This window comes from Bos grunniens, chromosome 1 (assembly GCF_055505025.1).
Source record: "Bos grunniens cultivar Pamir isolate PY7600 chromosome 1, Bosgru_T2T1.0, whole genome shotgun sequence".
In the NCBI taxonomy this organism is placed as follows: Eukaryota; Metazoa; Chordata; class Mammalia; order Artiodactyla; family Bovidae; genus Bos; species Bos grunniens.
In genome coordinates, this window is record NC_141165.1 from 11635884 (window position 1) to 11700316 (window position 64433).

The 64433-nt window shown below is 50.7% G+C and overlaps 3 protein-coding genes across 17 annotated transcripts in view; all 3 read left to right on the forward strand.

Annotated features, from left to right (window-relative positions):
* LSS (lanosterol synthase) overlaps positions 1–12793 on the forward strand; it is a 30497-nt gene extending 17704 nt beyond the window's left edge. For 3 of the 9 annotated variants that reach the window (XM_086317279.1, XM_086317348.1, XM_086317829.1), the window contains exons 18-22: positions 8230–8295; positions 8687–8767; positions 9281–9451; positions 10204–10282; positions 10678–12793. In XM_086317279.1, coding sequence (XP_086173405.1) covers positions 8230–8295; positions 8687–8767; positions 9281–9451; positions 10204–10282; positions 10678–10809 — 529 coding nt within the window. In that variant the 3' untranslated portion in view covers positions 10810–12793. Of the gene's footprint in view, positions 1–1762; positions 2037–6725; positions 8296–8686; positions 8768–9280; positions 9452–10203; positions 10283–10677 lie in introns of those variants that run through there. The other 6 variants (XM_086317533.1, XM_086317598.1, XM_086317680.1 and 3 more) reach the window with 4 other exon arrangements.
* Positions 12794–19021: 6228 nt separating this feature from the next.
* SPATC1L (spermatogenesis and centriole associated 1 like) lies at positions 19022–36095 on the forward strand. 2 transcript variants are annotated; one of them, XM_086318794.1, is made up of 4 exons: positions 19022–20810; positions 27850–28200; positions 34949–35146; positions 35725–36095. In XM_086318794.1, exons 1-3 carry the CDS (start codon positions 20225–20227, stop codon positions 35131–35133), a joined length of 1122 nt encoding a protein of 373 aa, XP_086174920.1. In that variant the 5' UTR covers positions 19022–20224; the 3' UTR covers positions 35134–35146; positions 35725–36095. The 2 variants fall into 2 exon arrangements, with proteins under 2 accessions (XP_086174920.1, XP_086174954.1); XM_086318828.1 differs by having other exon boundaries at positions 20522–20810; positions 34995–35146.
* A 2287-nt stretch (positions 36096–38382) lies between these two features.
* On the forward strand, positions 38383–59802 carry FTCD (formimidoyltransferase cyclodeaminase). 6 transcript variants are annotated; one of them, XR_015134199.1, is made up of 14 exons: positions 38383–38472; positions 39058–39241; positions 40223–40351; positions 41143–41231; positions 41309–41488; positions 42740–42877; positions 42969–43100; positions 54690–54751; positions 55099–55228; positions 55320–55556; positions 56921–56964; positions 57138–57276; positions 58466–58561; positions 59557–59802. XR_015134199.1 is itself a non-coding variant. In XM_086320191.1 (14 exons), the coding sequence occupies exons 1-14, from the start codon at positions 38419–38421 to the stop codon at positions 59641–59643; spliced, it is 1626 nt and encodes a 541-aa protein (XP_086176317.1). In that variant the 5' UTR covers positions 38383–38418; the 3' UTR covers positions 59644–59802. The 6 variants fall into 6 exon arrangements, 3 of the variants coding, with proteins under 3 accessions (XP_086176317.1, XP_086176515.1, XP_086176596.1); XR_015134178.1 differs by having other exon boundaries at positions 55320–55495; XR_015134163.1 differs by having other exon boundaries at positions 55334–55556.
* The last annotated feature ends 4631 nt before the right edge of the window (positions 59803–64433 follow it).

Below are 64433 nucleotides of genomic sequence, written 5' to 3' on the forward strand. Positions count from 1 at the left end.
TTCAGCGTCTCTTTAGGCTAAGAGGCCAAGCCAAGGAATTGTCCGGTTATGGCCTGTTACTGGAACAGATTTGTATTGAACTTTCACAAATATGTATTGTTATGAAAAATTAGAACGTTTAATAGGAGTTTTAGAATCGATCTGGGGGGACCAGATTGGGAGAAAAAGATAACTGTTTACCAAATTGCTGTAAGTTAAAGATAGCTTAAAAGAGAAGAAAAGGGGTTCTTTAAATTTAGAAAATGAAATGATAAAGAATAAGCAATGTTTTAAATTAAGTTATAAAAACTATAATTACCTTCATCAGTTCATTTAGTCTCCAGTGATTAATGCTTGTTGATCTTGATCTTTTGTTATCAGTTTTATGAATTCACCAGTTTTCTGCCAGAGTTCTGGAAATTTTTACCCAATTCAGTGTTTTGATCCTAAACTTATCAGAAACCTTCATTCTAGAGGACTTGTCAGAGCCTTTTCCATGAATCTCTTTGAAGATGAAGCGCTTTTGCAGGAATGTTTTTGCAAAAGCCGCAAAGTAAAACAAATAATAACTATTTTTAAATAATAATAACTGTTTGTAAATGACAATAATTGGTATTATGACTGATGACATTATATCAAGGCATACCAGATTTTTGGGAATTTCATGATTTCTGATTGTTGTTTAGTTGCTAAGTCACGTATGACTCTTTTGTGACCCCATAGACCATAGCCTGCCAGGCTCCTCTGTCCATGGGATTTCCCAGCCAAGAATACTGGACTGGGTTGCCTTTTCCTTCTCCAGGGGATTTTCCCAACTCAGGGATCAAACCTGTGTCTCATGCATTGCAGGCGGATTCTTTACTGCTGAGCCACCAAGAAAGCCTGTGTTTTTTTGAATATTTATATTAACAATTTCCATATAAATATTTCCTAAAAAAAAGTTCAGCCTCACTTCTTATTTAACAATATTTCCCATGAAATTTAACACATAATGAAAGTTAGATAGTTGTTAAAAATTTTTTTTCTTTCTTTTAATAGAGAAGACTCAGTTTTCTTAAGTAATCAAAGACCTGATAAAGACAAATCATAGAATTTTAGTTTCCTAGGCATATTAAAGGTAAACAAAAATCTTTCTTATTAAGATCAGACCAACAATCTAAGAAAAATATCCTTTTAACAAAGAAAAACAAATCCTAATTTTGTACCAGTGTGATTTTAATATTAAAATTCTTCCTTTTTAAAAAACTAGCATAAAATCCATTCTAATCTTAGTTGACTTGACTAAACATAAAATTCCTTTCTTAAGATTCCTTTTCTATAAACCTATACCTTTTTACATACTTCAGGTTTTGTCCTTTTTCCTTTTTTATTCTGGAACAATCATTTTACCTTAGAACAAAATTACTTTCTTTTTTCCTTGAACGAAAATGCATATTTATCCCTCATGCCTTCTACTGAAAACGTACATCCGACTTCTCCTGTATAGTCCACTTTTTTCATCCGTATTATTTCTTGTAGTTTTGTAAACAAAGGAACAAGCTTAGCTCTTTTGCAAATCAGTTTTGGCAAGGGAACTTGCTATAGGCAGTTTGTATTTTCTTTGAAAAGCCTCTTTTTTAAATGCTGTCGTTTCAACTTTATTAGTTCAAATGTTATTTTCTCAATTTCAAAAACTTACAAAGCTTATCTAGAAAGGATGCAAGGCAGTTGTCACTCTTGAGTGTGTGTGTGTGCGCTCAGTTGCTTAGTTGTGTTCGACTCTTTTTTTTTTTTATCCTGGCAGGATAGCCTGCCAGGCTCCTCTGTCCATGGGTTTTTCCAGATGAGAATACTGGAGCGGCAACACCATATCCTCCTCCAAGGGATCGTCCTGCCCCTCGGGACAAGCCCATGTCTCTTGCATCTCCTGCATTGGTAGGCAGATTCTTTACCACTTCACCTGGGAAGCCAGTTGTCACTCTTAGAGGATAGCATAATTGCCTGTGAACTACAGCAAATGATTGTGAACTCTTTCTACATAATACAGTTAAAATAAACCATATGCTTTTTGAAAATTACATTATGAGATTCCCTTGTGTCTACGGGTTCATCCTGGCATTGTTTGCTAGAGTGGGAAGGACCAAATAGGCAGGGATGCAGGATCCCCACATAGCTGCTGAAGGGGATTGCTCTCTGAGTTGAGTAGGCAGAATAAAGATTTGAAAGATGGGAGAAAAACTTCTGAACTGGTGGCAGCTTCAACTATAAGCTGTGACTGTCTTTGAAAACTCCACCAGAATTACCAGCCTTGCAAGTAGTTATAAGATTGCTCCCTGGCTGAAATCTGAAAAGACAAGGCAGCAAAGCAGGGGCCTAGGTTGCACCTGGCTTTGAGGAGTTACAACTGTGTTTGCAGAACAGGACGGGTGGTGTGGCTGTGCTGGCCTGTTTGGTGCACAGCCCTTTGTTACTCAATTTGCTGACCTATGAGAATGGTGGTTTTCAAACATGTGGAGTCATTCCTTAGAAGAAATACAGTGTACATTACAGCCTGTATCTTTGCATGTAAAACCATGGAACTAACTGAAAGAAAAGTTTAGTAAATGGACATGTGTTTCTTGTTTTCAGTATATGCCATGTATGCATTCTATTTTGTACTTTATAAAACTATTACTTATATATAGACAAATGAATCTATAACAAATCTATCTATAAATTATGGATAAAATTGAAGGTGTACACTATTTCTTTATATAGATATAGATATAGATAATATATATTTTCTTTCTTTTACATGCTTATGATTCTTTTTCTTTAGAACTATAGAAAAGACAGATTGATCTTTGTAATGGAAGCAGATCATTGGTTTCCAGAGGGTGGAGGGAGCATCAGGAGCGTAAGGACACATTAGGAGGATGGTTTGTCCATTGTCCTGAGTATGATGATGCTTTCTCAAGTGTATGCATGTCGTAGAACTTACTAAATTATATACTTCAAGTAATATATCATATGTCAATTATATCTCAATAAAACTTCTTAAAAAAAAAACCTAAAAACACAGGTACTTGTATCTTTGCTAGGCCAAAGAAGAATGAAGTCCTTCACCATAAAGAAAAAGGATATTGAAGTGGGGAGAAAACAGGAATAGGTTAAAGGTCAGATGGGTTGGGCTGCACCTCAGTGGGGCTCCACCAGCACTTTTTAAGGTAGGCTTGTCAAACAGCCAGGAAATCCAGGCCCGCTAGGAGGAGAGGCACTGGCACAGGTAGCACATTGTGCCCAGGCCCTTTCAAGTGTTACGTCCCTAATCACAGCGTAGGACACACATCCCAGTCTCTCGGTGCTCTTTGAAATGGATCTGTCCACTTGGGCCTGTCCTAGACCTGCTAAGCCAGAGCCTGCATTTACATAACATCCCAGATGATTCATAGATAAAGTTTGTGAACTGCTAACCCAAAATATCAATACACAATAGTCTTTCTTTTTTAAAATTAATGATAATGTTAATCATAATTCTCCAATAGTCTATGATCAAAGTTTGAGAAATAAGAAGTTGCAGTAAGTCCTCCCACATAGGAGGAAACTCTCTTGTGCTGTGCTGTGCTTAGTTGCTCAGTTGTGTCTAACTCTGTGCAACCCCATGGACTGTAGTCTGCCAGGCTCCTCAATCCACGGGGATTCTCCAGGTAGGAATACTGGAGTGGGTTGTTATGCCCTCCTCTAGGAGATCTTCCCAACCCAGGGATCGAACCCAGGTCTCCCTCATCGCAGGCAGACTCTTACTGTCTGAGCCACCAGGGAAGCCCACCCTGGGTCTTGCAGATGCTCCAAGGCACATGCATAGCTGCCCGCTGGGTCCTGGGGTAAGGGATGGGTAGTGCTTCTGTGCTAAGAGCTGAGAACAGTTACCCTCCAGTCCTTCAACAGTTGGCAGGCTTCCAGAATAGTCATGTTGGACACATTCTGCCAGTGCAGCTGTCCTCCTGGTGGGAGAGGGACTCCTGTGCTGCCTGCCCTGCCATCTTTCCAGGATCATCTGCAATTGATTTTGATGTTGATCTTCTAACTAGACAGTTTGCTAAACTTTAATGAAGTTTTTAATACACTTTGGCTTATATAGCAGTCTTAGGTTTACAGAAAGATTGCATAGAGGGTTCCTGTTTAGCCACTTCCCTCCCACCTTGTTTCCCTGTTATTGATATCCTGCATTAATTTGGTACATCTTTTTTTAATTTACAATTGATGAACCAGTATCGACACATTATTGTCATCCCAAGTCCACAGTTTACATTCAGATTCACTCTTTGCATTAAAAATTTTTTGGTGCTAACATAATGGGTATTGTGATTTTAATTTCAGAATCGAATTGTTCATTGTGGTAGGAAAACAATTATCTATTGTATATTAATCTTGTATCCTGCAACCTTGCTGTAATTATTTAGTAGTTCCAGGAGTTTTTTGGTTGAGTCTTTGGGATTTTCTATGTAAATAATCAGGTAATCTGTGAACAAAGACAGTTTTATTTCTTCATCCCCAATATGTATACCTTTTATTTCCTTTTCTTGTCCTATTGCTTTAGCTAGGACTTCCCATATGAAGTTGAATAGGAGTGCTAAGAGTGGACATTCTTGTTCCTGATTTGGCAGGAAAGCATCTAGTTTCTCACCACTAAATATAATATTAGCTATAGGTTTTTGTGGCTGCCCTTTATCAAGTTGAGGAACTTGAGGAACTTCCTTTCTGTCCCTAGCTTGCTGAAAGTTTTTTTTTTTTCTTATCACGAGTAAGTGTTAGATTTTGGTAAATATTTCTTCTATAGCTGTTTTTTTGGTCATGTGATTTCTCTTCTTTAGCCTATTGATTTGATAGATTGCATTATTAGATTTTTCAGTGTTGAACCAGTTGTTTCATACCTGGGATAAATCTCACTTGTGATATGTTATTCTTTTCATACATGATTGGATTGGATTTGCTAATATTTTATTGAGGATTTTTTAATGCCTGTGCTACTGAGAGATACTGATCTATAGTTTTCCTTTCTTATAATGTCCTTATCTGTTTTTAGTATGCTGTGCTCATCAAGCGAATAAGGCAGAATTCCCTGTTCTGGTCTTTGGAAGAGATTGTAGAGATGGTATAATTTCTTCCTCAAATATTTGGTAGAATTCACCAGTGAATCCATCTAGACAACTCTTTCTGTTCTGAATAATTGCTTATAGATTCTTTTGGGTTTTCTCTTAGAGAAAGCTTACAAATGACATATTTTTCCTTTCAATCCATAGGCCTGTAGTCCATTTTCTTGTTTCATTGCCCTGGCTGAGACCTTTAGTATTTTGCTTAGCAGAACTGGTAATAGTGGCATCTTTGTTGTATTTCCTGCTTTTGAAGGACAATGCTTCTAATATTTCTCCATTAAGAATGACATTTGGAAGCTTGCATCTGTGTCCAGTAATGAACAGCCTGAAGTTTTTGCTTTACCACATCACTCTTATCTGGCTGATTGAGAAGCTTACACTGAGCTCCCAGAATGAACCAGGGAAAACGTTCCTTCCTCTTTGTATTCCCTAGAAGAGTTTGTGTAAGATTAGAATGATTGCTCTTGGTGATTTAGTAGAATTCACTTATGAAATGTCTAGACCTGGGCGAAGTTTGTTTTTTATGCACATCTTTAGTAGTTGTAGGACTATTCAGGTCCTTTATTCTTGAGGCAGTTTTGATAAGTTAATATTCTGAGTGATTTGTACATTTTGTCTAGGTTTCCAAATGTATGTGTTTTTCTTTTTTTCACTTATTAATTTCTGCTAAAACTAGAGTCATACCACTCTTTTCATTGCCGAAGTTATTTATTTGTTCCTTCATCCTTTGTACTAGTATCTCTTGCTGGGTGACAGTATTATGACAGACTTGGTCGCCCAAAGCAACACACGTCTATCACCTCGCAGTTTCTGTGGGTGAGGAGTCTAGGCACGGCTGAGCCAGGGCCCCTGCTCTGGATTTCCCTAGGTGGCCGTCGGGATGCTGGCAGTGCGGGGGCCTCACCTGAGCCTCAACTGGGGTCTGCCCCAAATGCGTGTGGTTGTTGGCCTGTTTCCATCCCCTGTGGGTTGTTGGCCGCAGGCCCCATGTCCTTGCTGACTGCTGGCTGGAGCCACCCTTGAGCTCCTGCCACGTGGGCCTCTGTACAGTGGCTCCATGACAGCCAGCAAGGGTGGGTCCAGTAGCGCCAGGAGTCCATCCGCCAGTCAAGGGGAGCTGGAGGCAGTGGCCGTCAGCTTGCAGGGTCAGCTGGCTACATGCAGGTTATGGGCCACGGCTCAAGGATGACATGGGCTGAGTGCCTGGGGGCAAGTGAGCATTGTGGGGGCTGGGTCATCCTGAGGCTGTATGCATACCTTCACCTCTAGCCTTTTCAGAGAACCCGGTCTTCTTCAGAAGTATCAGTTAGGCCTGTGATGGATCTTCTCTGCCCTCTGAATGTATCATTTTCTCTCTCACTTTATGTTTACTTAGAAAATTTCATTTGTGTGACTTAAACCTATCTATATCACTGACCCTGTTTTTGGTGACACTGATCCCCTTTGTAGCTGCTTCTCTTATGGGCTTGTCCTTGAGGTTTTCTCTCCTTCATTTCCTCCTTTATCTGCCTCTTCACTCTCCTCCTGTGACCTGTGATTACTGTTTCTTCAGCCTTGTATCTCCTCTATGAACCATTTGTCTTTACATATTTTAAGGAAGATCATGCTCATACTTATTTTATGTATTTTAAGGGAGATCATGCTCATATTGGGCACAATAAAGGACAGAAATGGTATGGACCTAACAGAAGCAGAAGATATTAAGAAGAGGTACACAGAAGAACTATATAAAAAGATCTTAATGACCCAGAAAACCACAGTGGTGTGATCACTCAGCTAGAGCCAGACATCTTAGAATGCAAAGTCAAGTGGGCCTTAGGAAGCATCACTATGAACAAAGCTAGTGGAGGTGATGGAATTCCAGCTAAGCTATTTCAGATCTTAAAAGATGATGCTGTGAAAGTGCTGCACTCAGTATGCCAGCAAATTTGAAAAACTGAGCAGTGGACACAGGACTGGAAAAGGTCAGATTTCATTCCAATCTCAAAGAAAGGCAATGCCAAAGAATGCTCAGACTACACAATTGCACTCAACTCACATGCTAGCAAAGTAATGCTCAAAATTCTCCAAGCCAGGCTTCAATAGTACATGTATCGTGAACTTCCAGATGTTCAAGCTGGATTTAGAAAAGGCAGAGGAACCAGAGATCAAATTGCCAACATTGTTGGATCACTGAAAAAGAAAGAGTTCCAGAAAAACATTTACTTCTGCTTTATTGATTATGCCAAAGCCTTTGACTGTGTGGATCACAACAAACTGTGGAAAATTCTTCAAGAGATGGGAATACCAGACCACCTTATGTGCCTCCTGAGAAATCTGTATGCAGGTCAAGAAGCAACAGTTAGAACCAGACATGGAATAATGGACTGGTTCCAAATTGGGAAGGGAGTACGTCAAGGCTGTATATTGTCAGCTTGCTCATTTAATTTATATGCAGAGTATGTCATGTGAAATGCTGGGCCCCAAAATCACTGCAGATGGTGACTGCAGCCATGTGATTAAAAGATACTTGCTCCTTGGAAGAAAAGCCATGACCAACCTAGACAGCATATTAAAAAGCAGAGACATTACTTTGCTGACAAATATCCGTCTAGTCAAAGCTATGATTTTTCCAGTAGTCATATATGGATGTGAGAGCTGGACCATAAAGAAAGCTGAGCACCGAAGAATTAATGCTTTTGAACTGTGGTGTTGGAGAAGATTCTTAATAGTCCCTTGGACTGCAAAGAGATCCAACCATTCAATCCTAAAGGAAATCAGTCCTGAATATTCATTGGAAGGAGTGATGCTGAAGCTGAAACTCCAGTACTTTGGCTACTTGATGAGAAGAACTGACTCATTGGAAAAGACCCTGATGCTGGGAAAGATTGAAGGCAGGAGAAGGGGATGACAGAGGATGAGATGGTTGGATGGCATCACCGACTTGATGGACATGAGTTTGAGCAAGCTCCGGGAGCTGGTGATGGACAGCAGCCTGGTGTGCTGCAGTCCACGGGGTCGCAAAGAGTCGACACGACTGAGCGATGAACTGACTGACTGATGTTCTTTCTTCTGAGGCGGTAGAGTGCGGGGTGAGGGCAGCTGGTGCACTGCTGCTTTGCTGGAATGGACACCGCAATGTCCCACTGTGTTGCAGGGAGACCCTTGAGCAGGGCTTGCAGTTCTGTCGGCAGAAGCAGAGGCCTGATGGCTCCTGGGAAGGGTGAGTGCTGCCTGTGGGTGCAGATGCCAGGGGCAGGGGTGGGAGGGGGGCACTGTGCTGCCCAGAAGTCTATGGACATGCACCTGGGCCTTCCCCCACAGTCACTGCTCAGCGTTTTGCTGGGCAGTGAAGCCAAGGGCGTTGGAAGGACTTGGTAGCCTGATGGCTCCTCACCCACTTCCTCTGGGCTTGGATCCGGCTTGTGGAGCCGTCCGTGGAGGCCAGGTTGGGCGGGTCTGTCTCCGTGTTGAAGGTTTATGGATGTTTTCCTTGGAAACAGATGCAGCCCCTCCCTGCACACCAGAGGGTGCTGAGGGTGTGCCTGCAGCCTGTTGTCTGGCGCCCTGCTGAGAACTCAGGGATCGGGCTGTTCCCCCTTGTCTTCCTCCAGCTCCTGGGGTGTGTGCTTCACGTACGGCGCCTGGTTTGGGCTGGAAGCCTTCGCCTGCATGGGGCACACCTACCATAATGGGTGAGTGCAGGCATTTGCCCTGTGGTTGGAGGGGGTCTTCTCAGCATAATACTCTGCTGGAGGGTTTCTCCCTCTGATGTTTGACTTTGGGGTTGTTTTTACATGCTTTTAAACACTGAGAGAAGATCAGTTTTCCAGAAAAATGTATGAGGTGCTGTGCCTCACTGCTCTGCAGAGCCTCCTTGCTCATGTGGGGCAGGAAGCTTTCGGCCCTCTGCCCTCCCCCAGCTCACCTGCCCCACCCAAGTCCTACACCTGGGCTGGAGCAGGAGCAGCCACAGGCCAGGAGGCTGGCCAGGCTGGGTTGTGTCATGTGCGGGAGCCCATCTGCAGTTGTCTGGTCATCTCCCCAATCCTGTGATGCTGGTACCTCTGTCCCTTTCACCTCCCCTCTGGCACGCTGAGTGCAGGGGGCCCACACCCCCATCTCCGTTACCCAAGGAAGCCCGGCCAGGGTGAGGAGGGGCAGGGATCCTGTCCAGAGTGATGGCCCTGCATCTTCTGTCTCTGCAGGGTTGCCTGTGCAGAGATCTCCCGGGCCTGTGACTTCCTGCTGTCCCGACAGACGGCAGACGGAGGCTGGGGGGAGGACTTCGAGTCCTGCAAGCAGCGTCGCTATGTGCAGAGTGCCCAGTCCCAGATCCACAACACGTGCTGGGCCCTGATGGGGCTGATGGCTGTCAGGTGGGGGCTTGAGGCCTGTCCCAGAGCCACAGGGTAGGGCGGGGGAAGGACAGTGAGCCAGCAGCCAGGGTGGGCACGGCAGCAGAAGGAGGGGGAGACCTATGGGCCACCTTCATAGGTGACAGGTTCACAGGGCCAGGTGGTGGGTCCTGCAAAAGGCCTCTGAACAAGGTCAGCCAGGGCACAGGCTGTCAGGGCATGACTGTGTGGCAGCACCTGCAGCAGCTCTGCGTCACAAACATATTCAGGCATGCAAACATGACACGCACACGCAGAGTCATGCACACAGACGTGTACGTGGTGCCCCAGTCTGTGCCCCCTGTTGGATTTGGGGCCATTGGGAAACCTCCCTAAACCCCTCAGAGGAAGGCCAAGGATGTGGGCAGGGGCAGACAGGTTGCACCCTGACCTGAGCCATCGCGCCTCCTGGTGCCTCATCCTGCAGCGAGCGAGGTTAGGCCCCTGAGGACCGCTGGCCAGGTGGACGGGAGAGCACTGCTCATGGCAGGGACAGCTCTCTTGGCCACAGGTGGGCTGTCCTCCTGCCCCTTTGTCTCCATCCCAGTGGCATTCCCGCTCCTCAGGATGTCTGGAGGACTGACTGTTCCCAGCAGGCCTGGAGGTTCAGGGTGTCCATCATCAGGCAGCGTTTCTCATCCTTGTCCGTGCTTGGCTGCGTGAGCCTGAGGACCCAGCTAGAGGGGGTCTCATGCAGGGGGGCGGCGGGAGTGTTCAGTGCCCCTCTCCCCCAGGCACCCTGACGTGGCGGCCCTGGAGAGAGGAGTCAGCTACCTGCTTGAAAAGCAGCTGCCCAATGGGGACTGGCCCCAGGTACGTGTGGCTCCCCCCACAACAGGGCCCCATGCCCCTCATGGCCTGTGGGCGGGGTTTCACCTGGGGGGTTTGGGTGTCACAAACATCACCAGGGTTGGAAGCAGGTCTGTGATGGTGGCAGGTCCTGATGGCCGGGGCTGGTGCACACGAAGCACTGGCTGGTGGCAGGGCTGGTGGCCTCTCACTGAAAAGGAAGGGTGGGAGGGCATGGAGTCATGCGATCAAGGGAGGGTGACGCGCCTGCAAGGGGCTGGTGGCCCAGGCTGAGGGTTGCTGCAGGGCCTGGGGTCCTAGAGGTGGGGGGTGGTAAGCCCGCCTGCTGAGGTCAGGGTCTGGTTCAGGGAGCTGTCCTCCACCTAGTGGAGCCGCTGTGTTAACCCTTGTCCTTTCAGGAGAACATCAGTGGGGTCTTCAACAAGTCCTGTGCCATCAGCTACACTAGCTACAGAAACGTCTTCCCCATCTGGACCCTCGGGCGCTTCTCCCGTCTGCACCCCGAGAGCGCCCTCACTGGCCACCCTTGAGAGCCCGCCTGTGGGTGCCTGGGTGGGTAGTGGGGTGCTGGTCTCGCGAGTTCCAGGGGAGGTTGGGGCGGGGCGGGGCGGGGCCTGCTGCGGAGGTGAGGCCTTCAGACTTGATTTCCAGCTGGTGGAGCAATTTCTGGCTAGAGGAGCACTGGTGAGGGGAGCCACCGGATGAACCTTGACGCTGGATACAGCGCATTGCGTTCGTGGAACCGCCTGGAGCGGTACCTGGCCTAGCTGTGGGTAGGGCTGGGAGCTTTCCTGACCAACCGCTGAGTTCGGGAGACCAGCGGCTATGCCTTGTACACATCCTGCTGCGCGCTGACGAGAGCCGGCTCGCCCTGCCTCTCTCTGGCTGAGGGACGTGCTAGTCTCATCACCCTCGCAGGAGAGGCTGGGCCTTGCTGTTCACCGAGGCCGGTTGGGCTCTCTGGGATTGGGGACCAGAATCGGTGAGTGTCCGGGGCTGCTCAGAGGAGAGCCAGATGCTGTACGCTGGCCCCGCCCCAGGTCGAGGTTCAGCCAGCTTGTGGGGCGCCAGCATGGCTACCTCGAGATTAGAGTTGTCTCCTAATGAGAAGAGCAGGAACCTGAGCTAACTCAGGGTGAGGGGTCGTGAGTGGCCCCACATGGGGACGACCCTCATGCCCCCTCCAGGGTGCTGCCTCTCAGTTCTCCTCTGGCTTCTAAATGCCTCTGGTCTGGCGTGCGTGGACTTCGGGCTCAGGTTGGAAAGTCTGAGTCCTGGAATTGCTTCTGACCTCCGAGGATGGGCAGCTCACCTGCGCAGGGCCCCTAGGAGTGTGGCTGTGAAGGCACAGAGCTTTGATGAGGGCCAGAACCAGGCCTGGTGTCACCCCTGGGTCCCACCTGCTTCTCGCCCACCCCAGGGCTGGAGCGACCCATAGAGGTGCCACCTCCCCTTCTGATGGCAGCCCCAGCCACGCTCCCCCAGCCAAGTGCTCTCCCTCAGACAGCCAGAGACACCTGGATGCCTCCCTGCTCCCACCATTCCTGCCGGGAACCCTGAAGGTCTCTCAGAGGCTTGCACCCTGTGGCCTTGCTCCCTCCGGTCGTGGGACCCCCAGTGCTGTCCCTGACGTCTGTCTGGGGCTCACCTGCGAGGAGCCTTTTCCTGAGCTGCCCCATTACCCCTCCCCCCAACTACCCCAGGTGGTGGTCCTCCTGCTTCAAGCCTTGCAGGGCCTGGGCACAGGTAGGCAGGCAGGTCCTGCCGCTCTGCCAGCCGCCCCGCTGGCACCTAGTGGTGTTTAGCTGTGCTGGTTGAATGTCAGCACTCTCTGCAGGCACTTTTAAATGAGTGTTTATGTTGCTGAAGGTGCTGTGCTGGACCCTTTGGGATCTGTCCACTCTGCTCTTGTTCCAGCAGCAGACGGTGGTTTACCAGTTTGGGCTGGCAGTGGACACTGCCAGGCGTGACTGGGTCACTGGACAAAACACTAAGCTTCCTGAAAAGAACTCCACCTTTATACTGAAACAATGGAAGCCACCTATCTCACCAGTTACCTTAGTACCCAGATCCAGCCCCTGGGCAGAGGCACGTAGTGCCCTTGTCTTGTCCTGGGAGCAGTCATGGACTCGGGTCCTTCATGCCCCATGGTGGACACTGGACCACCACCCCTCAGCCTCAGGGAGAAAGGAGCTGCACAAGATAAGCAGGAGGCACTCTAGTTATCTGAGGGAGAAATACTTGCCTCAGGCTGATTAAAAATCAAGTTCTGTATCCTGGGTGAAGGATTAATGGGTCTTGATTCACACTGCTTTTCTTTTGGTTATCAGGAGCAAAATCTGAATGTTCACCAGGACATAAACCAGATCTGACCCTTTGAGGGATTCTCTAACCAAAAGTGCTTAATGCATAATAAAAATGTACCTCCAAGAAAGTACTTTCCTTACTGAGCATAACCAATGTTGATACCTAGATCTGAATTTTTTTCCGGTAATAAAAATGTCTAAAAACTGATGCCATCAACTGTGGCTTCCTCATTCTCTCAGCTCTCAGCAACTAATTACAGGTTAATTGGCTGGCTTGATTTAGTTTCATCTCTCCATCTGCAGTAAAAAGTTTTATTTATGACTCCCGTTGTTTAAAAAAAAAAAAGGGTTAGAAGCATAAGACAAGGGGACATGAAGGCCAGAAAGTCAAAGGGGACTGGGAGGGACGTTGCTTGACTTGCTTGGTGTTGTCAGCCTCCAAGCTCCTGGCTCGGCTTTCTCCCTGCTTGTCAGGAGGGGGCATCTGAGTTCTTCTCTTCTCCATAAGGCATCTGGGTTGCAGCAGGATCACAGGAACTGCCCTTGGAAGTGTCCACGTTGGAAGCTAGAGATGCAGCCCTGGAGAGCTCAGGAAACTTCCTAGGTGCCCTGGGGCAGCCAGTCTTGACATTGGTTGCGTTTTTCATTTGGAAAAATGCACCTCAAGGTTGCGTTTTTCACTTGGAATTTCTGCTGCTGTTCTACAGACCCTCCTTTCTCACTCAAGGTTAGGGTGATACTGGTAACTTCAGACTTACTTGTTGTCTTTAGTGAAAATGATTCACCCATTAGTTTCTATGAGCCTATTATTGGTACATGACTTCCAGGCTTCCTCATGGGAAAGTACCACTTGGGGGCTGATTGAGACCCACATTGCCATCATTGCAGAGCAGCTCCTTTGGTGGCTTCAGGCAGACTCGGGTGCCTGCCCCACAGCCAGGATATTCATGGGTGCAGGACAGAGTGAGCCTTCAACCCCGTGTTCCCTGACACCCCCCATTTCTCAGGAAGATGGAGGAGCAGGACCTGCCCTTGGGTCTTCCAGGAGTAGACAGGCACTGAACCGCCCTGAAGGTGGCCAGAAGACATAAAAAATGAGTGGAGCTTCAGTGGCCTATAGGATAATAGTGAGTGGTCCACCCTGTGTAATCTGAGTCCTAGGAAATGGGGAGGAAGGGCAGGAGGCAGGCAGCAAAATATTTAAGTAACTGTGGCTGACATTTTCCCAAATATGATACGTATAAGCTCACATTCATGAAGCTTAACCCACATGTAGCAGGATAATCACAGACCAGAAAGCCCAAGCAAAACCCACTTCAAGGCTCATGATAATTGATGATGAAAACTAAGGATGAATACAGCTTAAAAGCAAGCAAAACAGGCAAGTTAGGCTTCCCTGGTATCTCAGTGGTAAAGAATCTACCTGCCAATGCAGGAGACACAGGTTTGATCCCTGATATAGGAAGATCCCACATGTCACAGAGCAACTAAGCCCATGCACCACAACTATTGATCCTGTGCTCTAGAGCCCGGTTGATCCTGTGCTCTAGGGCCCGGAAGCTGCAACTGCTGAAGCCCATACTGTAGAGCCTGCAGGTCACACCCACCAAGCCCACATGCCCTAGAGCCCATGCTCCACAGTAAGAGAGGCCACTGCAATGAGACACTCGTGCACCGCTGCAGCTAGAGCTAGCCCTGGCTCACCACAGCTAGAGAAAAGCCCGAAAAGCAACAAAGACCCAGCAGCGCCAAAAAATAAACGAGGCGTTTTATGTATCAACAAAGACAAGAATGAGAAATGACTTATCAGAAGGAGAGCACAGTGAAATGACTTCTTCAAAATGTCAAAAGAAAAAAAAAAAAAACACCTTAAGTTCTATATTCAAAGAAAATAGAAATGAAAGCAGAGTAGAACCTTGTCCTGATGAACCAGCGCTGAAGGAATTGTCCAGCAGCCTTGCCTTTGAGAAGCATTCAGTTGTTTGGTGCAGGAAAGAGAGGCTGGATGGAAACTGATCTCCAGAGATTGAAAAGCACCAGGTGGTGTGTGCTAAGGATAGAAGACCTCCGTGCTTTGTCTAAAAGATTTTTTCTTTAAAATTAACTTTTAAAATAAAAAACAATAATGGTGTTTCTGACATAAGGAGAAGTAAAACACATGGCAACAATAACAGGATGTTAAAGGTGGAGGGAGGTTCCCATCTGTATATGAAGTGGTTTATTGCTTAAAGGTAGACTGATGAGCAAAAGAAACCTGCTGTCAACCCTATAATAAGCCACTAAAAAAGAAACAGGTACAGCTAGTCAACTAAGACAGTAGGTAAAACAGCTCAAAAGGGGATGAGAAGAAGAAAAATAACAGATGGGACAAATAGAAAACAAGATAATAGATTTAAACCCAACTCTTACGCACTGAACTGTGGCCCTCTCTGTTCATATGATAGGCTTCTCAGGTAGCGCTAGTGGTAAAGAATCTGCCTCCCAACGCAGAAGATACAAGACTCCAGTTTGATCCCTGGGTCGGGAGCATCCCCTGGAGTAGAAAATGGCACACCCCTCCAGTATCCTTGCCTGTAAGATTCTATGGGCACAGGAGTCTTGTGGGTTGCAGTCCATGGGATTGCAGGAGTCGACACGACTAAGAGACTGGGCACAGTAGCATTCATATGATGCTGCACCTGGAGGTGGGGCCTTTAGGAAGATAAGGTTAAATACGGTTGTAAGGGTGAGTCCCTGATTCAGAAGGACTGGTGTCCTTGAGAGAGAGACACCAAGAGCACACACTGAGGAAAGACCGCATGAGGACCCAGGTGGGTAGTTGTCTGCATGCAACTGCCGTAGGAGTGTCCAGCCCTGCTAATACCCTTGTCTTGGACCTCTAGCTTCCAGAACCCTGATAAAATTAATTTCTGTTGTTTAAGTCACCCATACTGTGGTGTTTTGTTATGGCAGCCCCAAAACACTAGTAAGACATATACCACCAATTCAAATAATTGTACTAACTGTAAAGGGCTAAGCATTCTGGTTAAAAGGCAGAGATTGTCATGCTGGATGAAAAGCATGACACAGCTATGCTGTCCATTAGAAATTCCTATTTTATTTTATTTTTTTGTAAAATTTATTTATTTGGTTTCATCGGGTCTTAGTTGTGGCATGCGGGATCTTTGTTGCTGCTGGCAGGCTCAATAGTTGCAGCCGTGGGCTCTCCAGTTTGTAGTGTGTGGACTTAGTTGCTCTGTGGCATGTGAGATCTAAGTTCCCTAACCGGGATTGACCCATGGCCACTGCATTGCAAGGTGGATTCTTAACCACTGAACCATCAGGGAAGTCTCCATAAGAGATTTTTAGTATAAAGATACAGGATAAAGGTGAAAGTTTAGAAAAAAATGTGTAATGAAAATACAAATAAGAAAAAGTGCTATATTAGTATCAGTAGATTTCAGGAAAAGGATTAGTATCAGAAATAGAGACATTTACAAATGATAAAAATGTCAATTCAACAAGAAGGCTTAGCAATCTTATAGGCACCTAATAATAGAACTTCAAAGTATATGAACGGAGAAGGCAATGGCACCCCACTCCAGTACTCTTGCCTGGAAAATCCCATGGGTGGAGGAGCCTGGTAGGCTGCAGTCCATGAGGTCGCTAAGAGTCGGACACGACTGAGCGACTTCACTTTGACTTTTCACTTTCATGCATTGGAGAAGGAAATGGCAACCCACTCCAGTGTTCTTGCCTGGAGAATCCCAGGGATGGGGGAGCCTGCTGGGCTGCCGTCTATGCGGTCGCACAGAGTCGGACACAACTGAAGCGACTTAGCAGCAAAGTACATGAAGCAAAAGCCGGTGAGACAATAGAAACAATTAGACAAATACACGATAAAAGTGGGAGATTGCAGTACTTGTCTCAGCAACTGTAGATGAAACCTCCAACCAGCTTGAGTAACTGCATTTGTATAACATAGCATTCTTTCCGATGCTTATTCACTAAGGTAGGCCATGTGCTGGGTCAGGAGACAAGTGTCAAGAAATTCAAAAGGATTGAAACTGCACAGAGTGTACTGTGACTGCTGTGGAGTTAAGTTAGAAATCAGTAATAAAAAGTCTTAGAAAATCCCAAATATATGGAAATGAAACAATATACTTCTAAATCATCTATAGTCAGGCTTTCCTAGTGGTTCAGTGGTTAAGAATCCACCTTGCAATGCAGGGGACATGGGTTCGATCCCTGGTCTGGGAAGATCCCACATGCCACTGGGCAACTAAGCTTGAGTGCCACAGCTTCTGAAGCCTGTGCGCCTAGAGCTGGTACTCTACATCAAGAGAAGCCACCTCAGTGAGAAGCCCACACACTGCAATGAACAGAGTAGCCTCCAACTAGAGAGCTCTTGTGTAGCATCAAAGACCCAGCACAGCCAAAAATAAAGACATAAAAAAAATAAATCATCTATAATTAAAAGCCTTTGACTGTGTGGATCACAATAAACTGTGGAAAATTCTGAAAGAGATGGGAATACCAGACCACCTGATCTGCCTCTTGAGAAATTTGTATGCAGGTCAGGAAGCAGCAGTTAGAACTGGACATGGAACAACAGACTGGTTCCAAATAGGAAAAGGAGTACGTCAAGGCTGTGTATCGTCACCCTGCTTATTTAACTTATATGCAGAGTACATCATGAGAAACGCTGAGCTGGAAGAAGCACAAGCTGGAATCAAGATTGCCGGGAGAAATATCAATAACCTCAGATATGCAGATGACACCACCCTTATGGCAGAAAGTGAGGAGGAACTAAAAAGCCTCTTGATGAAAGTGGAGAGTGAAAAAGTTGGCTTAAAGCTCAACATTCAGAAAACGAAGATCATGGCATCTGGTCCCACCACTTCATGGGAAATAGATGGGGAAACAGTGGAAACAGTGTCAGACTTTATTTTTTGGGGCTCCAAAATCACTGCAGATGGTGACTGTAGCCATGAAATTAAAAGACGCTTACTCCTTGGAAGGAAAGTTATGACCAACCTAGATAGCATGTTCAAAAGCAGAGACATTACTTTGCCAACAAAGGTTCGTCTAGTCAAGGCTATGGTTGTTCCAGTGGTCATGTATGGATGTGAGAGTTGGACTGTGAAGAAGGCTGAGCACCGAAGAATTGATGCTTTTGAACTGTGGTGTTGGAGAAGACTCTTGAGAGTCCCTTGGACTGCAAGGAGATCCAACCAGTCCATTCTGAAGGAGATCAGCCCTGGGATTTCTTTGGAAGAAATGATGCTAAAGCTGAAACTCCAGTACTTTGGCCACCTCATGCGAAGAGTTGACTCATTGGAAAAGACTCTGATGCTGGGAGGGATTGGGGGCAGGAGGAGAAGGGGATGACAGAGGATGAGATGGCTGGATGGCATCACTGACTCGATGGACATGAGTCTGAGTGAACTCCGGAAGTTGGTGATGGACAGGGAGGCCTGGCGTGCTGCGATTCATGGGGTCGCAAAGAGTCAGACACGACTGAGCGACTGAACTGAACTGAACTGATAATTAAAAGCACAAGGGGAATTAGAAAATATTTCAAACCAAACAAAAATAAAAACATAACATCAAAATTAGTGGGTTTTCACTAATGCAGTGTTTAGAGAAATATTTACAGGCTTACATGTTTAGTGCTGAAAATTAGGTTTCCATCTTGCAGCTGCTGCTGCTGCTAAGTCACTTCAGTTGTGTCCGACTCTGTGCGACCCCATAGACGGCAGCCCAGCAGGCTCCCCCATCCCTGGGATTCTCCAGGCAAGAACACTGGAGTGGGTTGCCATTTCCTTCTCCAATGCATGAAAGTGAAAAGTCAAAGTGAAGTCGCTCAGTCACGTCCGACTCAGCGACCCCATGGACTGCAGCCTACCAGGCTCCTCCACCCATGGGATTTTCCAGGCAAGAGTACTGGAGTGGGGTGCCATTGCCTTCTCCAAGGTTTCCATCTTAAGAATCTTAAAACTAAAGTAAGTAGAAGGAAGGAAATACTGGACAGAACAGTAGATGTCAGATGCTGCAGAAAACATACAATAAGATCAATGAAACCAAAAGGTGATGCTTTGAGAAAAGTTAACGGGCCTCTAGCCTGACCAAGTTAAGAACTTGTATTGAGACTGCAAATGGTACATCAGTACAGATCCTGGGGAAGTAAGCCTGCACCCTTCTCCCTGGCTCACGTCGGTCCCACACTCTGCTTCCTGTACACGCTCCTGCAAAACCCACGGGCACTGTTGCTGCACTTTTACATTTGGCTTTTCTGCCTTGGCTGTACCTATTTGTGTTCAGAGGTGTGAGGCTTCAGAAAGGGTAGCAAGGAAATATGAACTGTGTGATGCCTGTATTCCACAGTGTAGATGCTGTGGACAAATTCCTCAGAAGCCACAACTGTTGTCTAGATGGGAATGAGAAGAAGTGGAAATGTTAAGTGACTTTATTGATACTTAAAAAATTACATCAGAAACTTTCCCGGAAGAAAACTCTAGGCTCTCATGGCCTTGCTGGTGAATTTATCAAACATTTAAGAGAGAAATAGCAATCTAACACAGCACACAGAAAAGAGAGGAGGGAACCCTTTGCAACTCATTGTATAAGATCAATATGACCTTGATAGTAAACAGGACATTACAAAAAAAGGAGATACAGATCAATTTCCCTCATGAAATATAGAAAATACTTAAAATATTAGCAAGCTGAATGTGATGTGTTAGAAGGGAATTGCATCATGACCAGGAAACTGGCAGGATGTCCCCAGGTCCATGGCTGAGAGGGTTTTCTTGGTGTGGGAAAGAAAATGGCATTTTAAATGTGAGGGGAGGGGCCAGCTGAGGGGAGCTACTCATTCCCCCCTGCCTGATTCTCGAATCTGGTAGGGCACTGCCTCCAGCCTTCCTTAATGGGCGCCGTCCGTGTTTCCACTGTCCCATCTGCTCTGTCTCAGGATAAGAGGGACGGTTGGGATTTAGTCTCATTTCTCCGCAAGCTCCACCCAGGGCTCTGTCTTCCTGCGGTAACTTTGTACTAAGTTATTAGTCTGGGGGGAGTCGAAGCTGTGTTCTGCTGGGGGCTCCTCCCACCCCACCCCAGCCCTTGCTGCCAGGGGGAGCCCTAGATGACAGCAGGAGGGGAGAGAGGACTCGATGTTCCTGTTGGGGCTCATGTCCTCAGGAGGAGCAGACCTCTCTGCTGCCCGTGGGGCCAGGAAACTGCTGACTTGGTGTGCCTCCCAGGTAGATAGTTGGGGGGCGGGGCTCACGGAGGTCACACTGCTTGAGGACTGGAACCTGGGCAGGACTCTGCGTGGGGTTGTCCAGACGGCCCTGTGCCCTGGCTGGGGGTCCTCAGGTCCGATAGTCAGTGTCCCAGATGCTCAGTGCTGGCATTTAGTGTGGGGATGCGGACGTGCTGCCAGGACCCTGAGCACCAGCAGAGTGCAGTCAGCAGGTGGCCTCCAACTGCCAGCCCCTGAGAGCCCACCAGAGTTCCATGGGCTGTGGGGGCCGTTGAGGGGCACTCCCCGGCCTGTCTCCCTTGTGCCCATGGCCTGCTCTTCCTCAGGCATGCATCCTGGGGGTATGTCATCCACGTCTGCAGGTCAGACAGCCCCAGCTCCGGGCCGGCCTGCATGCCTCCAGGACCCTGCAGGTGGCCTGCAGTTGAGGGTGGGTGGCAGGGGAGGGGGTCCTTGAGTCACTCAATGAAGGCAGAGCTCCCCTCCCCCAGGCCTGTGGATACTCCTGCGGGCCAGATTTCTGGCTGTTCCTGGAACATTCCGGCCTCGGCCTGTGCTGTTCCCTTGCTGGGGACCCCACCCCTGAGGTGCCCCATCCCCACCTCCTGTCCCTGCCCCTCTGCTCACCGTGGCCGAGGCGCTGCCGCTTTAAGGGCGACATCACAAGGCTGCGGAAGGCCGGTGGAACTCGGGGCTCTTGGCGTTTCTGGAGCACCTGTGGGCTCTGATTTTCCATCTCCATGGGGCCGCGGGCCCACACGTGACAGAGAACTGGCCATGGCTGAGGGCAGCGAGCTGATGAACAGGCTCATGAGCGAGAACGCCGACCTCAAGAAGCAGGTGCGTCTCATGAAGGAGAACCAGATGCTGAAGCGGCTGCTGAGCGAGAGCTGCCAGGAGAGCTGTGGGCGCGGGGGCCGTGACTTCCTCTTCCCCAAGGCACCCGCCTACCCCGAGGCCTGCTCCCCGGGGAGCACAGGTGAGCCGGCTCTGGGAGGTGGGTGGGCAGGCGGGTGACCCGCTTGGGCTAGTGGGGTTCCGTCCATGGTGGCCGCCGAGGTGCTGCCACAGAGGCTTAAAGCAGGTCCACTGAGGCCAGCCCAGGGGACGGCGGGGCCAGGCTGTGTGCGACCCTGCTCTGCTGGGGGCTGGCCAGCTGGGCATATTCAGCCCTTGGCCAGGGCAGCTGTGCCCATCGTACTGGCTGACAGCTGCACCCAGAGAGGCAAGGACCCTGCCTAGGAGAGAGACCTGTGGGTCACAGACAGGAAGCAAGCACGGCATGGTCATCCAGCTCACCCCGTGGGAGCCCCTTCAGAGGCCGACACACTTTCTATGAAGGTAGCTGGCTCTGCTTGAAAGCTTTTGTATGTGGGAAGTGCGACTTAGGGTGTGGTTGGCACCGTGACCTTGGTCTGAGTGGCTGGGATGTGGATCATGGGTCCTGTGACCAGGTGAGCTCCGTGGTCCCGGAGGTGATGATCACTCACTGCCCAGCAGAGCAGGTGGAGTTCATACCCCAGCCCTTGCCCTGGCAATGGCCGTGCCTACCCTGGCAATGGCCATTCCCACCCTGGCAATGCCCATGCCCGCAGACCAGCTGTCTTCTCAGGATAAGTTGTTCGCCTGGAGTGAGTTGTTTTCCTCTGTTGAAGCTTATTTCAGAGCTGCTGCTGGTTCCCAGGGGGATGCTCGGCTGCTCCGGGACCCGCTCTAGATGTGGTCACCTCCTGTGCTGAGCAAGCAGACCCTGTGAGCGAGCATGTCCTGGGGTGTGAGGGTCCCTCATGGCATCTCCACACCTTCAGCCTCGGGGTGGGCCTTGAGGAGGGAGCTCAGACAAGCAGGGTCCTTATGTGGGGGGATGGCAGGTAGAGGGGGGAGCAGCTAGAGGAGCCTGGGGCCCTGTCCTCCGCTCTGCCTGTGACCAAGACACACAATGTCCCCAGGTGACCAGGGATAGAGGGGGGCCTGTCTCTTGGTGTTGTGTCCCTGACATGACAGCTTGCAGAGGGTCCATGCCACCTCCTCAGCCTTCGAGGAATGCCTGCCTGGCAGTGGCTGCCTGAGGCACTTGTCCCCAAGGCCTTGTCTGCGCTGTGACCATTGCCAACAATCACGTGCCTCGGCCTGCTCTGTGGTCCTTTGTCCTAAGAATTGAGCTTTGCTGAAGCACAAGCTGGAATCAAGATTTCTGAGAGAAATATCAATAACCTCAGATTTGCAGATGACACCACCCTTATGGCAGAAAGTGAAGAAGAACTAAAGAGCCTCTTGATGAAAGTGAAAATGGAGAGTGAAAAAGTTGGCTTAAAACTCAACATTCAGAAAACTAAGATCATGGCATCCGGTCCCATCACTTCATGGCAAATAGATGGGGAAACAGTGGAGATAATGACAGACTTTATTTTTGGGGGCTCCAAAATCACTGCAGATGGTGACTGTAGCCACGAAATTAAAAGATGCTTGCTCCTTGGAAGGAAAGTTATGACCAACCTAGACAGCATATTCAAAAGCAGAGACATTACTTTGCCAACAAAGGTCCATCTAGCCAAAAAAAACATCTAGTCAAAGTTTTTCCAGTGGTCATGTATGGATGTGAGAGTTGGACTATAAAAAAAGCTGAGCCCCAAAGAATTGATGCTTTTGAACTGTGGTATTGGAGAAGACTCTTGAGAGTCCCTTGGACTGCAAGGAGATCCAACCAGTCCCTCATAAAGGAAATCAGCCTTGGGTGTTCATTGAAAAGACTGATGTTGAAGCTGAAACTCTGATACTTTGTCCACATGATGCGAAGAGCTGACTCATTTGAAAAGACCCTGATGCTGGGAAAGATTGAGGGCAGGAGGAGAAGGGGACAACAGAGGATAAGATGGTTGGATGGCATCACTGACTCGATGGACATGAGGTTGAGTAAACTCTGGGAGCTGGTGAAGGACAGGGAGGCCTGCCATGCTGCAGTCCATGGGGTCACAAGGAATTGGACACGACTGAGCAACTGAACTAAACCTTCATCCGTCTGTGTGATCAGTGGACTGGCCAGGCTGGAAGGAGGGCATTGGGTGAGGTGCAGGCCCTTGCTCAGGCTGCACTGTTCCCCGTCAGGGTACAAGTCAGGCCGTCTCTGGGGCATGGCCAGCATCCCACCCATGGGCAAGTCCAGATCCTCCTGGATGCGAGTCTTAGGAGGAGCCCCAGCCCCTGGCCCGCCCGAGGCCTCGAGCCTCCAAAGAAAGGCCTTGGAGCCCCTGTTGCAGGTTGTGGGCTGATGGGCCCCCACTATCTTCACAGCCACCTCCGTCCCCAGAGTGCAACCATGGCCTCGGGGCTGGACTTGGAGAACTGGCAGGAGTTCTCCAGCGGAGCTCGAGGTTTCAGACGGACGGGAATTGCACACAGCAATGGCTCAGTGTTTGCTTTAGAAACTGGATGTGGTTTATCTGTTTATTAATTTTGGCTGCAGGCCTCTCACTGCAGTGGCTTCTGTTGTTGTGGGCACAGGCTCTAGGTGCACGGGCTTAGCGCCTCTTGGGCTCTGGAGCACAGGCGTCAGTAGTTGCAATGCACGGGCTTAGTTGCTCCGCGGCATGGGATCCCTCTGGACCAGGGATGGAACTCGTGTCCCTGCATCAGCACTCAGATTCTTTACCACCAAGTCACCAGGGAAGTTGCACAGGATGTGCTTTAAAAATCTGTCGTTCTCACTAAGCAAAATCACTTGGGGTGAGCGTGACTACTGCAGGCTCCTGGCCTCACTCCCAGCGGCAGCCGCTGTCCACGTCGACTCTGGCTTCTCTCTGAAGTTTTGGTGGCTGTTTGCATGTGTATCCCAGGATCCTCAGTTTATGTGGACAGGGTAGAGCCATTCTACACTGACTCCCCAGCCATCCATCTTCTGTCCTTGACCATTGGCCATCTCCTGGAGGGCTCGCTCACTGTTCCCTGTGGGTTCACCACCAGCCCTTAAGTCTGGTCCCCATGACAGGAGTGCTCCTCCATCTCCCAGCAGCCACGGGGCTTCACAGGTACCCCTGTGGCCTGCTGACAGGGGGCTGTCCAGGAATCCTTGGGTCAAAGGCCACATGCAGCTCAAGTGTTGACATGGACACTGGGACCCTCTCCAAAGGCCTGAGGCCTCTCCACCTGCACCTTTCCCACAGCTGGTGCCACCTTCTGGGGCCACTTTGCACATGGTGCACGTGTTCTGAGGGACAGGGTGGGGTGGGGGCCTTGGCCATCCCGGGCCCTCCCCTCCCAGGCCAGTTTCCTCCAGATCACCCTGGTGCCTGAGCCCCTGGCATCTCAGAGCCTCCACGGTTGCCTGGACTCCTTGTCCTGCGTGGAGTGTCCAGTGATTTTAAGTAGTTTCTGAGTGTTCTCTCTGCCTCTTCCCTTTACCACCACAAGACAGCTGCTTCTGTATTGTCATAAATACATTCTAAATAGCTGTGTCATATTCCAGAATCAGATGAACCAGAATTTAATGAACTCTCCTTATGTTTGAAATGACAGTTCTTTTCTCTTACCCTGAAGTAAGTGTTAGTTGCTCAGTCGCGTCTGACTCTTGTGATCCCATGGACCATAACCCGTAAGGCTCCTCTGTCCATGGAATTCTCCAGGCAAGAATACTGGAGTGGGTTGTCATTTCCTTCTCCAACCCTGAAGTAAATACCACAGGAAAAGCATTTTCTATTCAGAGTTATTTCCTTAGGGTATGTTTCCCTACAGGTAGAATCACTGGCTTGGAAGGCAGGGTAATTACTTTCTCCTTTTCTTACATTTGCCCAGAGGGTGAGATCGTCCCCTGCAGCTCTATTAAGCTGCTCTGACTCTGTTTCTTCAAGTCTCTTTAGCCATTTCTCACATAAATCTTTCACATTAATGGTTTATTCCTGGGGCACTTTATGTTACTTATTGCAGTCATGGATGAGATTTCTTTTTCCACTGTGTTTTCAGTTATCCCTGTTGCTGTGTTTTGGAAATCTGTTGATTTGTAAATATTTAGCCTATATCCAGGCCCCTTATGATATTTTGCTTACGTCATATTTTTATTTTTACTTTTGGCCACCAGGCATGCTGGTTCTTAGTTCCCCGATCAGGGGTTAAACCCAGGCCCTGGGCCATGAGAGCGTGGAGCCCTAACCACTAGACCACCAGAGAATTCACTATCCAGTCCCCTCCCTGAGCTGTTTTGTTCTGCTAAGTTTTCCAGTTCTTTCTCCCATGTTTTCTGAGTTCTATAGCTGCTGTTACAGACTTTTAAATGGGGTTGGCAGCTCAGATGGGCTTCCCTGGTGGCTCAGTGGTAAAGAATCCACCTGCCAAGCAGGAAAAAAGGGCTCAAGCCCTGGTTCAGGAAGATCCCCTGGAAAAAGAATGGCAACCCACTCCAATATTCTTGCCTGGAGAATTCCCACGGACAGAGGAGCCTGGCGGGCTACAGGCCATGGGGTCGCAAAGAGTTGGACACGTCTTAGCAACTGAACAACAATGGCAGCTCATACGCTCGTTTCTGTCTTTCTTCCTCACGAATCCCAGGACTTTGGCCTCGACAGGCTCCGCCCTCATCCTCTGGCGGTTGGTCGGCAGTGGACAGCTCTGTCTGTCCAGGTACTGGGGGTTGGGGGGTGTAGGCTGGGTGCTGGGGAAAAGCCTTCTAGTCCTTATTTTTAAAGAATAACAACAACAAAATTGAAGAAAGGCTCATTTTGTTAAGATTTTATGACCTCACTTCTGTACTGGCCAAAGTGCCCTCGGCTGCGCCCCCACTGGCCTGTGGGGTCTTGTTCCGCTGTGTCGTTGAGAGACTCCCGGTTCTGGGCCTGAGCTGTTTGCTGCGGCATCTGTTTGGCTGGGGCTTCGCTCAGGATCTCTGGACTCTGTTTTCTCTGATTCCTATGTGAATCTGGGCTGCGGTTTTCTTTCTGTGGGTTGTCTTTTCAGGGATTTGATATCAGACTTGTGACAATTTATAAGCTTGATAATCAAGCATCATTTAATTTTTTTCAGTGTTCCAGCCTCATTCATATAATGCAGGGGTTGTGAATTGTTTGGGGACTTGAAAGAACTCATCCACCAACCACTCAGGCCTTCAGCCCTTTGCTCATAATTCTATAACTTCAAGGTTTTTCTTTTTTGCTTATTAATCTGTGCAGGTTTTCTACTTCTTATTGAGTCATTGAAAATAGCTTCCCAAGTGATAGCTCCTTTATTAAAGTTTTCAAGTAATATTCAGTTGGATATAATCTTTTATAATTTAAACATTGTCTTCCTGGTCATTCTTATCTGGCTTTTCTAATTTTCAATTTTATTCTTTTGTTTTCTGTTTCTCTAAAGTAGCTTTCCACAGTTTCACTATCTTATTGGACTTTTTGTAGAACTATTTCAAATTTATTTCTGCTGCTATTTTTATTATTCTCTAACTTTTGCTTTCTTCAAGAGTTCATTCCTATATGAATGTGTAATTTTTTGATGATGTTTTAGAAGTCATTAAAGAATTTAAGTTGCTAATTTCACTTTGCTGCTGCTGCTAAGTTGTTTCAGTCGTGTCCGACTCTGTGCGACCCCATAGACGGCAGCCCACCACACTCCCCCGTCCCTGGGGTTCTCTAGGGAAGAACACTGGAGTGGGTTGCCCTTTCCTTCTCCAACGCAGGAAAGTGAAAAGTGAAAGTGAAGTCGCTCAGTCGTGTCCGACTCTTAGCGACCCCATGGATGGCAGCCCACCAGGCTCCTCCGTCCATGGGATTTTCCAGGCAAGAGTACTAGAGTGGGGTGCCATTGCCTTCTCCAATTTCACTTTAGATACAGTTTTAAATGTATTGATGTCAATATACCTAGTGTTCTGATTTTCATTATTTCTCAATAATCATTTTTCCTATTTTTATTTTCTCTTTGATCATTACTAAAGATAATTTTTTTTTTCTAATATGTATATATTTTTTGGTCTTAGCTGTGGTACTTGGGCTTTCTAGTTGTGGAGTGGACTGAGTTGTTCTGCAGTATGTGGGATCTTAGTTCACTGACTAGGGATTGAACCCACAGCCCTTGCATTGCAAGGTGAGTTCTTAACCACTGGACCACTGGGGAAGTCCTGAGAATTCTTTTAATTTTGAGGAGATGGGGTTTTCTATTGACTCTGATTCATTTATAGTTTTATTATAATGTGGCTTGAAAGTTTTGACTGAGGATTAAAAAAATTGTTTTATGTTTAACAGAACTTTATTAAGGCTGGGGAATAACAGGAGGGAATTTCAATTCACTAAATAGAAACTAAAAGTGAAGTGCAAACACACCTGACCACACAACAATCCCTTTAAAATTAGGTCACAGATACGGCTCTTCCCCAAGCCCATGAGTAGAGTTTTCCCGGCCCCTGCCCATGGCTGGGATGGCCTACCTCCCCTGGGAATATGTGAGCCCCGAGCAAAGGGGACCAGGCTCCTGGGACTCAGCCAGAGGAAGCACCGGGGGCCCTTGCTGCCTCACTGCTGTGACTTCCTGACAGTTCCTGGACCGTGTGTCTGGCAGGGGACACACATGAGGGACACCGATCACCGCTCTGCTTTACAAGGAATCCTGCAAACAGTCCCATGTGCAGCAGTGGGGATGGATGAAAAAATCCATGTGTGTCTGTGCGTGTATGTGCAGATGTGTGCCCATGTATGCATGTGTGCCAGGAAATGGTTAAGTGAACCACAGAGCTACCCAATGACACACTCATCATGGATAACTCTCAAAAAAAGAAGTTTCATAATAAAAGGTGCTGGATGATACCACACATATAAAATTTAAGATGCACATATAAGTCACTGTCACAGTGTGTGGACACACAGTGGGAGTGCTGGAGGCCACATGTGTGCTGCGCCTCCGGACCCGGGGCTGCTGGTGTCCTGGGATCCATTGCCTCCTCCAGAGGGGAAGTGGGGGCAGGTGTCAGAGCTGAGGGCAGGGTCTCTGCAAGACGTGGGTGCTCCGGGAGCCTCGCCTCACAGCTTGTTCCTCCCTCCCTGCCCCAGTCCCAGACTTCGGAAAGTTCACCAGCGGCCCTGATGCACCCTCCCAGCTGCAGGGGTCCTCCCTGGAAGACCTGCTGTGCTCACACGCCCCCCTCTCCAGCGAGGACGACGCCTCCCCGGGCTGTGTGACGTCCTCCCAGGTGCCCTTCAAGGCTTTCCTCAGCTCCCCGGAACTGCGTATCCCCCAAGGCTCCGATCGAAAGCTGTCCCCACTCCTGAGCCCCTTGCAGGACCCGCTGGTGGAGAAGACCCTGCTGGAAACCCGGGACGTGGGCCGGCCCAAAAAGGTGTGCTTCTCAGAGAGCAGCCTGCCCTCTGGGGACCGAACCAGGAGGAGCTACTACCTGAACGGTGAGGAGGGTGAGGAGCAGGCGGGAGTTGGGGGTTGGCTGCTGGGGAGGGTGGTCAGGGCCCAGCTTCTGCATCTAGCCAGCAGCCGGAAGAGGAGAGTGTGCCCATGCTCCTCGGGTCTGGGGCCCTGTCTGTACACATCTTTTGACCGTTTAAATAAGTGAGTAGCTTATGTTCTTATGATTGAGTTGTGTATTCTGGATACCAGACTTTTTTGGTACATGTTTTGCAGATACGATCCATGAAGGGGGAGGGGGTGTCCTTCCCTCCTCTAGTGGACTACATTCTGTCAGAACTTTTCACTATGACCCACCCATCTTGGGTGGCCCTGCAAGGCACAGCTCATAGCTTCATTGAGTTCTGCAGGCCTCTTTGCCATGACAAGGCTGTGATTCTGCTTCACTGACTACACTAAAGCCTTTGACTATGTGGATCACAATAAACTGTGGAAAATTCTGGAAAGTAAACTGTGGAGATGGGAATACCAGACCACCTTACCTGTCTCCTGAGAAACCTGAATGCAGGACAAGAAGCAACAGTTAGAGGTGGACGTGGAACAACTGACTGGTTCAAAATTGGGAAAGGATTATGTTCAGGCTGTATATTGTCACCCTGCTAATTTAACTTATATGCAGACTTCGGTTCAGTTCAGCTCAGTTGCTCAGTCATGTCCGACTCTTTGGGACCCCATGGACTGCAGCACGCCAGGCTTCCCTGTCCATTACCAACTCCTGGAGCTTGCTCAAACTCATGTCAATTGAGTCAGTGATGCCATCCAACCATCTCATCCTCTGTTATCCCCTTCTCCTCCTGCCTTCAATCTTTGCCAGCATCAGGGTCTTTTCCAACCAGTCAGTTCTTCTCGTCAAGTGGCCAAGTTCTTTCTCATCAAGTGAAGTTTCAGCACCACTCCTTCCAATGAATATTCAGGACTGATTTCCTTTAGGATTGAATGGTTTGATCTCTTTGCAGTCCAAGGGGCACTCAAGAATCTTCTCCAATACCACAGTTCAAAAGCATTAATTTTTCAATGCTCAGTTTTCTTTATGGTCCAGCTCTCACATCTATACATGACTACTGGAAAAATCATAGGTTTGACTAGACAGATCTTTGTCAGCAAAGTAATGTCTCTGCTTTTTAATATGCTGTCTAGGTTGGTCATAGCTTTTCTTCCAAAGAGTGAGCGTCTTTTAATTCGATGGCCGTAGTCACCATCTACAGTGATTTTGGACCTAAGAAAATAAAGTCTGACATGTTTCCACTATTTCCCCATCTATTTGCCATGAAGTGATGGGACCAGATGCCATGATCTTAGTTTTCTGAATGTTGAGCTTTAAGCTAACTTTTTCACTCTCCTCTTTCATTTTCATCAAGAGGCTTTTTAGTTCCTCTTCACTTTCTGCCATAAGGGTGGTGTCATCTGCATATCTGAGGTTACTGATATTTCTCCCGGCAATCTTGATTTCAGCTTGTGCTTCTTCCAGCCCAACATTTCTCATGATGTACTCTGTATATAAGTTAAATAAGCAGGGTGACAATATACAGCCTTGACGTACTCCTTTTCCTATTTGGAACCAATCTGTTGTTCCATGTCCAGTTCTAACTGTTGCTTCCTGACCTGCATACAGATTTCTCAAGAGGCAGGTCAGGTGGTCTGGTATTCCCATCTCTTTCAGAATTTTCCACAGTTTATTGTGATCCACACAGTCAAAGCTTTGGCATAGTCAATAAGTCATAGCATAAATCTAAAAGAATTATGCTACATCTACTTTGCGTGTGCTCTGTAAATGGACAACAAAGCCTGGATGACAGGCTTTGCAAAATGGATATCTATTTGCAAAATGGTTCACTGAATATTTTAAGCCAACTATTGAGACGTACTGCTCAGGAAAAAGATACCTTTCAAAATATTCCTGCTCATAGATGACGCATCTAGTCACCCAAGGTCTCTGATGCAGACGGACTAGGAAATTAAAGTTGTTTACATGCTGCTAAGGCACATCCATTCTGTCCATGTATCAAGGAGTAAATTTGACTTTCAAGTCTTATTACTGAAGAAATATACTTCATAGGGGCTTCCAATGGTAAAGAATCTGCCCGCAATATGGGATACCTGGCTTCAATCCCTGGATTGGGAAGATGCCCTGGAAGGGGGCATGGCAACCCACTCCAGTATTCTTGCCTGGAGAATTCCATGGACAGAGGAGCCTGGCAGGCAACAGTCCACGGGGCCACAAAGAGTTGGACACGACTGAGCCACTGACCACAGCACAGCACATACTTCATAAGGCCATAGCTGCCATAGATAGTGGTCCCACTGAGGGCTCTGAAACTTTCTGGAAAGGATTCACCATTCTAGACACCACTAAGAACATTCATGATTCACAGGAAGAGGTCAGAATATGGACATTAACAGGAGTCTGGAAGAAGTTGATTCCAGCCCTCATGGATGACTTGGAGGGATTCAAGACTGCACTGCAGGGTGTGGCTGCAGATGTGGTGGGAACAGCAAGAGAACTGTAATTAGAAGAGGAGCCTGAGGTGTGACTGCGCTGCTGCAGTTGCAGATAAAGCCTTCACACAGGAGGAGTTGCTTCCTATGGGTGAGCTAAGAAAGTGGTTTCTTGAGGTGGAATCTACTCCTGGTGAAGATGCTGAAACGACAACAAAGATTTAGAACAGTATGCAAACTTAGTTGAGAAAACAGTGGCAGGGTTTGAGAGGGGTTAACTTTAATTTTGAAAGAAGTTCTATTGTGGGTAAAATGCTCTGAAATAGCATTTCGTGCTACAGAGAAATTATTCCTGAAAGGTAGAGTCAACCAATATGGCAAACATCATTGTTACCTTTTTAAAGAAATTGCTGCACCAACCCCAACTTTCAGTAACCACTGCCTGATCTGTCAGAATCTGTCAATACTGAGGCAGGACCCTCCACCAGCAAAAAGGTTATATCTCACTGAAGGCTTAGAGGATGGTTAACATTTTTTAACAATGAAGTATTTAAAAATTAAGGTATGTACATTTTTTGGACATAATGCTTTGCACATTATAGAGTACGCTGCAGTGTAAACCTAACTTTCATGTGCACTGAGAAACTGAACAATTCACATGACTTGCTGTTTGTTTTTTTGTTGTTGTTGTTGTTATCCTTTTTTTTTTTTTTTTTATTACACGACTTGCTTTCATGTGGTATTTGCTTTATTGTGGTGGTCTGGAACTGAAACCAGCAATATGTCCAAGGTATGCCTGTATATCTCTCCATCTTTTTAGTTCTTTAAAAATACATTTCAGTAATATTTTATAGCTTCTATGTGCAGATCTTGCACATTTTTGTTGAATTTACCCTTTAGTATTTCATGTTTTTGATGCTATAATGAATAGTACTTTTTATCAATATGAATTTCTGATTATTTGTTTCTAATATATAGTAACACAATTGATTTTGTATATTTATCCCATGATGGTCAACTTGACTGGGCCATTAGGTGCCCAGATATTTGGTCAAACATTATTCAGGGTAAGTCTATGAGAATGTTTTTAGATGAGTTTAATATTTAAGTCAATAGACTGAATAAAGCAGACTGGCCTCCTGAATGTGGGTAGGCCTCATACAATCAGTTGCAGGTCTGAGTGGGATAAAAAGGCTGACTCTCTCCCAAGTAAGAGAAAATTCCTCCTGCCTGACTGCCATTGGATTACAACTGGAATCTCAGCTCTTCTTGGGTCTCAAGCCTCCAGTCCTTTAAACTGGAGCCACACCATGGGTTCCCTTATTTCTCAGACCTTGCACGCAGACCGGGACTACATCATCAGCTCTTCTGAGCCTCCAGCTTACTGACTCACCATCGCAGATCTTGGGAAGTGTCAGTTTTCATAACTGCGTGAGCCAATTCCTTTTAATAAACACAGAGAGACACACACAGACACAGACACACACACATAGGTTCTACTTCTATCTGTAAAATCTATGGTGATACCATCTCTCGTTTCTGATAGTGGTAATTTTTATCTTCCTCTTTTTCTGTAATTAATCTGGCTAGGGGTTTATCAATCTTACTGACTTTTTTCTTTGAGGAATAGCTTTTTGGTCAGATCTTGAAGGGCCCAGGTTGGACTAGAAATGCTCTCTAGATCCTTTCAGATCTAGAGGTTGCTAGTTCCTTCCACCTAATTTATACTTTAGAGGAGGGGAGGCAGGGAGAGGGGCCAACTCCTGATGAGATAACTGTATTAATACAGAAGGGGGAGACTGTTTTCTGCTTCTCCATGGGCCCTGTTTTCCCCAACATGCTTCTCTGTGGTGTATCTGGTTGTCAGTTAGAATTCCTGGGTCGCTTCTGCAGTGTTGCCAAGTGATTTTGGCAGGAGTGCACTGAACACTAGGGCTTCCCAGGTGGTTTGGTGGTAAAGAACCCTTCTGCCAGTGTAAAAGACAAGGGTTTGATCCCTGGGTCGGGAAGACCCCCTGGAGAGGGAAATGGCAACTGACTCTAGTATCCTCGCCTGGAAAGTCCCATGGACAGAGGAGCCTGGCGGGCTATGGTCTATGGAGTCACAAAGAACTGGACACAACAGCGACTAAACAACAACAACACTGAAAACTACAAAACACTAAAAGAAATGAAAGAGACCTAAATAAATGTAAAAAGTCTTCTGGTCATGGCTTGAAAGACCTAATATTATCAACATGGCAAACCTCCCCAAATCAATCTACAAATTTCAATGCAAGCCCTATCAAAGTCCCACCTGACTTCTTGGCAGAAGTTGACATACTGATCCTCAAATTTGTATGGAGATGCATGGGACTCAGAATAAGCAAAACAGTCTTGAAAAAGGAGAATAAAATTGGAGGACTCACACTTCCCAATTTCAAAATTTAAAGGTACAGTAATCAGCAGCATGGTACTGGTGTAAGGACAGGCATACAAGTCCATGGAATAGAATCAAGAGTCAGAGATAAACCCATGCATTTACAAGTCTGATGTCTGGCAAGAGTCTCAAGACAATTTAATGGAGAGAGAAGAGTCTTTTCAACAAATGGTGCCAGGAAAGTGGATCTCCACATGCAAACAGCTGAAGCTGGACTTCATATCACATATGAAAATTAACTCAAAATGCATCAGAGATTTTTAAAAGACCTAAAAGAGCTAAAACCATAAAACTATTAGAAGAAAACACAGACATAAACCTTATGACCTTGGATTTGGCCACAGAGTCTCAGCTGTGACAGACCTGGACTGTGCTAAGTTAAACCTCATATTCCCTGCTCAGCGCGTGCATTGGCGCGGCCGAGGGAGCAGGAGGACATGTGCCCCCTCGCCTATCCCAGTGCCCACAGAGGAGGAGGAGCCACCCATGCCTGGCCTTGATAAGCATGTGTTGACTGCCATCTTGTTCCTGCCCAGAGTGGCTAGCCAGGGTTCTGGGATGGGTGGCTATGTGGGCAGTCCCAGCTTGGGGCTGAGGGAGGGAGAGCAGATGCCCAAGGTCACAGGCAGGGTTGGTCCTGCAGTCCAGTGCGCACAGCTGCATAGAAGCCCTTGCGGAGGTCTCGGAGCAGCCCAGTGACTCCCCGGGCCACTGAGCCCTCCAGCAGGGTGGGGAGTCAGACTAACCTCTGTATGTGGTGGGGGTCCTGAGCCCTTGGTAGGCACAGCTGTCTGTGGGTAACAGGACCTGGGGCCAGCTCTCCATGGCAGAGCACCCAGCCCGTCTGTGCACTACCTGCCTGCTGGATGGACTCTGTGGGGCTTCACCATCCAACACTCTTGGGAGGGGTTTGGATCACTGTTGGGTTAGAAAGTTGCAGGGCTTTAGAAAAAGCTTTAGAAATGGGCCTGTTATGAAGTGTCTCCTGTAGGGAGGAGCAGAGTTCGGGATGCGTGGAGGCCTGTGCAAGTGCCTGCTCTCCCCGCAGAGTGCATCCTGGTCAGTGGGGGCATGCCAGGCGCCATGAGGCGGGCCCTTCCTCACTCCATGCTCCCTCAAAGTCTGGTGCACCTGGTGGTAACAGCCGTCAGCGTGATCTTCAGAGAGCACAGTAGTTTTGAAGGGCAGTGGTGGGATCATGGCTGTCGGGTGGAAGACGTGCTGACATCAGAGGCTGCCGTGGGGAGGGGCAATTTGGAAGCGATTTTGGAGGGGAGGGTGGTTGATGTGCTGGGGTGATACCGGGGAAATAATTAGAATCTCCCGCGAACCCAGCAACCCTCAAGTCTTATTATGAAATAAGTATTAGACCAGCCTGCAATACACACAGGCTGCTGAGACAGAGCATCTCACTGTTTCATGTAGCTATGCAGGCTGGACCCACACGGGCTACATATGTTTTCTTGAGTTAACCAGGACCCTACCCTCAGGTGGGGACATGCCTAGCCCATTCCGAGTTCACCTGGTCATGGGGCTGAGAGCTCCGAGGGGCGTCACCCCAGACCAGGTGCTGAGCTGGTGCTGGTGACAAGGGGACCAGAAGCCAACCCTGGGCTGTGAAGCGTCCACCTCAGGGAACTGGGGCAGGGCCTGGGATCGGGCTGCCAGGGAGCGGCGGAGAACAGGGAGAAGGGTGCCCCCTCTGGTCACCACTGGCCCCTGCAGGAAAGCCTTGCTGGGGTCCCCAGGCTTTACCTCAGATCCACAGTGGCAACATCTGGGTCAGCCCTCTCCCTGAAATGGACCCTGGAGCACAGGCAGGAGGAATGTGGGCAGCCCTGGACCCTCTGAACCCCTTGACCCTCCTACCCTCCCAGATACTGGCTGCCTGTCTCACCAGCCCCGCCCAACCCTGCCCCTCAGAGATCCAGAGCTTCACTGGCACGGAGAAGGATGGTCGCATTGTTGGGGAGATTGCCTTCCAATTGGACCGGCGCATCCTGGCCTATGTCTTCCCAGGGGTGACCCGGCTCTACGGCTTCACTGTGTCCAACATCCCTGAGAAGATCAAACAGGTATGCCTCCCTGGCTGGGGGCCTTCCCCTGGCTGGGTCCCTGACCTGCCCTAGGACCCCCCCAGCCCAGGGTCCCATCCTTGCCCCACGCCCCCTGTTGCCCAGCTCCCTGCCCCCTGCTCCCCCAAGGTCCCCTGGCTGCCAGTCCGCTGTAGAGCCCACACAGCTGTAGGCCTGGGCAAGGCTGAGTGGTGTCTGAGTGGGGAATCAATGAGCTGCCCCACAAGTCCCTTTGCTCTGTCCTGTCTTTCGTAGTCTGGGACAGCCTCAGACTACGAAAGACAGCCTCAAGAGTGGCTTCGGGCAGGGAGCACTGTGATGCTCCACCCGGCTGGCAAGGCACCTTTTCCTGGCACCGGGGGTGGAGCTCCCTTCTTTCCTGTCGGTCCCTGCGTGGGAGGGAAACTGGGAGCCAGCCCCTGGTGGGGGCCTGCCTCTGGGCCTCAGTGTCCCCACCGACACAGCTGTGCTGGGAGGCCGCCAGGATCTCGCCTCGGGCCTGCGCCTGGCCTCCCGTCCTCGCCTCCCTGTCCCCGCGGGTCCCTGGCCCCGCCGCCCACTCGCGCCTGTGCCCGCAGACGTCCATCAAGTCCCTGGACGGCTCGGTGGACGAGAAGAAGCTGCGGGAGCTAACGCACCGCTACCTGACGCTGACGGCGCGCCTGGAGAGGCTGGGCTACAACCGCGACGTGCACCCTGTGTTCAGCGAGTTCCTCATCAACACCTACGGCATTCTGAAGCAGCGGCCGGACCTGCGTGCCAACCCGCTGCACAGCAGCCCGGCCGCCCTGCGGAAGCTGGTCATCGACGTCGTGCCCCCCAAGTTTCTGGGCGACTCGCTGCTGCTGCTCAACTGCTTGTGCGAGCTCTCCAAGGAGGACAGCCGCCCGCTCTTCGCCTGGTGAACCCACGCCCCGCGCCTCCCTGCAATAAAAGCGTGTTGCAACTTCGGGCGCCACGCTCCTCCTCGTCCGCTCCCCGGAGGGCGCGCCGAGGGCGCCAGGGCCGGGTGGGCCGCTGCCCGCGCTGTCCCGCCCCCCGGCCGGCGCGCACCCTGGCGCACGCCCCGCCGCCCACACTTGCGCGGTGAGCCCCAGTCTATTAAAGTCGTCTGTTTGCTGTTCCTCCTTTACCGCTGCTCTTTGAGGGCCTGCGGCGGGTCCCCGTGGGGGTCTCCCTGGAGGGCAGGGCCTGGGGCCAGGGTTCAGCCGCGGACAGGACAGCTGCAGAGTCCGCGGCAACGTGAAGACACAGCCCCTTGTTCAAAGCCAGGGACAGCAAGACAGCAGCAGAGCTTTAAAGCAGGTGCCCGTGTGCAGCCGTGTGGGCGTCCCTGTTGGGAGTTTACCTGCGAGAGGATTCCCGGCAGCCGGAGCCCCTGGACGGAAGCCGGTGTGGGCTGGGCTCTTCCTGCCGGGTTCTGGCCTCCGAGCCCTGGTCTGTTTGGCTGTGGGGTGGTCACAGAAACCAGCATCGGGGCACTGACTGATGAGATCGCTTTCCCTGTAAATAGTGGAGCTTTCCAGGGTCCCCTCCTTAGGAGATATTTTTAGCACCTGCCAGCACTTTTAATGTCTCAAAACTGACCCCCAGAACTGGTCTTGGCATCACACTGGGTCCCCTCTGTGCATCTTGCATTCCCAGCTGTGCCCAAGCCCTGGGCCAGACCCATTTCCATAGGACACACAGCCCTCTGCCCCCCAACTTCCACACCATCCCCCATCTCTCCTGAGGCCTAGAGAGGGCAGGTGGCCCTCTGAAGCCCTGCGACCGGCCCCTCCCTGGCTCCTCCTCTGCCATAGGTAGGAGGATGAAGGTGCCAGAATGCCTGTCCCTTGTTCCCACAGCCTGGCGTGTCCCAGATGCCCCAGCTCCTCAGACCCCTGCCTCAGACAGCTCGGGTGCTGTAACAAACACCACCGATGGGGCGGCTTGAACAGTAGACATTTATCATCTCACAATTCTGGAGGCTGAAGCCTGAGATGGGGGTGCCACAGAGCTGGTTCCTCCGTGGCCTGCCTCCTTGGCCTGCAGACAGCTGTCTCTGCCCGGTGTCCTCACATGTTATCCTCCCTGTGCTTCTCTGGTCTCATCTTCTCATAAGGACGGCAGTCCTACAGGATTAGGACCCGCCTTAGTGACCACATTTTAACCTCATCACCTCTGTAAAGACCCTGGCTCTAGGCCGTGCTGGGGTGAGGGCCAGGTGGTGCTGGGGCTTGCATTGGGACCATGTGCGACGGCCGGTCACCCACACTCACCCACAGTCACCCGGGAGCTGTAGCTGCACAGGACGGGCCTGCCCCCAGCCTGCAGGGTCTCTGGGCTCCCCAGCCCCTTCTCCCTCTTCCAGTTCCCGTGAGCAGCGGCTAGAGGGGTGGGCTTCCAACTGCCCAGACAGCTGGGGGCCTGAAAGACCTGGGTATCTCCTCTCCTGGCCCCGTGGTGACTGTGAGAGGGGTGAAGTGGCCTTGGACCTGATCACCCCAAAGGCCATGTGGGGTACCCAATGCCAGGAGAAACACAGATGGTGTGGGCTGCTCTTGGGAGCGGGGGTCCATGTGCTGCCAGGGTGACCATGTGATGGGTGGGCCTTTGCAGAAGGGAAACAGCACCACCCCCAGTTCAAAAATCATGAAGGACTTCAAGATGGCATTGACCTGAGGTGGCCCTCTCGGCTCAGGGCCCTGTGCTGCTGACCTGGGGGTACGTGGCCCCTTGTGGGGATCCTCTGGCCTCAGTGGGATGGGGAGCTGGGCCTCACCTGCCTGCCCCTCCCCAGTGCCATGGGCCTGCACTCCCCGCCCCTCCCTGCCAATACCCACCCTCCTGCCAGCCAGCTGTGCTGACCTCTGCTGAGAGCCAGGCCCAGGGCCTCACACACAGTCCCTCTTTTCCCTCTGTGGCCCTGAGGCTCAGTTGTTCATGAAGAAATAGCTGCCAGGAGGGTCATCCAGAGGGTCACCAGGGGGCCCTGGGCCCAACTGGGCCTGGAGCCTGGGGTGACCTGAGGCTGTAACCTGCTGAGGACTTTCCCCCAGGAGTCCAGTACTTCTTTCAGGGGAGCCCACACTCACCTGGGCAGAGGTCTCGGTCCTCCCCTCCACCCTCTCCTTTACTGGCCACCACAGGGTCCTGGCTCTGCCCCTCCCCCATCTGCCCAGTTAATAAGAAGCCTGGCGCAGGGAGGGCCCTGATTGGGGAATAAAGGCCCCGCCAGCCTCCTTCCCACCTCTGCTGGTGCAAGGAGCGTCTGGGTCAGGGTTTGGACCATGTCCCGGCTGGTGGAATGTGTCCCCAACTTCTCAGAGGGGAACAATCAGGAGGTGAGGGCCTGGGGGTGGCCAGGGCAGTGCAGGGGGCTTGGGGCCAGGAGGGCAAGGCTTGGGCTGGAGCCTGGGGACTGTCTTTTCTGGAAAGGGTGAGGAAGGAGCAGCGGGTGGGCAACCAGTCAGGGGTCCTGGTCCAGGTCTGGGCAGGTCGTTTGGCCTCTCGGGTGATGGTGGAGCACCGGAAGGCTGACCCACACAGCTGTTTGAGGGTCCTTGTGTGGGGCACAGTCTCCCCTCCCCCACCTGTCCTTATCCCCAGGTTATCTGCAGGAAACAAGTCACAGAGCACTGGGCAGGCCTTCCTACTGCCTCAGGAGCTTCTGGGCTGCCTAGAGGCCGGGGCCCCGACCCTCTGTGACCTTGGCCTGTAGTCACCTTCTAGGGGCCCTGGCAGCCCCCCACCCAGTTCTGCTCCCTGCCTCAGTTTCTCCCCATGGGGCTGCCTGTCGCTGTTCCCAGATGCCGAGAGCCAGCTCTTGGCCCTGTGTCTGGGTGGGGGCAGGACAGACTGGGCCCCAGCAGCTCCTGTGCCCTCCTCCTCTCGGGGAGACGGAGGCGCAGGCCCGGCTTCACACCCAGGTGATTGATGCCATCGCTCGAGCAGTGGCCCAGACCCCGGGCTGCACGCTGCTGGACGTGGACGCCGGCCCCTCCACCAACCGCACTGTCTACACCTTCGTGGGGCGCCCTGAGGACGTGGTGGAGGGGGCCCTGAATGCCGCCCGCACTGCCCACCGGCTCATCGACATGAGCCGGCACAGAGGTGAGGGCGGGGGAGGGCGGCCTGCCTTGCGCTCAGGACTTGCAGAGGGCAAGGGGCCAACAGGCTCGCTGGATGCTCCTTTGACCCCGTTTACATTTCAGGGGCCCAAGAGTGGCCGGCAGCAAGGTGCTCACACTCTGCACGGGCCCTGGGTATGGGGGACAGAGCCCTATCTGTCAACAGCCCACAAACCAAACACATTCTTTGGGCGGCAGTGTCAAAGGTCAATGGACACATGGGGAACTGGTCAAAGGGCAAGGTCTCTGGCCTCTCACAGAGTGGGAGGGAATTCATGAGTGATTCCAACTGGTGAAGGGCAACCGAGGCTTATCTCAGAGAAGCTGCCTGGGGGAGGGGATGATGTGGGACTACCATCTGGGGGACTGCCTGGGGGGAGGGGACGTGGGGTTGTCATCTGGGGAGCTGCCTGGGGGGAGGGGACTTAGGGCTGCCATCTGGGGGGCTGCTTGGGGGGAGGGGACGTGGGGCTGCCATCTGGGGGGCCGCCTGGGGGAGGGGACGTGGGGCTGCCATCTGGGGGGCCGCCTGGGGGAGGGGGCGTGGGGCTGCCGTCTGGGGGGCCGCCTGGGGGAGGGGGCGTGGGGCTGCCATCTGGGGAGCCGCCTGGGGGGAGGGGGCGTGGGGCTGCCATCTGGGGAGCCGCCTGGGGGGAGGGGGCGTGGGGCTGCCATCTGGGGAGCCGCCTGGGGGGAGGGGGCGTGGGGCTGCCGTCTGGCCGTGGGCTGCTGGCCTGCAGTGGGACTCGGCTTCTGAGGACACCCTGTAGGGCAGCAGGGTGGAGGAGTCCACTCCCTGAGAGCGCAGATGGTAGCTAGGGAGGGGGAGGGGTTAGCCACCGACAGGCCACAGTGCTCAGTCTGCCTCTCTGGGGCCCTGTGGTCAGTCTGAATGTGCGCAGAAGGAGCCGGAGGGCGGTGTTCTGCACCTAGGCCCCCCTTCCTCAGCCCCATCTCTGTGTAGGGGAGCACCCCCGGATGGGTGCCCTGGACGTGTGCCCCTTCATCCCAGTGAGGGGCGTCACCATGGACGAGTGTGTGCTGTGTGCCCAGGCCTTTGGCCAGCGGCTGGCAGAGGAGCTGGGTGTGCCAGGTGAGAGCCCAGGGCGGGCGGCCCCTCCTCACCTCAGCTCAACAGCAGCAGCACCAGGCACCCTGTGAGGGTCTCTGCTCTTACATCCTTAAAAATGCAGATTTTAAGGGAAAAAACCCTACCATGCCGGTTTTTGACAGGTAGGAGTATGTCCCCCTTCTCCTGTGATGAGAACCTGTGGGGACAGGGTCCCAGCCGTCAGGGAGCTGGCAGACCCTCAGCCTTGCTTGGCAGTGGGCTTGAGTAGTGGCTCTGTGAAGGGCTTGAGCAAGATGGACAGACAGAAAGCCCTTAACAGTCTCTTTGGGGAATTAAATCAAGGCAAGCCCAGCACACACAACAGGTGGACACCTGAGAGGCCAGCTGCAGGTCCGGGCCCTGCCTGTGGGCCGATGGGCCGACTTGGGTATGGATGGGTCTCCTGTCTCGTGCGGGTGTCGGGAGCTGGCGGTGAGCTTTGTTTTCTCTCCTCCACATTCCATGTTTTGTTCAGTGAAAATGCACTTTGGAGAGAAACATGAATATCCTTCCAGACCCGAGTGCCTGCTCCCAACTCTTGTGGGTGGACAATGGCTTTTTCTGGGGCATCAGAGCCTGGGCAGTGGGGGTGGGGCCTGCCCTGCCCCTGGGTGGGCAGAGGAGGGTTCCTGCCCATACAGAGTGCCCATCAGGGACCACCCACACCCACTCGACGGGGCACAGAGATGGGGGCTGCCAGCAAGACGGAGCTGCAGGAACGGGGTCCTGCAATGCTCGCCGCCGGGGGCCTGACTTGCCAGGTCCCTTTGCAGTGTACCTCTATGGTGAGGCGGCACGGATGACCAGCCGCCAGTCCCTGCCAGCCATCCGGGCCGGGGAGTACGAGGCCCTCCCTGAGAAGGTGCCGTGCCCCTCATCAGGGGGCGGTCTGGGCTGGGCCCTCCTCCCCCCTTCCCTCACCCGCCCGTCTCCCCACAGCTCAAGCAGGCCGAGTGGGCACCCGACTTCGGGCCCAGCTCCTTCATTCCCAGCTGGGGGGCCACCGCCACAGGGGCACGGAAGTTCCTCCTGGCATTCAACATCAACCTGCTCAGCACCAAGGAGCAGGCGCACCGCATCGCCCTCAATCTCCGTGAGCAGGGTCGTGGGAAGGACCAGGTAGGCGGCACCTGCAGTCCCATGAGGCCTGGCCCGTCCCTGTTGCATCTCGAGGGCTCCCAGAGAGGGTCAAGGCTGGGCACCATGTGTGGACCCGCTGGCCACAGGTCCTGCCCACTTCGGTGTCCATGCCGTGTGGGACTGGCAGGGTGAGGGTTCCAGGGTTTGAGGTTCGGGAGCAGGTCTTTCGGAGAAGGCAATGGCACCCCACTCCAGTACTCTTGCCTGGAAAATCCCATGGACAGAGGAGCCTGGTAGGCTGCAGTCCATGGGGTCGATAAGAGTCGGACACAACTGAGTGACTTCACTTTCACTTTTCACTTTCATGCATTGGAGAAGGAAATGGCAACCCACTCCAGTGTTCTTGCCTGGAGAATCTCAGGGATGGGGGAGCCTGATGGGCTGCGGTCTATGGGGTCGCACAGAGTCGGACACAACTGAAGCGACTTAGCAGCAGCAGCAGCAGGTCTTTAAGGACATTTTCCATGGAAGCAGCAGGTCTACAGCTGTGGCCAACATACTGCAGCATTTCCATGCTGATAGGAAAACAGGCATTCCTGAGCCCCAGGTATCCCCAGGTACCCCAGGTGCCCTGATCCACTAAGTCTGTTACAGGAACTCCCACCTAATTTGAGCACCACTTCTGCAGAAACTTTGCGTTGGACACAGGTAGACAAAGACACACCTGTGAAGGAGGCCCTGCTCCTCACCTGTCAGCCTCCGCCCCCAGAGACCTGGGCCTGGCTTCTTTCCCGAACACTCAGCCATCGGCAAGCACAGCACAAAAGCATGGCAACTCCCCAGTCCTTCTCTGTGCTCTGCTGAGGTCAGAAGTCAGAGGTCCCCCCCGAGGGGGAGTGAGTGCCCCAAGGAGCAAGGGCTGCGAGCTGGCCTCTGGGGCAGGGGTGGGATGGGAGGAAGGAGCCAGGCCCAGGACAAGGACGTGGGTGGAATGCTGGCCAGGCAGTAGGGCCTGGTCTGAGCCTGGACCCTGTGTGGGGTGAGCCGCTGTTGGGGGCTCTGCTTCTGGTGGTGGGCAGGCCCCTCCCATGCTCAGATGAGAGGCCGGGAGAGCAAGGCGAGGAGGAGACCAGCCACACGGCACGGTTTTCAGGCCACGGCCTGCCTTGTCCCTGTGTCTGGGGCAGAAGGGAGACCCTGGGCCAGCTGAGGGGATGCAGGGGGAGGGGACTGTCAGTGCGGGGTGCCAGGAGAGGCAGGGCCGGGCTGGGTAAGCCTTGTCCTCCGCAGCCAGGACGCCTGAGCAAGGTGCAGGGCATCGGCTGGTACCTGGATGAGAAGAACCTGGCTCAGGTGTCCATGAACCTCCTGGACTTTGAAGTCACAGGGCTGCACACCGTCTATGAGGAGACCTGCAGAGAAGCCCAGGTGAGCGGGGCAGGTCCTCCCCATATTCCCAAACCCAGCTGCCTGGGCACTGATGCCTCGATCTCCGACCTCTGCTCTCCGCCCTCTGCAGGAGCTGAGCCTCCCAGTGGTGGGCTCACAGCTGGTGGGCCTGGTGCCTCTGAAAGCCCTGCTGGATGCGGCCACCTTCTACTGCGAGCAGGAGAATCTGTTCCTCCTGGAGGAGGAGCAGCGGCTCAGGCTGGTGGGCAGGGCCCGTGCGGGTGGGGCTGGAGCTGGGGGGCTGGGGGTCCTGAGAGCAGGGCGGCTGCTCCAGGTACCTGCTCCCCAGGCCTGGGTTCCTGTCCATGTGGCCTCCTACTTCTCCTTCTTTGTTTTATTGTCTGTGTCTGCAAGTCGAGATCACATTTTTCACTTGGTAGATACTGTTGGGGTTTTCTCTATGACCTAAAATATATTCAGTCTTGTGAAACTTCTGTGAGAGGGGGTGCCTGGGCTCAGTCGGGTGGAGGGACTTGCCCCTCCTCTGGTCCTGACCCGTCCAGATTTGGGGATGTGAGTCTAGCCTCCGTGGGCTATTCAGCACGTGGTTCCTGTGGTCCTGGGTCCCTCTAGCCAGCTCTGGCGGTAGCCAGCTTTTGCCATCCTGTTGCTCTGGCCTCAGGGTGGTTCTGTTTTGAAGGTATTTCTTAAAATGAGCACATGACTGGATTTCTCTGAGAGTTTTTGTCTTTTGGTTGTTGGGTTTATCCTTTTGTATTTACTAATCTAGCAGATATGCTTGGACTTGCTTTGGTCCTGTTTTTAGGCAGAGAGGATGTGGTTTCCTTCCGGTTACATGGAGGCAATATAATGTGTGTATGCAACTCTGTGTCCAGCTCTGTGACCCCATGGACGGTAGCCCGCCAGGCTCCTCTGTCCTTGGGGATTCTCCAGGCAAGAATGCTGGAGTGGGTTGCCATGCCCTCCTCCAGGGGATCTTCCCAACCCAGGGATTGAACCACATCTCCTGGGTCTTTTGCATTGCAGGTGGATTCTTTACTGCTGAGTCATCGGGAAAGCCCATAACTTAACGTATTCATCTCCATTTTTGATTTATTAAGTTAAACTCTATCTAAATATATCAATGTGATTTGTCAATTTTTATCAGTTCAGGTACCACAAAGATATTCGGTTCTAGGCCATTGCAAATAAATCAAATATCCCAATAAAGCCACTTACATGATTTTCTGGTTTCCTGGTATATATAAAAGTTATATTCATACTAGACTATAGTCTGTTAAGTGTGCAATATCATTGTGTCTAAAAAAACTGTGCACATACTTAAAAGTACTTTATTGCTAAAAAAAAAAAAAAGCTAACCATCTTCTGAGCTTTCAGAGAGTTGTGATTTTAATGCTGGTGGAGGGTTTGAAATACTGTGAGAATTACCAAAATGTGACACAGAGGCACACTGTGAGCAAATGTTGTTGGAAAAAGGGCGCCTATAGACTTGTTTGAAGCAGCGTTGCTACAAAATTTGTCCAAAACTCACTGTCTGTGAACCTTGAGGTCTGTGATCTGCAGGCTGCTTGCTGTGCACATGAGAAAGTAACTCTCGATGTTTACCCCCATCTTTTCTCCTTTCTCTGCTGCTGCTACTAAGTCGCCTCAGTCGTGTCTGACTCTGTGCGACCCCATAGACGGCAGCCCACCAGGCTCCCCCGTCCCTGGGATTCTCCAGGCAAGAACACTGGAGTGGGTTGCCATTTCCTTCTCCAATGCATGAAAGTGAAAAGTGAAAGTGAAGTCGCTCAGTCGTGTCCGACTCTTAGAGACCTCATGGACTACTGCCTACCAGGCTCCTCCGTCCATGGGATTTTCCAGGCGAGAGTACTGGAGTGGGGTGCCATTGCCTTCTCCATCTCCCTTCTCTAGTTCCTGGTTTTTTAGAGCTGTGTCATTTTTTTTTTTTTAGGGAGTTGGTTCTTTTAAATATTTTTTCAGCTTTTATTTTTATTTTTATTTTTTTTTAATTTTATTTTTTAAAAAAAAATCACATGCTCCCCATCCTGAACCCTCCTCCCTCCCAACCTCCCCATACCATCCCCCTGGGCCTTCCCAGCGCACCAGCCCCAAGCATCCAGCATCGTGCACTGAACCTGGACTGGCATCTCGTTTCATACATGACATTTCACATGTTTCAATGACATTCTCCCAAATCTTCCCACCCTCTCCCACAGAGTCCATAAGACTGTTCTATACATCAGTGTCTCTTTTGCTGTCTCGTACACAGGGTTATCGTTACCATCTTTCTAAATTCCATATACATGCGTTAGTATACTGTATTTATGTTTTTCCTTCTGGCTTACTTCACTCTGTATAATAGTCTCCAGTTTCATCCACCTCATTAGAACTGATTCAAATGTATTCTTTTTAATGGCTGAGTAATACTCCATTGTGTATATGTACCACAGCTTTCTTATCCATTCATCTGCTGATGGACATCTAGGTTGCTTCCATGTCCTGGCTATTATAAACAGTGCTGCGATGAACATTGGGGTACACGTGTCTCTTTCCCTTCTGGTTTCCTCAGTGTGTATGCCCAGCAGTGGGATTGCTGGATCATAAGGCAGTTCTATTTCCAGTTTTTTAAGGAATCTCCACACTGTTCTCCATTGTGGCTGTACTAATTTGCATTCCCACCAACAGTGTAAGAGGGTTCCCTTTTCTCCACACCCTCTCCAGCATTTATTATTTGTAGACTTTTGGATCGCAGCCATTCTGACTGGTGTGAGATGGTACCTCATAGTGGTTTTGATTTGCATTTCTCTGATAAAGAGTGATGTTGAACATCTTTTCAAGTGTTTGTTAGCCATCTGTATGTCTTCTTTGGAGAAATGTCTATTTAGATCTTTGGCCCATTTTTTGATTGGGTCATTTATTTTTCTGGAGTTGAGCTGTAGGAGTTGCTTGTATATTTTTGAGATTAGTTGTTTGTCGGTTGCTTCATTTGCTATTATTTTCTCCCATTCTGAAGGCTGTCTTTTCACCTTGCTAATAGTTTCCTTTGATGTGCAGAAGCTTTTAAGTTTAATTAGGTCCCATTTGTTTATTTTTGCTTTTATTTCCAATATTCTGGGAGGTGGGTCATAGAGGATCCTGCTGTGATGTATGTCAGAGAGTGTTTTGCCTATGTTCTCCTCTAGGAGTTTTATAGTTTCTGGTCTTATGTTGAGATCTTTAATCCATTTTGAGTTTATTTTTGTATATGGTGTTAGAAAGTGTTCTAGTTTCATTCTTTTACAAGTGGTTGACCAGATTTCCCAGCACCACTTGTTAAAGAGATTGTCTTTAATCCACTGTATATTCTTGCTTCCTTTGTCAAAGATAAGGTGTCCATATGTGCGTGGATTTATCTCTGGGCTTTCTATTTTGTTCCATTGATCTATATTTCTGTCTTTGTGCCAGTACCATACTGTCTTGATAACTGTGGCTTTGTAGTAGAGCCTGAAGTCAGGTAGGTTGATTCCTCCAGTTCCATTTTTCTTTCTCAAGATCGCTTTGGCTATTCGAGGTTTTTTGTATTTCCATACAAATTGTGAAATTATTTGTTCTAGCTCTGTGAAGAATACTGTTGGTAACTTGATAGGGATTGCATTGAATCTATAAATTGCTTTGGGTAGTATACTCATTTTCACTATATTGATTCTTCCAATCCATGAACATGGTATATTTCTCCATCTATTAGTGTCCTCTTTGATTTCTTTCACCAGTGTTTTATAGTTTTCTATATATAGGTCTTTAGTTTCTTTAGGTAGATATATTCCTAAGTATTTTATTCTCTTCGTTGCAATGGTGAATGGAATTGTTTCCTTAATTTCTCTTTCTGTTTTCTCATTATTAGTGTATAGGAATGCAAGGGATTTCTGTGTGTTGATTTTATATCCTGCAACTTTACTATAATCATTGATTAGTTCTAGTAATTTTCTGGTGGAGTCTTTAGGGTTTTCTATGTAGAGGATCATGTCATCTGCAAATAGTGAGAGTTTTACTTCTTCTTTTCCAATTTGGATTCCTTTTATTTCTTTTTCTGCTCTGATTGCTGTAGCCAAGACTTCCAAAACTATGTTGAATAGTAATGGTGAAAGTGGGCACCCTTGTTTTGTTCCTGACTTTAGAGGAAATGCTTTCAATTTTTCACCATTGAGGATAATGTTTGCTGTGGGTTTGTCATATATAGCTTTTATTATGTTGAGGTATGTTCCTTCTATTCCTGCTTTCTGGAGAGTTTTTATCATAAATGAGTGTTGAATTTTGTCAAAGGCTTTCTCTGCATCTATTGAGATAATCATATGGTTTTTGTTTTTCAATTTGTTAATGTGGTGTATTACATTGATTGATTTGCGGATATTGAAGAATCCTTGCATCCCTGGGATAAAGCCCACTTGGTCACGGTGTATGATCTTTTTAATGTGTTGTTGGATTCTGATTGCTAGAATTTTGTTTAGGATTTTTGCATCTATGTTCATCAGTGATATTGGCCTATAGTTTTCTTTTTTTGTGGCATCTTTGTCAGGTTTTGGTATTAGGGTGATGGTGGCCTCATAGAATGAGTTTGGAAGTTTACCTTCCTCTGCAATTTTCTGGAAGAGTTTGAGCAGGATAGGTGTTAGCTCTTCTCTAAATTTTTGGTAGAATTCAGCTGTGAAGCCGTCTGGACCTGGGCTTTTGTTTGCTGGAAGATTTTTGATTACAGTTTCAATTTCCATGCTTGTGATGGGTCTGTTAAGGTTTTCTATTTCTTCCTGGTCGAGTTTTGGAAAGTTGTACTTTTCTAAGAATTTGTCCATTTCTTCCTCGTTGTCCATTTTATTGGCATATAATTGTTGATAATAGTCTCTTATGATCCTTTGTATTTCTATGTTGTCTGTTGTGATCTCTCCACTGTCATTTCTAATTTTATTGATTTGATTTTTCTCCCTTTGTTTCTTGATGAGTCTGGCTAATGGTTTGTCAATTTTATTTATCCTTTCAAAGAACCAGCTTTTGGCTTTGTTGATTTTTGCTATGGTCTCTTTTGTTTCTTTTGCATTTATTTCTGCTCTAATTTTTAAGATTTCTTTCCTTCTACTAGCCCTGGGGTTCTTCATTTCTTCCTTTTCTAGTTGTTTGAGGTGTAGGGTTAGGTTATTTATTTGACTTTTTTCTTGTTTCTTGAGGTGTGCCTGTATTGCTATGAACTTTCCCCTTAGGACTGCTTTTACTGTGTCCCACAGGTTTTGGGTTGTTGTGTTTTCATTTTCATTCGTTTCTATGCAAATTTTGATTTCTTTTTTGATTTCTTCTGTGATTTGTTTGTTATTCAGCAGCGTGTTGTTCAGCCTCCATATGTTGGAATTTTTAATAGTTTTTCTCCTGTAATTGAGATCTAATCTTACTGCATTGTGGTCAGAAAAGATGCTTGGAATGATTTCTATTTTTTTGAATTTACCAAGGCTAGCTTTATGGCCCAGGATGTGATCTATCCTGGAGAAGGTTCCATGTGCGCTTGAGAAAAAGGTGAAATTCATTGTTTTGGGATGAAATGTCCTATAGATATCAATTAGGTCTAACTGGTCTATTGTATCGTTTAAAGTTTGTGTTTCCTTATTAATTTTCTGTTTAGTTGATCTATCCATAGGTGTGAGTGGGGTATTAAAGTCTCCCACTATTATTGTGTTATTGTTAATTTCTCCTTTCATACTTGTTAGCATTTGTCTTACATACTGCGGTGCTCCCGTGTTGGGTGCATATATATTTATAATTGTTATATCTTCTTCTTGGATTGATCCTTTGATCATTATGTAGTGACCTTCTTTGTCTCTTTTCACAGCCTTTGTTTTAAAGTCTATTTTATCTGATATGAGTATTGCTACTCCTGCTTTCTTTTGGTCCCTATTTGCATGGAAAATCTTTTTCCAGCCCTTCACTTTCAGTCTGTATGTGTCCCCTGTTTTGAGGTGGGTCTCCTGTAGACAACATATGTAGGGGTCTTGTTTTTGTATCCATTCAGCCAGTCTTTGTCTTTTGGTTGGGGCATTCAACCCATTTACGTTTAAGGTAATTACTGATAAGTATGATCCCGTTGCCATTTACTTTATTGTTTGGGGTTCGAATTTATACACCATTTTTGTGTTTCCTCTCTAGAGAATATCCTTTAGTATTTGTTGTAGAGCTGGTTTGGTGGTGCAGAATTCTCTCAGCTTTTGCTTATCTGAGAAGCTTTTGATTTCTCCTTCATACTTGAATGAAATCCTTGCTGGGTACAATAATCTGGGCTGTAGGTTATTTTCTTTCATCATTTTAAGTATGTCTTGCCATTCCCTCCTGGCTTGAAGAGTTTCTATTGAAAGATCAGCTGTTATCCTTATGGGAATTCCCTTGTGTGTTATTTGTTGTTTTTCCCTTGCTGCTTTTAATATTTGTTCTTTGTGTTTGATCTTTGTTAATTTGAGTAATATGTGTCTTGGGGTGTTTCGCCTTGGGTTTATCCTGTTTGGGATTCTCTGGGTTTCTTGGACTTGGGTGATTATTTCCTTCCCCAGTTTAGGGAAGTTTTCAACTATTATCTCCTCAAGTATTTTCTCATGGTCTTTCTTTTTGTCTTCTTCTTCTGGAACCCCTATGATTCGAATGTTGTAGCGTTTAATATTGTCCTGGAGGTCTCTGAGATTGTCCTCATTTCTTTTAATTCGTTTTTCTTTTATTCTCTCTGATTCATTTATTTCTACCATTCTATCTTCTAATTCACTAATCCTATCTTCTGCCTCTGTTATTCTACTATTTGTTGCCTCCAGAGTGTTTTTAATTTCATTTATTGCATTATTCATTGTATATTGACTCTTTTTTATTTCTTCTAGGTCCTTGTTAAACCTTTCTTGCATCTTCTCAATCCTTGTCTCCAAGCTATTTATCTGTGATTCCATTTTAATTTCTAGATTTTGGATCAATTTCACTATCATTATTCGGAATTCTTTATCAGGTAGATTCCCTATCTCTTCCTCTTTTGTTTGGTTTGGTGGGCATTTATCCTGTTCCTTTATCTGCTGGCTATTCCTCTGTCTCTTCATCTTGTTTAAATTGCTGAGTATGGGGTGTCCTTTCTGTATTCTGGCAGTTTGTGGAGTTCTCTTTATTGTGGCTATTCCTCACTGTGTGTGGGTTTGTACAGGTGGCTTGTCAAGGTTTCCTGGTTAGGGAAGCTTGTGTCAGTGTTCTGATGGGTGGAACTGTATTTCTTCTCTTTGTTCAGTCGCGCTGTGGGGAGGGAGGGAGGGATGCTGCAAGCAAATAACACTGGTGTGCGCTCGCAGTGCCTCAGCCACACTGGGTCTGCCCCCGCTCACTGCGCGTGTAGCCTCCCTGCCCACACTGCTCGGGCTCTAGGTTGTTCCGCCGGGAACAATCCAAGGCTGGCCCTGGGTTGCATGTACCTCCCAGGTCCAAGCCGCTCAGGTTCAGGCACTCGGATAGTCCTCAGAGGCGCAGACTCAGTTGGGCCTGAGTATTGTGCTCTTCCCAGGTCCGAGCAGCTCAAGTGATGAGGTGTTTGGCGAGCGCCAATGCTGCGACTTATCGCCTCCCCGCCACTCGGTTATCTGGGCGCAAAACCGGCGCACCTTCTTAGGCAGATGTTAACCGTCCAGACCCCCAAGAAGTTTTAGTTAGCAAAGAAGCCTGCTTACAGTTTTATAGATAATGTCTCTCTGGGGCTGCGATTGCCCCCTTCCGGCTCTGGCTGCCTATCACCGGAGGGGGAAGGTCTGCAGCCGGCTATCTCTGTTCAATTCTTTGTTCCGTGCACGGGCCTGGCGGTCTTAGGTTGGGGCTGGCTTTTCGCGTAGTAGATATCCCACAGTCTGGTTTGTTAGCCCAAATTATTTCGCTCAGATAGTGCTCAGGGTATTCAGGCCAGATTCTTACTCTAAGCGATGCAGCCCGCGCTGCGCCTCCCTGCCCAGCCCCCGCTTGTTAATGGCGCCTGCAGGCGTCTGCGCTGCTTCTCCACTGGGGGAGTTACCGTAGGACATGGTAAAATACACATGACATAAAATTTCCCATCTTAGCCATATTTAAGCATGCTGGTCAGTGGTGTTAAGGACGTTTATAAAGTTGTGCGGCCATCACCACCATCCAGGATGGGGTTTCCAGTTTCTCTGAAAGGTACTGTCAGAAAGGTATCGCTCACACTGTCCCCGCCGGTCACCGGCAGTGCTCCATGTCACGGCACCGTCTTCCCGCCCTGGACTTGGGCTGTGCCCCCTTCAGTGTCTTTAGTTCCTTTCAGCATGTTTTGTAGGTCTCATTGCAGTCTTTCACCTCCTTGGTGAAGTTAATTAATCCCTGAGTGTTTCTTTTTTTTTTGGCTGCTACTGAAAATGGAATTGTTTTTGTAATTTGTTCTTCAGTGTTCATTGTCAGTGTTCAGAAATGCACTGATCTTTGTGGGTTGACTTTGCATCCTGCTACCTCGCTGAATTCATTTGTTAGTTCTCGGTGGTTAACTTTCCAAGTTTGCACAGTATACTCACTCCTTTAGCTCTTAATCGGTGTTAGAATGTCTCTTGACTCTTGGTGAAGAAAGACAAGAAAATCAGTGCACTGTGTGAGCTGTCATTGCTGGTCCAGACTTAAACTGCTTAGTCGTTATTTGTACATTGTCCGAAGTATACCACTTACCTTCTGTAACCACATCACATGAATTAAATATACATGGATATTTAAGCTTGGTTCTGTGCTTAAGTGAGTCACTGTGCATCTCCGTCCTTTCTCTGTTGCCTAGATTTCACAGTCAAGCAGGTTTTTGAAGAAAGGCTCAAGGGGGCTTTATTCTGTAGGTTCTGGTGTGTTTGGGAATGTCTGTGTGACTTTATTCTTTTAAAACAGTAGGACAATCAAAGAGCTTCCCTGGTGGCTCAGTGGTAAATAACCCACGTGACAATGCAGGAGACTTAGAGACACGGGTTGGATCTCTGGGTCAGGAAGATCCCCTGAAGAAGGGAATGGCCACCCGCTCCAATATCCTTGCTGGAAAATCCCACAGACAGAGGAGCCTCTTGGGTCCTGGAGGTCCACGGGGTTGCAAAGACACAACTTAGTAACTAAACAACAACAACGATAAAGGAGAACCAACACCTCCAGTCACTTGTTTTTCTCCTGAGGATGTTGCAGGCACATCTTTGCCCTTTGGAGTAAATGTTGCTGTGTGTATGGTGGTGGAGTCTAAGGCCGCCTGGTGACTTCCACACCCCTGCTGACCGGTTCTTTCTCCCTGGTGCTTGACAAACTGTCTTTATCCTTGAAATTCAGTAACTCTGCCATATATGTCTTGGTGTTGATTATTCTGCATCAGTTTTTCTTTAGAGCAGGGTTCTGTGTGATTTACAGATTCATTCTTGTTCAGTTTCAGGAATATTTTCTTTAATATTTTTGATTCAGTGTTTGGTTCTTTCACTTTGCAGACACAGTCACTCCATGGTAGCATTTTCTTCTTCCATATATCCTGTTTTTTTCTATACTTTCTCTCCATTTCCCCCCCTCTCCATTTGCTGTGGTTTTCTCAGGCCTCACTTCTTAATCACTTATGTACTTTATAGCTGGGTTTGTTCTCTTTCTGGCCATTACAAAGTTCTGTGTCACTTTATTTTGATGTAATTCTTGCTCACGGAAGAGGTCCGCACATAGTATCAGGAGTTGCTTTATTCCCTCCAGATTCACCTACTGTTATTTTGCATCATTTTCTGTATCTCTCTTTCTCTACAGTCATGCACAATCACACTTGTTTTTGGACCATTTCAGAGAGGACTGAAGACACTGTGCCCTTTATGCCTCGTTTATTCAGAGTGTATTTGTCTAGATCAAGGACATTCTGTTATATAACCACAGTGCAATGATCAAAATCAGGAAGTTCAGCACAGTACGATCTGCTCTAATCTGCAGACTGTAATCAAATCATGTCAGTGTCTCCCTCTCCTGGCTCCACCCCAGACCAGGAGTGGGTCCACGTGCCTTGTCTTTTATGGCCCTTAATCTGGACCAGGGCCCCAGTTCTCCCTGTCCTTCCTTGACCATGATGGGCTGTGAGCACTGCTTGCTGGGTGCTGGTCTGATCTTTCTCAGGGCTGGGCGTGCTTGTGTGTTTCTGGCAAGATCAGCACAGAAGTGATGGGGTGTCCCCCTCAGGGCGTTCGCTACCTGGGTCCCCTTGTGGAAGTGGTATCTCCAACCCAGGGTTATCACTGTGGTGTTCCTATTTTTCCTATTGTTGTTAATAAGCACTCCCTGGGGCAACAGTTGAAGACATGTAAATACTTTGTGCTTCTTGAAATCCAGCCTCAAGAATCTCCCTCCTCCATCCTGTTTCCACTTTCACCTCTCCCACATCTATTTATCGTTTATTAACATGTTTGATGCTCTCTATTGCTTCTTTAAACCATAGTATTTTATATTCTTTATCTGGAAGTTCTGAGATCTGCATTCTTTGAAGGTCTGGCTCTCCAAACTATCATGCCTGCTGACACGCGTAGTGATGCTTTTTCTGGTGCTTTGGGAGTTCGGGCTGCGCGCCTGGGTTTCTTCTGTGGTTTCTTGGTCATGCCTAGTTGCTCAGTCATGTCCGACTCTGTGCGACCCCCTGACTGTAGCCCGTCAGTCTTCTCTGACCGTGGGATTCTCCAGGCAAGAATATTGGAGTGGGTTGCCGTTTCCTGCTCCAGGGGATCTTTCTGAATTCTTGGTCACTGGTTTAAACTCGTGTTGCCTCAGGCAGGTGCTTGCGCCCTGTAGATGAGCCTCTTGTTTGGGCTTTGGAGCCACACAGAGGAGAATTCTGGGTGAGCCGTGGCCTCTCCCCCTCTCAGGTTACAATTCCCAGGAAAGATATTTTCTGGGGCTTCACCATCTGGGGGCTTCACCAAACGTAAGTCTCAGACTGGAAAGACTGAGACTTTCCTGTGAAGGGTGGCTCTCCCCAAATTCATCCTTGGAGATGTTGTCTTCCAGGGGTCTCCCGTCTGACCCCTGCTCCTGAGAGATGGCTCAGGCGTCTCCGGGTGAACCCAGCTCCAGGGCAGGGAGAGCTTCTGGGCACTTCTGGCCGTGGATGGTTTCCTTTACTTTCTTCCAGGCTTGTGTGTGCTAAAGTCCATTCTGACAGTTCTGTTCCTCTTTCTGAGGTTTTCTGCAGCATCCTCTGGGAGACCTCGGGCCATCCCTGGCTCTCAACTTGTCCCGTACTCGTCGCTTTCTGTTCCGCGTAGAATGTGTCCCCATGTGGCTCAGAGGGGCTGGGACTGTGTTGCCAGCATCAGCACCATGATGTGTCCTTAAAGCATCTTTAGGTGAAAGAAATTCCTCTCTGGTATGGGGAATTCCTTTCATCAAAAGGATATTTCCAACTTTGTTTTGAAGTTGGGTAAACTTCACTTTTTGTCACACATCAAGGGTCATAGCTGGGCTGCTCACGCAGCTCTGGGCCTTTGAGAGCCAGAGCCACTGACTCCCAGGAGCTGGAACCCCATCCAGGAGGCAGTTGTCTCGGCCCCTTTCCAGCACAGGCTCTCGAGTGGGGAGGACAGGTCACACTGGGCCCGGGTCTCCCTGGGGCAATGCAGTGGGTGGAGTCCAGGGCCCGGTAGGGCACCTGCCTCGAAGGGCTTCTGTCTGCAGGGCTGCTGGTGTGTGTGTGTGTGTGTGTGTGTGTGTGGCAGCTGTGTCCCTGCAAGCTCCACACCAGAGCCAGGGAGCACCCCCACAGGTGGCAGGGGTGGGACCTGGGCTCAAGGGGAACCCCAGTCACCAGGCCCTCTTCCAGGTGGTGAACCGGCTGGGCCTGGACTCCCTGTCCCCCTTCAACCCCAAGGAGCGGATCATCGAGTGAGCAGCCCCCAACCCCCACCCCTGTGCAGAGACCCCTTCGGTTGTCCAGAGCTCTGCTCCATCACTAAGTGTAGGGCTGGGGGCTTGTTGGGGGGCCCAGTGAGGCCCCAACAGGTCCCACTCGGTCCTCACACAGCTCCTGACTGGTCACAGCCGCTTTCGGGGTGGCTGCTCTGCAAACAGGGCCCATATCCCCTTCCCTGTGCTGTTGCGAGCCAGGGACCGCCCCCGCCCCTGCCCCTGCCAGTCCCACCTTTCTAGCCTAGAAGTAATGACCAAGGACCCTCCGACATAGACCCTAGCCCACCCCCACCCTGGCCCCCCTGACCGCCCCTGCCTCGCAGGTACCTGGTCCCCCAGGACGGGCCCGAGCAAAGCCTGGTGGACCAGCCCCTGCGCGCTTTCATCCGGGCCGTGGGTGCCCGCTCGGCAGCCCCGGGGGGCGGCTCTGTGGCCGCAGCCAGTGCAGCCATGGTGAGCGGGGCCCGGGGCGAGGAGGTGGGGTAGGAGGTGGGGTGGGCGGTGGGGGTGGGGGAGCCCGGCCCGGGGCTGGTCCCATGATCAGCGCGCTCTCCCCAGGGCGCCGCCCTGGCCTCCATGGCCGGCCTGATGACCTATGGGCGGCGCCAGTTCGAGCACCTGGACATGACCATGCGCCGCCTGATCCCGCCCTTCCGCGCCGCCGTGGCTGAGCTGACTGCGATGGTGGACGCCGACGCCCGGGCCTTTGAGGCCTACCTGGTGTGTGTGCAGGCGGGCCGTCTCCACTGGCCCTACGGAGGAGGACCTGAGGGACAGTGGGGTCAGTGGACAGTGATGGGGGGTCTCCAGAGGAGAGAAAGGTGGTCCAAGGTCATGGGGGTGAGGGGCAGACTGCCATTAGCACAGACGTCTGGAGACCAGGGGGCCTGGAGGGAGGGGACAGTGGTCTGGCTGCTCTTGGGTTGAGCCCAGCAGGTGTGACCCCAGGTCGGAGTCTCTGCAGGGCTGGGGGACGGGGGAGAGGAGGACACCTGCCCTGAGGGTCAGCCAGGCTCAGCGTCCCCCTGCCCAGCTCCCTGCGTCCTGCTGATGGGCCGACACCCAGACCCGCAGACGCTGGAGGAAGACCAGGTCCTCAGGGAAGAGCTCTGGTCCCAAAAGTGTGGGAACAGAAATCTTTACATGGTAACACAGTCAGTCACAGTGTCAGCGATCAGAGAAGACAGTTCAGCGACAGACGGAAAGGGCCCCAGGAGCTGGGAGGCTAGATCCAGACCTCCCTTGTTCGGGAGGGCCTGGAGGAGGGGAGTCCGTCAGACCTGGGTGGAGGTCAGAGGACTCACAGGAAGGTCGAGGTGTGAGTTCAAGGTCAAGAAGCCCCAGGTGTGTGTGAGAGCAGAGCCAGCAGGGGACACAGGAGAGGAGGGAAGGGGGGTGCTTGGACCCCGCCGGGGAGGAGGGCCTGCTGGGGAAGGTGTGAGCTCCAGGCCGACACCAGTGCTCGGAGCCACCTTGGGGCAAGACCTGGTATGGGGGTGGATGGTGCTCTGGGCACGCTTGGGGTGGAGGCCATGGGTCAGCCCTGCTGTGGGGTTTGGGCCGAGTCTAGTCTGCACCTGGGCCCCTGGGTGGACAGCTGGCCTCTGTCACTGGGCCTCAGTGGATGGCTGTGTGAGTGACTCGGGGGAGGCTTTCGCCCCATGGTGAGTGTGTTTCCTGCATGAAGGATGTCGCCTGGTGGCCCCTGCAGAGCTTGCGTGGGTGGGGTGCCTGGAGTGGTCCTCCCGAGGTCCCCTGACAACGTGGCCATCCGACCTGGAGGTCGCGTGAGCCTCTTGGTGCGTCTCACATGGGCGGGGCAGTGGGAGGAGCAGTTTCATACTTCCTGGAAGGAGGCCTGCGTTGTATGTCGCCCTCGGGGGTCGGGGGACACGGCCTGAGCCTTTATGCTGGTCTCTGGGGTCGCACAGTTGCCTCCCCTGGAGTGGGTGGGGAAGACTGGTGCTGGAGCCCTCACTCCCCTCTGGCCCCCTCTCCAGTCCCTCACAGGTGGCCCTCCATCTGTAATCCACAGATGCAAACTTGGAGGTGGTGGGCACTGTGTTAGGCCCCCGCCCTCCCCAAGCTCCCAGTCCCCTTGTCACAGTCCCTCACCCCGCTGTGTTTCTGTGCTTGCTCTGGCAGAAAGCGACAAAGCTGCCCAAGAACACACCTGAGGACAAGGACAGGTGAGTGCAGCGAAATCCCTGGTACTGGTCAGCCCCCCCGGGTGTGCTGTGGCTGAACAACAATTTCCCTGTGGTCCCCAGCCTGGTTCCGTGGGCTCCTCGAGGAGCCATTGGATAGGGACTGGGAGTGTCTGGGCGCCCCGGGATCTGACCGCCAATGCCCTTGCTTACAGACGTGCGGCCGCCCTGCAGGAGGGGCTGAGGCAGGCGGTGGCTGTGCCCTTGGCGCTGGCAGAAACGGTGGCCTCACTGTGGCCGGCACTGCGAGAGCTGGCCCTGTGTGTGAACCTGGCCTGCAGGTCAGACCTGCAGGTACGTGGCAGGGCCCTGCTGCTGGTGCAGAGTGAAGGGTCAGTGGGCGTCACAGCTGCTCACTGAGCCAGCAGACGTGAGCGCTCGCAGGGTGTCTCGGTCCATCTCAGCCTGCAGGGCCGGCTCTGCTAAGATCTTGTTCAAGGTCACACAGCAGAGGCAGACACTCGAGTGTGCTCCAGAGTCCACCTCTGACTGTCCCCTCAGGCCCCAGCCGCCCTCCTCCCCTTCGGCCCCTCTCCCAGAAACCCCAGGTGCTCTCAGAAATGCATGCACGCCCTGTCTGTAGCCTCTGCACGGAGGCCTGGGACAAGGGCCATCACACCCATTGCTGTTTGTCTACAGCCCGATCCGAGGCCCCCAGCCATATGGTCTTTACAGAGAAACACCTGTTTTCAGTGTCTGGTCTTCAGGCCCTAAGGACTGCACCCTCCTTTCCTGGAGGTGGCTGCCTGTGAGTTGTTAAGAAGGTTCTAGAAGCCGCCTGAGCACAGAGGCCATGATTCCTGCATTCTGGGTCTTCCTGGCCCAGCATGTGCTGCCCATCTCTGTGGCCCCTCAGGGCCTGTAAGCGGCCAGCATGCTGTGCTCGTTGTTAAAGGCCCCTGTAGCCAGCTCCCGGCTTCCCAGGTGGCTCAGTGGTAAAGACTCTGCCTGCCAATAGAGGAGCCGCAGGTTCCATCCCTGGGTCCGGAAAAGCCCCTGGAGAAGGAAACGGCAGCCCCCTCCAGTATTCTTGCCTGGGATTATCCCATGGACAGAGGAGCCTGGTGGGCTACAGTCCATGGGGTCACAAAGGGTTGGACACTGAGTGACTGAGCATGCATCCAGCCTGGGCTAAGCACATCTCCAGCCTGGGCTATGCCTGAGGCATCACTGGGCCACGGGGTTGGAGTGCCGAAGTCAGCAGGGTGTGGACTGCTGGGTGGTCAGCTGAGGGTGGGCCTCTGAGCACTGGATGGCGCAGGGGCCCTGGGACCCTCCTTGGAGAGGGCCAGGCTTCTGTCCAGTGACTCCGGGCTCCCAAGGGCTGTGTGGATGCTTTCCTGCTCGAGTGACTGGTCAGATTGCCGTCTTCAGGGTTGAGGCGTGAGGCCCCCAGGCTATGTCCTGGGCTGAGGAGTGGGCAGGGGGAGGCCTGCTGCCTGCCCCATCACTGCCGGCTGGTTCTGCCTCGTGGCCATTGCAGGTGGCAGCCAAGGCCCTGGAGACAGGTGTGTTTGGCGCATATTTCAACGTGCTCATCAACCTGAAGGATGTCACTGATGACGTGTTTAAGGACCAGGTGAGTGGGGGCGCATGCCAGGCCCACCAAGGGGCCTGGAGGTTGCCTTGGTTCCCACATGTGGGGCCCAGGGGCGCCTGGCTAGCATGTCCTTGAGGGAGGGATGTGTCTGACGAGACAGTCCTCCAGCTGCTGCGGGTGTAAAGGCCTGTCTTGCAGAACGCAGGCCTCAGGGGACAGCTGGGGCCTTCTTTCAGGGTCTCTGTGGGGGCGGGTGGCCTGGGTGCCTGCTGGCACCCCCTCACTCCCTGCTGGGGGCTCTGGCCAGGGCCAGGTCCCCTGGCTGGGCTGGGCTGCAGCACCAGCAACACGTGGTCTCAGGGAGCAGTTGCTGGCCTGTGCAATTGTCCTGCTTCAGCGTTTGTGACAATTTCACTGTTACTGTTTTTGGAGGAGAATTCACAGAACGTGCAACTCACTATGTTAAATTATACAAGTCAGAGGCAGTTGGCACATCTATGGTTGTGAGACCATCACCTCTATCCAGTGCTGGAACGTTCTCGCCACTCCAGAGGAGGCCCCACAGTAACCCCCATTCCCAGGCCTGGCCACCAACCTGTATTTGTGATTTTGTGATGATTGTTAAAAAGCGATTTCCTGACTGGGAATGGGAGCAGTAGGGCCAGCCAGTCCCCACCTGCCTCTGTAGCTAAGCTGAGCTCATCATCAGGGAAGGCCCTGTCCATCCCAGGGCATTGAGATAATACACTAGCCACTCGAGCACTGCCCTTTGGGCTTGGAGGACACAGCCCCGCCTTCAGCAGTGGTGGATAAAGTAGGGAGACTGGGAGGGTGGGAACTGGGCCTTGCTGGCCCCAAATGTCAGGAAAGACAGAGGGACCCCCCCCATCCCCACGAGAGACCTGTGAGGATCTGGAGTTCCAGGTCAGAGGCTCGGGGCCACCCAGAGTGGATAGCCCAGGGAACCGGCAGGGAGGCTGGGCCCGTGGGTGGGTGGCAGGTGAGCAGTGATGACAGCGCTCCTGTGTCTTTAGGTCCACCGGCGCATCTCCAGCCTCCTGCAAGACGCCCAGACACAGGCAGCCCTGGTGCTGGACGGGCTGGAGGCCCGGCAGGAGTGATGGCTGAGCAGGGAATCGACGGGCTCCACTCCCCCTTGCAGCCCCTCCAGACACGTCCTGGGGGCCCAGATGTGGGGGATGTGAGGGGCAAAGATAGGGGGCTGTGAGGAGTGGGCATGGCTGGGGTTGGCAGTGCCAGTAAAGTGATGACACACTGGTGCCTGTGGGGTCCATGTGGGGTGCATGTGGGATACCAATGAGGGGCTTGGGGGAGGTCTGAGCTGAGTGGCAGGAATGGGACCTCGTGAGGTGCCAAACATGGGGAGACAAGTGGGAGGGAATGGGGGTGGAACATGAGGTGACCCAGGGTCACAGAGTACCCGGGGTCCTGGGGGCCTGAGCCCCCTTAGTAGGACCCTCAAATCTCATGGAGGGATGAGGGCCATGCTGCCTGATGGACAGGGAATGGCGGGGGATCCACCAAGGTGAGGGGTGGCCGGGCCAGCTCCTCCCAAGGCAGGAGAAGATGAGAGCAGCAAGCGGCCGAGGACGGGAAAGTGATGTGTGGGCCAGGTCCCGGGTTCTGGGGGAAGAGGGTGCAGTGTCAGACCTGGGGTCCCGGGAGAGAGAGTCCCAGGCATTGGGCACTGACTTCTCTTGGTGGAAGCTCAGTGGCCCAGGCCCAGTGGTGGGGGTCCCAGGAGGGTCTCTGCAGGGCCTGGGTGGTGAGGGAGGGGTGGGAAGTGGTGGAAAGCGCCCACCCCCCTATTCCCGGGGCTGGGGGCCACAGGACAGGACCCAGACCTGAAAGGTTGTTTTTGCGAGCTGTGTGTTACGCTGGCATTCGTGACCTCCGGAGGAGAGGATTTCCATCCAGGGTCAGAGACGAGGTTTGACAACTTGGAGCTTTTTGTGTAGCAGAGTTTCTTTTAAAGCATAATAGAGATAGGGAAAACTTCTGACATAAACATCAGAAAGTGAAAAGTGAAAGTGAAAGTCGCACAGTCGTGTCTGACTTTTTGTGATCCCATGGACTGTAGCCTGCCAGGCTCCTCTGTTCATGGAATTCTCCAGGCAATAGTACTGGAGTGGGTTGCCATTTCCTTCTCCGGGGGATCTTCCTGACCTGGGGATTGAACCTGGGTCTCCTGCATTGCAAACAGATTCTTTACCAGCTGAGCTACTAGGAAAGCCCATAGACATCAGAAGGGGACAGGAAAAGAGAGCCCCCTTGCTAGTTTCTAGCAAGGTGTTTTATGTCTGTTAGAAAATTATTAATCAGATAAGAGAGACAACTCAAGGCTGAGGGAGTTTCACCAGACCCCGCTCCCACAATAGAAAGGATGACATGAGGTGTGTCAACCCCCAACCATAAAACAATTGACAGGGAATACTGGTTTGTTGAACCATTATCAGCCCAAGGTTTGAAAAAAGAAAAAAAGTTAATCTTAGGTGGAACCATTTTGAAGAAAGGCAAATTCTAAAGCAAATACATAGCTTCCTTAACATAGCTTAAGAAAAACATTTCCATAAGAAGAAACACACTTGTTAGTTCCAGGCAGGATGTCCGCCACTTATTTCCTCCTGCCTCTTGGGGACCTCTGGCCTTCCTGCCTGTTCCCCTCTCAGACCCACCTGGGCCAGCTCTGGTCCAGGAGCTGAGTCGACGATGACGATGACGGCCCACTGGAGGATGGGCCACAGGGTCCTGGGGGTGTTGGGAGTTGGTGATGGAGGAGGGCAAGAGGTGTGACCTGGGAGCCCTGTGGGGGTACCGCAGCAGGGCAGCATCCACAAGGCTTGGAGCTGCGGGTGGTGAGGGTCAGAGCTGCTGTAGGACTGGGCGCTGCCATGGGTCTGCAGGCTGAGGTCTTTCAAAATAGGCAATGCGTCAGGTCACCTGGTTCTAAACCCAGGGCTGCTTAGAGATTCCGCAGAGAAGCCCCGCCCCCTCGTCCCCACCAGCCCCTTCCATCCTCGTCAGGAAATGCTGAATTCCCTCTTTGTGCCCATTTAGTGTTGATTTATGCAAACACAAACACATGTGAATTTATGTTCTCCATTCCTTGACACTTAAACAGAGCAGATCAATGCTGGTTTTTGTTTCTAGTTAACGCATTAGCCCCGAGGTCTTTCACATCAGTGTTTAGAGACTCCTGTGCTCAATTGCTCAGTCATGTCCAACTCTTTGCAACCCCACGGAATGTAGCCCACCAGGCTCCTCCGTCCATGGGATTCTCCAGGCAAGAAGACTGGAGTGGGTTAGAGAGACTCCTACGTAATGTATATTTTATTCACCTGTCCTTTCCCTGTATTTCCTTTACCATTTCATTGCGAAAATGAGACACATTCAGAAAGGTGCGTGTCCTGAGTGGCCATCTCCCCATCACAGCATCCTCCTGACCCTGACCCCCACCCCTAGGGTGGCTCCATGGTGACCACGACCCTGCCCATGATTCCCACAAGAGGTTCAGTTCTCCCTGTGAGCTGATGTTCAGGTCAGCAGGGTCACGTGTGCCCTCTCAGCCCCGGGTGTGTCCTGCACAAGGCTGTCCTAGGGTGGTGCCCAGCTGAGCCTCAGCACCCCAGTTCCCTCGCAGCCCTGTGGCAGTTTGGAGGAGCCCGGCTCTCACTGCTGACAGCAGAGTGTATCCTCAGCTCTCTGATGCTGGGATAGGGGCAGAGCAGGTGAGCATGGTAACAACCAGGTCAGAAGAGGCGCTCACCTGTTGCCTGTCTGGGAACCATTTACCTTCACCTGAGAACAGGGTCCCTGAGCAGCCACAGCCATGGCCTAAGCATCCCCACTGACCCACAGCCCCAGGGCGTTAGCTGGCCTGAGGTAGCCCCTGGAGTCTTAGGCAGAGATACCGCGGGTGACTGTGGATGATTCAGGAGTGAAGTAAATGCCAGCTGTCCCACCATGAGACACTGTGGCTGGTTGTTATGTAGCAGGTGCTGACAGATACACTTCCCAACACACCTCAAACTTCTGCTACATCTGAGGTTGACTGTCTTGTCATGTTAACGATGGATTTCCTTTTCTGTGGTCTGTTCACATGTGTAGCCTGTTTTTCTGTTGGGTGCTAGTCTGTCCAGTCCTAAATATCCATCAGCCTCCAGCTCCTTCCCAGGGGCGGGGTCTCCCCACCTCAGTTGCTCCTACTATGGCAGCCTCTGGCTTCCAGGACATTCCCAGTAAAAGTAATTTCAAAACATCACCACACCCTGCAATTCTTTCCAGACAGGCTATGCACATGGGAAAAACAGCAAGTATGCATGCACTTGTTAGGTAACCACACAGAATATTGAGAGAAAATGATGTACAGTGTCTGTCCTCCTGGAGCAAGGCAGAGAACCCAATACTTTATAGGGAAATTAAAAACCTGTTTTGGTAAAAGACATGATAATCAGAGCAAATGTCAGGAACCTATTTGAAGTTACTATTGACCAACAGAAAAGCTCCTACAAATCAAACCAGCAAGGGCAGTGTGCGAGCAGGGTGTGGTGGGTGTGCTTGTCTGTGTGTGCAAGCACATATGTGTGTTCGTGTGCAAATGCAAAGAAAGTTCCAGGAAGGTCCCCAAGGGGTGAACTCAGGAAAGAAGGTGAGCTGGGATGCAGCATGGAGTGTGGGGACAGGAGAGGGGCCAGCGCCCAGTGGCCTCAGAGGCTCACCTGGGGCCTGCCTGGGTGAGCTCACCTGGGGCAGCGCAGTGGGTGGGGAGGGGTCCTTCAGGCCGTATCGGGTGGGACTGGGTTCCTTTCAAGGGGCATTCAGAAGAACTGCAAGTGGGTTTTTAAAGGCACTCGGCAACGGCACATCCGAGGGTCCTGTGCTCCCCGAGGTGCCATGGCTCCCTCACAACTCCGTCATCTGCTCCTGTTTGCTTCTCTGAGGCAGCGGTATTAATAGATGCTCACGATCGTTCCTTTTGTCAGCCCTCCTGGAGATGTGGGCGCTTTCATCTGCTGGTGCACTGGCCTCTGCCCCTAACTCTAACTACCCCCAGCCCACTGCTCCTGATTCTCTGCGTCTCTGGGGGTCACCCCTTGGCTGCCTTTGCCATTTCCTCCCATGTTGAGGGGCTGGGAGGTGAGGCATGTGGGGTCTCTCCAGGTGGTGGGGGGTGTGAGGGTGAGGTCAGCTTAGAAACACAGGGCCTCCCCCTCCTTTCCCACAGCCTTGGCTCAGTTGACCCCACTGCATGGTGGGCACCCAGCAGGGGCTTAAGCCTCAAGCCCAATGGCTGCTGTTGAGCTGTGGGACGGAGGGGACAGCAGTGCAGAGGCTGAGGGGGCTAGTGAGCAGCGGTGGACATGCGGCTGTCACGAAGGCCTGTTGTGAGGAAGCATCAGGGAGAGGAAAAAGGTGTAGACGCTGGTGAAGTTATGGTAGTGAGGGGGTGTTCCTGAGGGGACTTTGGGGAAGGAAGTGGCTGAGGGACATTAGTAAGGGGAACTTAGTGAGGAGATGTGGGGGGCCTTTACTGTGGGGGTGTTGGGGACGTGACTTTGGGAAGAGAGGTTAGTGAGAATGTTCGTGTGGGGTGTCCCTGAGGGCACATGGTGAAATGTGTGAGGGCTGTTAGTGTGGGGATCTGCTGAGGACGCCTTAGTGAGGGACACTGGTGATGGGTGGTTTGTGAGGGATGAATGTGAGAGGGTGTTACTGAGGGGACATTACCGGGAAGCGTTTTTGTGGGGATGTTGGTTTGCAGACTTTGGTGAAGGATGCTCCTGAGAGACAATGTGAGGAGGTGTTGGTGGGGAGGCTTGGCTGAGGAGACATCAGTGTGTGGATGTGGGTGACGCGATAATGGTAGAGACAGAGCCGGGTGTTAGTCTGG

What these genes read in the sequence shown, in the direction of transcription:
- FTCD (XM_086320191.1), top strand. Translation starts at nt 38,419, where the DNA reads ATGTCCCGGCTGGTGGAATGTGTCCCCAACTTCTCAGAGGGGAACAAT. An exon ending in CGACATGAGCCGGCACAGAG is followed by an intron (nt 39,242 to 40,222) that starts GTGAGGGCGGGG and finishes ATCTCTGTGTAG; the next exon opens with GGGAGCACCCCCGGATGGGT. An exon ending in ACGAGGCCCTCCCTGAGAAG is followed by an intron (nt 41,232 to 41,308) that starts GTGCCGTGCCCC and finishes GTCTCCCCACAG; the next exon opens with CTCAAGCAGGCCGAGTGGGC.
- SPATC1L (XM_086318794.1), top strand. Translation starts at nt 20,225, where the DNA reads ATGCCTCCAGGACCCTGCAGGTGGCCTGCAGTTGAGGGTGGGTGGCAG. An exon ending in CTGCTCCCCGGGGAGCACAG is followed by an intron (nt 20,811 to 27,849) that starts GTGAGCCGGCTC and finishes TCCCTGCCCCAG; the next exon opens with TCCCAGACTTCGGAAAGTTC. An exon ending in GAGGAGCTACTACCTGAACG is followed by an intron (nt 28,201 to 34,948) that starts GTGAGGAGGGTG and finishes CTACCCTCCCAG; the next exon opens with ATACTGGCTGCCTGTCTCAC.